The sequence below is a fragment of the Dasypus novemcinctus genome, chromosome 22, assembly GCF_030445035.2.
Source record: "Dasypus novemcinctus isolate mDasNov1 chromosome 22, mDasNov1.1.hap2, whole genome shotgun sequence".
In the NCBI taxonomy this organism is placed as follows: Eukaryota; Metazoa; Chordata; class Mammalia; order Cingulata; family Dasypodidae; genus Dasypus; species Dasypus novemcinctus.
Genome location: NC_080694.1, coordinates 13,151,739 through 13,223,827, shown reverse-complemented (window position 1 = coordinate 13,223,827; position 72,089 = coordinate 13,151,739).

The window sequence follows — 72,089 nt, the reverse complement described above, 5'->3', positions numbered from 1 at the left end:
TTTCAGTCTTTTCTCACCTTTGGAAGTTGTTCCTTATAGTAAGCCAAATTAAGTCTCCAACAAGCTTAAGTGTATCAGTATGTGCTCTTATCTTTGGAATCTTAAAGAAAAATTAAAGCCCCTCAAATACTGAGGTCACAATCTATTTGAATGTCAGTGAGTTGCATTCTTCAAGCTCTTTCATAATATTTTAACATGAAAAGTTATGTTGAATTACCCCTTATACTTTTAAGAACACTTGGGTTAAAAATGTATTGGTAACAAGAACATTGATAAAATTGCTAAAGCAAATTATTTTGGTTACCACTATCCCTCAAAATTCATTCAATGGAAATAGTCTTTTCCCTCGCTTGCCTGGAATGAAACTTAAGTAGGCTTCACAACTTTTTTTTTCATACTGTGCCTGGGGAAGTCCTTGAAGTTAAAGGCTATCATAAGGTATGAGCAACTCACATTTGCTCTTCCAGCCTACCTTACACCTAATATTAGGCAAAGGATCAATTCTAAAAGGTGTCCCATGGATGATCTCCTCTCCCTGTTGGGGATAATGAGAATCAGGCACAGATTTTTCAAATATAGCTCTGTTCATATATCCTCTCTATATTTCTACTCACCAATCATTTTATAAACTTGAGATGCATGACGTGTTTCTAAAGTGACCTATTTTGGACTTCTGGTCAACCAAGAGAGAAGTATAACTACTTGAGGATGCCATTCCTTCACAGATCTTTGAACAACCAGCAAAAACTGGCAGAGAAAACTTCCTCAATACTACAGAAAAATGGAAAGAAGTTGCAGTATCTGACCAAGTGATGAGGCAACAAAATGTATCCTGAAGAACAGTAGATGAAGCTGCTGGCTAAGCCCTCTCCCTCACCACATTGCCATCATGTTGTGGAGCCAGCATGCTTTGTGGCTCCACACAACGTTTGTGGTGTGGCTCTCTGGCCCTGTTCCAGAGGGAGCAGAGTAACCTCAATGAAAAAGTGTGATACCTGTATGTCACTGCAAATCTATGTGAGTAAGGCTGAAGTACTGAATCAGGAAACCTGTCTCAGCAAAAAGAAATTGTCCTAAAGGCAAAGAATCATCTAAAACACTATAGGAAATAATTAAGTCATAGAAGTCTGGAACAAAGTATTACCTGCATGGAGCCATAAAATGGAATCCCCAGCAGGAGACAACAGGAATTCAAATTCCTGTAAATGGGGTAATACGAAGGCCCAAGACAAGAAGCACAGATGTGCTAAAGTTAAGATAAGATAGAAAAGGTAGGATGCAGAGAACCCTGTATTTTCCAAGTACTTCAGATTGATCATCTTGATAAGATGAGTTAACGCTAAAGGAGAACACCTGCCAAAGTAGAGCCAATTTGAAAAGACTGTGAAAGGTGCTGTTTGCATTATTTTCTTGTTTTGGTTTTTGTTAGCTTCTGCTTTTCAAGGAAATCCCTATGACATGACTATTTAGATTAAACCTTTAGGAACAGACATCTCAGTGAATAAACCTCAGAGTTAACACTATAAAATATTAAAATACTCAGGTGCAAATAATGAACACAAGACAAAGAAATACAAAATGTAACCCATCAAAAGGGACAAGATAAATATCCAGAAAACATAAACAAAGAGGACCAGATTTTGGACATACCAGAAAAAGACTTAAAAAATGATCCTTGGGTGCTCCAGGAATGGACAGGGAAGGCTGTCCCCCAGCAGGAGACGCTGACTGCTGCTTCAGTCACAGTGGCTGTGGTGTGTGTGTGTGCCCAGCTCAATCCCCTCTCCCGACACCACCACGGGCTGCAGGTTCAGTGCTGAAGACAGGGACAGTGGAATGGAGCAAGATGATCAGCCATACTTGCAAAAGAATGCATAGAAAGCAGAGAAAGAAAGAAAGGTACTGCTGATTGGTGCTGGAAAATCTGGTAAAATCCCCATCACGGGGATTGTAGGAAGATGGCAATTGACTAACAGGCAGAGCTCAATTCTCTCATGAAAACAAGGGGAAAAGAGCAAAAAAAACTGTATAAGAAACTTGCTTCAGGGGTTAACAGACCTGGACAGGGCTATATAACTCCCAGGAAAGGGAGGGACAGAGAGACGAAGAAGCTAAGATGAAAAATGTAACGAGGCTCTCACGCAGTGGCTGAGCAGGGTTCCTCAACCTCAACCCAAAATATGAAACTGGGATAAAACACCTGGCTGAATGCATCCAGCTGAGTGGGAAAAAGACATCTTCCTCTCTGTCAGCTGTTTCAAGGGAGAAGGGATTAGGAGTCAGAGGGGCTTTTCTTCAGTGAATTTGGCCAGCAGAGCCTGCTTTAAATTTCTGTCTGGAGATTCAAGACAGGAACATAGGAGAGCCCAGATTAATATACCTCCACAGAAACATGCACTGATGAGTGCAATCTGTGGACTGGTCTGGAAACTGCATGGACAAACTAGTTCTTGGTTCTTTCTGTATTCTTGCCTCTGTTAGAAAATCTGCAGCACTAGTGAGTCTCTGGCCTGATTTATTAAATTAAATTTTTTATTTTTAAAGAAACTTTAGATTACATAAATGCTACATAAAAAATATAGGATATTCTCATATGCTGCATTCCCTCCCCCTCCCACACTTTCCCACATTAACAACATCCTTCCTTTGAGTGGTACGTTTGTGAAAATTAATGAGAACATTTTGAAGCAATGCTACTAACCATAAACTATAGTTTACTTTATAGGTTATACTCTGTCCCACACAATTTTGTATGAAATGATAAAATATGTATGGACTTTAACCATCATTGCAATGTGTTGCAGGACAATTCCAATGTCCTGAAAATGTCCCCATATTCCACCTGTTCTTCCCTCTCCTTCCCCTCAGAACCTGGGTGGCTACTGCATTTATATCAATGATAAAGTTCTTCCATTGCTAAAATAAAAATGGCTATAGTAGAATAATAAGTCTAATTTACTCTATTGTTCATTCCACAATCTTGGTTATTTGGGATGGTGATGCCCACTGTGCTTCTAACTGAGAAGCTCCTTAGGTCCCGTGGGACAGGTGGATGCAACTATATTGTTCGCAGTTGCTAACACTGTCTGTTCCTTGGGATGGGTGCTGTCCATCATCATTTCCTTATTAGTTGCCCTAGGTGAGTCCAAAGAACTGGAGAATAGGTGTTGCAACTCTGCTAAATTTCAGGGCTCAACTGACACATGGATACACCAAAGATTTAAGTCTTGGGAACATATATTTATCAAGTATAGTGCTAATTATAGAGTCAAATAAGAGGCAGAGGAGTCATGTATAGGGAAACTATAATGAGTCTAACTCCTTTACATTTGGGAGCATAAATTCTAAAGTAAGGCCTACTGACAGGGAGCTGAATTCTTGAAATGTATGTCCACTTATGGTATCTGGATGTCTCTAGAGCCCTCAGGAGACCTGCTCCTGAAGCTCTGTTTACTGCAGCAGTCAAAGAGATCCTGCTGAGACATGCATAAGTGTAACCTCTGGAATGGCCTCTCACTCACTTTGAAATCTCTTAGCCATAAAAACTCATTTGTATTTACCATTTTCCCTTTGGACCAAGGTCTTTTTTCAGATGCATCACTAGTCAGCACTTGTTAATAATCCCTCAGTGCTAGGGAAACCCATCCCTGGGAGTATGTCCCATGCCACATGGATGGTATTGCATTTATATGCTGAGTTTGCCTTAGAGAGAGGCTACATTTGAGCAACAAGGAGGCTGTCAGGAGGCAAATCTTAGGTAATATATAATACTAGGCTCACTTTGAACTTCACAAGTAAAGGTTCCTAAGTACAATCATTAATGTCATGGGCCTGGAGTATTGGTCTGTCTTTCTTCACTAGGCCCTTGCACTCAGGGGATTCTTACTGCCTATTAGAGAAGGAAGCATAATTCTCAAGGATGGGAATTCAATACCCCTTTGGTTATTGCATAGCTCTCCAAAACTGAGAAAATCCTGGTCTTGCTTTGATAACATACGCCAGGCAATTAGACAGACTTAGAATAAGTTGAACCAAATTATCAAAGAAGACCTGTGATAAAAAAACAATAGGAAAGAAACATAAATTGACCATCAGAATAAATTCACCCATTCTGGTGCCTAGACATCAGCAAAAACTACAAGCTACACTAGAAGAAAGGAAAAGATGGCCTGCCAAAGGAACAAACCATATATCCTGAAGAGTTACAGTATTTAAGACAATCAGTGATACTCACACAACTTTCCTAAATCACTTCAAAGAATATAAAGAAAATATGACTAAAGAAAGAAAGGATATTAAGAAGACACTTGTTGAGCATAAAGAACAATTGAAAAGCATGCAAAGAAAAGTAAGAGACCTTATGGGAATAAAAGACATGATGGATGAGATTAAAAATACTTTAGAGTCACATAAGAGGTGATTTGAATTGCTTCAAGACAGAATTATTGATTTCAAAGTTAGACATCTGACCTGGAAATGATAGGAGAAAAGAGAAGAGACTCATGCAATTGAATGACAACATGAAACAAAAAACATTTTTGTTATTGACATCCAAGAATGAGAATAGCATGGAAAGGAGCAAAAAATTTTTTGAGAAAATAATGAATGAAAACTTCCCAACTTTTATGGAAGACATAAATATCAATATCCAAGAAGTTCAATGCACCCTAAACAAAATATATCTCAATAGACATGTCCCAAGACACATACTATTCAGAATGACAAATATCAGGGATAAAAAGAGGATTCTGAAACCAGCAAGAGGAAATCAAAGCATCACATAAAGGGAAAATTGATAGGACTAAGTGCTGTCTTCTTATCAGAAAGCATAGAGAAGAGAAGAAACTTGTATGATTTATTAAATTTACTAAAAAAGAAAAACTGCCAGTCAAGATTTCTGAATCCGGCCAAAAATGAGGGTGAGTTCTAAGTCTTCACAATCTGATATAACATGTTGCCAAAAGACCAGAGTTACACGAGATACTAAAGGGAGTGCTGCAGCCTAAAAGGAAAGAAAAAAAACAACAACAACACAAGGATGAGAGATTTGGAGAAGAGTTCAGAAATGAAGATTATTAGGAAGAGTAAACTGAAGGATAAGACAGACAATAAACTACTATGAAAACAGAGAGCCAAAGGACAAAATGGATGAAGAAATGCCTTTAGAGTAATAAAATTGAACGTTAATGAATTGAACTCCCCAATCAAAAGATGTAGACTGAATGAATGGATTAAAAATTATGAGTCATCTATATGTTGTCTACAAGACACTCACCTCAGACGTAAGGACACAACCAGATTTAAAGTGTAAAGTTGTGAGAAGGTTTCCATGCAAATAGTGCCCTAAGATAAATGAGGCACATACAGTGGCAAAACTGAAGGGAGAAACAGACATGTCTACAATTGTTGGAGATTTGGACCTGAAGAGTATTGGGAATGAAAGAGAGAAAGAGAGAGTGAAACAAAGAGAGAAAGAAAGAGAGAGAACTGGGATCGAGGGTCTGCGAGTAATGACTCCTCAGACAACTTTATTTTCTACCTGTGGCATTATATATACTCCAACTATCGAGATAACAAACAATGTAACTACACATTAACAAGACTCATAAATTAAAGAACTTATCTCAAAGTACAAAGATTTAGTATTCCTTTCAAACTACAAAGTGTGTTTGCTGGTATTTCTCCCTGCCCCAGACAGCTCTATCCTGCTGACTGGAAAGGCTTAATTGCTGCATTCCTATGTTAAAAGCATAGCCATGGAAACAGCATGACTCCCTTTGTGAGACCACCATGCCTCAGTTTCCACCATACAATAATAGTTGGAATCATCAATACAGTAAACTCAGTATTAGATATAATGCCTGGACAAAGGATAAACAAAGAAACAGAGAAATTGAATAATATGGTAAATGGACTAATCCTAGTAGACATATACAGAATATTGCACCTCCAAACAGCAGAATATACATTCTTTTCAAGTGTTCCTGGAGCCTTCCCCAAGACAGACTATATGTTGGGTTACAAGACAAGTATCAACAAATTTAAAAACATTGAAATTATACAAAACACTTTCTCTGATCATAATGGAATCAAGCTGGAAAACAATAATGGATGGAAAAAGGGAAAGTTACAATTAAAATACATTTTAATTAAAATAAAATTAAATTAAAATACATAGAGATTAAACGACACACTTTTAAAAGATCAATAGGTCAAACCAGAAATTTCAAGAGAATTCAGCAAATATCTTGACATGATTAAAAATGAGAACACAACATTTCAAAACCTATGGGACACCACAAATGCAGTGTGGGGAGGGAAAATTATAGCCCTCAGTGCTTACAAGAAACAAGAAGAAAGAACTAAAATTAATCTAATTGCATACCTGGAGGAACTAGGGAAAGAACAGCAAACTAATCCCAAATCAAGCTGAAGAAAGAAAGGTCAGTACAGAAATTAGTAAAATCATGTACACACACACACACATACACACATACAATTGAGAATATCAACAACACCAAAACTTGATTCTTTGAGAAGATCACCACAAACAACAGACCCTTAGCTAGACTGACAAATAAAAAAAAGTCAGAGGATGCAAATAAAATTGAAATGAGTGAACATTACCACTGACCCTGCACAAAAGAGATCATAAGAGGATATAATATGAAAAACTGTATACCAAAAAACTAGACAATGTGGAAGATATGGAAAAATTCCTAAGAAGACAAAAACCACCTATGCTGATGCAAATAGAACTAGAAGATCTCAAGAAACAAATCACAAGTGATGAGATTGAAACAATAATCAAAAACTTCCAAAAGATGAAAAGCCCAGGACCAGATGGCTTCACAAGTGAATTCTACCTATCATTCAAAGGTGATGTAATACCAATCTTGCTCAAGCTCTTCCAAAAAAATGACCAGGAAAGAATGCTACCAAACTGATTCTATGAAGTCAATCATCCTAAAACTAAAACAGGTAAAGATACTACAAATAATAATAATAATAATGAGCAATATCTCTAATGAATATACTTTTAAAAATCTTCAATAAAATTTCTGAACAGAAACCAAAAGCATATTAAAAGAATTATGCACCATGATCAAGTGGGTTTTATCCCAGGTATACAAGGATATCAATTTGTGTAATAAATCACATTGATAAATTGAAGAAGTTAAATCACATGATCCTCTCAACTGAAGAAGAAAAGACATTTGATAAAATATAGTACCCTTTCTTGATAAACACTAAAAAATCTAGGACTAGAGAAAAGCTTTCTCAAAATTGTGAGGTGCACATTTGGAAAACTTGCAGCTGGCATTGTACTCAATGATGAAAGACTGAAACTTTCCTACTGAGATCAGGAACAAGACAAGGATGCCTACTGTCACCATTGTTATTTGATATTGTTCTAGAGGTTCTAGCTAGAGCAATTAGGCTAGATAAAGAAATAAAAGACACCCAAATAGGAAAAGAAGAAGTAAAACTTTCAGTATTACCTGATGATAAGATCCTGTATCTAAAATCTCCTGAAAATTCCACAACAAAGCTACTGGAATAAATAGACAAGTTCAGGAAAATGGTGGGATACAAAATTAATACACAAAAATCAATAGTGTTTCTATACATTGCTGATGTGCAATCTGAGGAAGAAATCAGGAAAAAATTCATTTATAATACCGATTAAAACAATCAAATATCTAGGAATAAACTTAGCCAAGGGCATAAAGGACCTGTATTGAGAAAACTGGAAAGCATTGCTAAAAGAAACTGAAGAAGACTTAAATATATGGAAGGACATTCATGGATTGGAAGATTAAATATCATTAAGATGTCAATTATACCCTAAGTGATTTACAGATTCAATGCAATCCCAATAAAAACACCAACAACCTTTTTTGCAGAAGTGGAAAAAACAATTATCAAATTTATTTGGAGTTTATGGTAGTTCCCAGAAAATGGCATCAATGTAGGTAGCCACTGCTCAACTCTTCAGCAAAAACAGCAGAGAAGGGGCAAAATCCTACCCAAGTGAGCTCTTTTGGTCATCCACAGAGCCAGAGCATGCAGGGCATGGATCAGAAGGGAGCTGGACAAAGAGTCAAAGAGCCCAAGGTAAAACCATGAGTTGCTCACACCTTGTGGCTGGAAATTGAGGGCAGGTAAGCCCCACCCTCTGTGGACCCCCTGGCTCTTACCAGCCAGCTGAAAGGAAGAGGAATCTGTGAGGGCTGGAGAGTGGTTTCCTTTCCATTGGTTTCACCACCTGATCCTCCTTTGAAAGTCAGCACTGAGGTTTCCCCCAGGGGGGGGGAGGGAGGATGGCGGGGATCTTCTCAGGCATGGTGTCACACCCAGCCATCCTGGGAGAAAGAAACTTGGTCAGGGAGAGAGGCAGCTAACTAGGCCTGAAAACTATTAGAGATCCAACTCATCTAAGGAAAATGAGAGCAGGAAGAGCCAGATAAGTATTTAAAAGCCTATTTAGTGTATAAAACTGCTGTCACTTAGTGGAAGAATTCCTGCCTTGCATGCAGAGTATGCCTGGTTTGAGTCCCACTACCTCCTAAGAGAAGGGATCCAGGGGCAGATAAGGCATACAACTAGCATTATATGATAGGGAACTTCTAGACTGAGATTCTACTTTGTGTTTTATGGGTTGGTTTTTGTTTGTGTGTGTGTGTGTTTCTCCGGACTTTTCCCCCTTTTTCCTTTATTGTTTGCACTAAAACTGGATACATCACCTGAGGGGGGCAGACTGCAAGTGAGAAGGTCCCCAGAGTCCTAAGAGGGAAGGCTGTATTTCCTGGATTGTTCCTTTGTTCCTGTTTTGTTTCTTGTTTGTTCTTTTCCCTTTTCTTGTTTCTTTTTTCTTTTACATATTTTTCTACCTACTTTATTTATCTTCTTTCCTTCATTTTCTGTCTTATGACTTCTGTAGCTTTTCTTCCATTCCACCCCTTCTTACCTTCTTATTTGGTCTTCATTTTTTCATTTCCTTTCTCACTGTTTTTGGGGGTTTTTTTTTCTTCTTTGATTCTCTTCTCATCTGTCTGGCCTTTTAATTCATTCTATTTTTTTCTCTCTATTTTGTTTCTTGTCTTTTTTTTTTCAACTCACGTGTCAGAATACAATGGAATGAATCTGGAAATAAGTAAGGGGCAGAAAACAGATTAGGCACAAAGATATGGACATTAAACAACACACTCTTTGACAATCAGTGGGTCAAGGAGGAAATCGCAGAAGAAATCAATAACTACCTTGAAAAGAATGAAAATGAGAGTGCAATGAACCAAAACCTATGGGAATCAGCAAAACCAGTGTGGAGAGAGAAATTCATATCCATTAATGCCCACATTTTAAAAAAAGAAAGAGCTAAAATCAATGACAGTACAACATACCTGCAGGAATTAGAAAAAGATCAATAAATTTACCCCCAAGGCAGAAGAAAGAAGGAAATAACAAAGATTAGAGCAGAGCTAAATGAAATTGAAAATAAGAAAGCACTAGAAATAATAAACAGAATGAAAAACTGGTTTATTATGAAGAGTAATAAAATTGAAAAATATTTAGCTAGAATAACAAAGAAAAAAAGAAAATGCCAATACATAAAATAAGAAATGAGAAACAGGATATCACCACTGACCCCACTGAAATAAAGAGTGCCATAACAATTATTTTGAGGTGTATATCATGAAAGAATACTTTGAAAAATTGTATGCTAACAACAGGAATAATTTAGAAGAAGTGAAAACATTCCTAGAAACACACAAACAGCCTACAGTAATGAAGAATTAGATGAACTCAGCAGGCCAATTAAAAGTAATGAGACAGATTTAATCATCAAAAACTTCCCAACTAAGAAGAGCCCAGGACCAGATGGCTTAACAGGTGTATTCTACCACACATTCTGGGAAAGTACTGACCCCGATCCTGGTTAAACTCTTCCAAAAAATAGAAGTAGAGGGAACATTGCCTAACTCACTCTATGGTGTCAACATCACCCTAATGCCAAGCCAAACAAGACACCACAAGAAAGCAACTCTATAGACCAATATCTCTACTGAACCTAGATGCTAAAATCCTCAAAAAACATTGCTAATCATATTCAATAAGACATCAAAAGAATTATACACCATGACCAAGTGGGTTTCATCCCTGGTCTGCAAGCATGGTTCAACATAAGAAAATCTATCAGTGTGTTACAGCTCATAAACAGATTGTATTTGAAAATAACCAAATACAATCACACGATCATCTCATTAGATTCAGAGAAAGCCTTTGACTAAATACGGCAGCCTTTCCTGAAAAAGAAAAAAAACACTGCAAAAGATAGGAGTAGAAAGAAACTACCTCAACATGATAAGGTATATTTATGAAAACTCACACTAACATCATATTCAATGGTGAAATCCTAAAAGCTTTCCCTCTAAGATCAGGAACAAAACAAGGATGCCCACTTTCACCACTTTTATTTAACACTGTTGGAAATACTTGTTTGAGCACTTAGACAAGGAAAAGATATCAAAGGCATCCAAATTTGAAAGGGAGAAGTTAAAATTACACTTTTTACAAATGACAAGATCCTATACAAAGAAAACCCTGAGAAGTATACAACAGAGCCTCTAGAGCTTATAAATGAGTTCAGTAAAATCAGGTTATAAGATCAATGTGCAAATATCAGGAGCATTTCTGTGCAGCAATAATGATCAATGTGAGCAGGAAATCAAGAGAAAAATTCCATTTGAAATAGCAACTAAAAGAATCAAATACCTAGAAATAAATTTAAATTTAATAAATTCCAAATATTACTCACTGGTAAGGCACCAAATTCCTGAGCTATTTGCCCTGACTGGATGTTTCCAGAGCCCCCAGGATCCCTGCTATTTGGGTTACTATCTATGTGGGTGGTCAATAAGATCCTGCTGAGATGTGTATAAGTATAACCTCTGGATTGACGCCTGACTTGCTTTGAAGTCTCTTCGCCATATAAGCAAATTTATCTTTACCTTTCCCCCTTTTTGATCAAAAAACCACTTGTGTTGCTACTTGGAACTTGGCAGTAATCCCTTGGTGCCAGGGAGGCTCATCCTTCAGGAACATGTCCCATGCTGGGAAGGAGTTAATGTATAGAAATGCTGAGTTTGGCTTAGAGTGAGATCACATTTGAGTAACAAGGAAGCTCCCAGGAGGGAACTCTTAGCCACCCTACAATACTAGACTACATTTCTATTTTAAGAATGAAGGTTCAAAAAAACAGTCATCAGTATCAAGGACTGTCAATGGACCATCCTCTTTCACTAGTCATTGTATCTGTACTCAGAGGATTTTTGTGTGAGAATGGGGCAGAGCTACCCAGAATGGGAATTTGATATTCCTTTGGTTATTGTGTGAATATCCACTCACTACAACAATGCCCCATGAATATTTGAACATATTTATATGCCTTATAATTATGCCCAAGTGAGCTTCCTCTCATGTATCTCCCATCGTTATCACCCCATACCAATAATCTCCTGTGCCAGAGTTGTAACCCTTCTGTAATCAAAACTTCTTAAAAAAGGAAGCCAATAAAATAACCAAATACAATGAATAAGAAAACGAAATAATAATGATAGTTTTAAAAGTAAGAAATACAATACAAAAAAAATAATTAAAAATACTTGGGGTAATAGAAACTAAAGAAAAATTTATATTGACATTTTGCCTTTTATCATTGTAAGATATGTTGTCCCATATGATGGTGACATTTTCTTCCATTTATTCCCTCAGTGTCTTATTTTTTTCATTTTGTCTTCAAAGAAGTTATAAGCTATGGAATAGTTTAATACCAAATACAGGGGACTCTCATGTATCAAACATCCTCCCCCTACTCCCCTTCCCCTATTAATAATGTTTTATGTGTGGATGATACATTTGTTACAACTGAGATACAAATATTGAAACATAGCTACTAACTATGATCAGTGGTTTACATTATGGTTTACATTTTGGACCAAATACTTTTATAAATTTTGATGTAATTTAACATGGCTGTTATCCATAATAGCAAGTACATATAGAACAGTTCCATCACAATTATGGCAGGGGAGGGTTACTGGTTTAGGGTGTTGGATGTGGGAGGCATGTGGAACAGGGGACACTTTGGTTATTTTTTTAGGGAGTGTGAGTGTTCGTCCTGTCATAGGGTGTTGTATCAGGGTGTGAAGACTCACATAGTGATTGGAAATGTGTTGGACTCCCATCCTGGGGAGTCCTGATATGAACTCCAATAGAGAGGTGGGAGTCTCTTGATATCTTAGGCAGTGCCTAATAGGGTAAATCAGTATGTCAAGCCCTCAATGTGGTTGCAAGTAACTATGAATTTAGCCCTTCAGTGAATTAACCTTGGTAGTTACAGTGGGTCCTGGAGGGGAAAGGGAGGGAAGAATAGAATAGATGGAACGCAGGACGTTTTGGGGGTGATGAAATTGTTCTACATGGCCTTGTAAGGATAGATATAGACCACAAAAATCTTCGTCAATATCTATATCAATTGTAACAAATGTACCATCCACATGCAAAAAGTTTTGGATCACAGAAGCATTACAACTGTGGCATGGGAGGATCATTGGCATGGGGTATCAGACATGGGGGATGCATGGGAGGAGGTTATAAGACAAACAGAATGAGTTCAAGTGTTCATGGGGCATTGACCCACTGGGTGGAGATTCACACAATAACTGAAGGAATACCAAATTCCCATCCTGGGGAGCTCTGCCACATTCTTTAATGTGACAGCAGGAATCTTGAGTACATGAGCAGTGACTAGTGAAGGAGGATGAACCACTGATGGACCCTGGATTGTGATGACTGTACTTATGAAACTTTATTTTGAAATTGAAACAGCATAGTATTATAGGGTGCCTCAACATTACCACCTGAGAGCCTCTTCGGTGAGCAAATGTCTCCTCTCTCTAAGCCAAAACCAGCATATAAATGTATTATATTCCCAGCAGAATGGGACATGAGTTCCAGGGATGAGCCACCTGGCACCAAGAGATTATTACCAAGCACCAACTAAAAACGCAACTGGAAAAAGACCTTGACAAAAAGGGGGAAAGGGTAAACACAAATGAGTTTATATGGCTAAGAAACTTGAAAGTAAGTCGGGTGTCATTTCAGAGGTTATGTTTATGCACATCTGAGCAGGAGCTTATTGACTACCAAAGTAAATATTACTTCAAAATAGCAGGGTACCTGAGAGCTCTGGTGACATCCAGACACTATAGTCAGGGCAGGTACCTCAGGAGTTTGGCATCCTGCCAGTGGTCCCTACTTTGGAATTAATGCTCCCCAGTGTAACAGGGGTGAACTCAGGTATTTTCCTGACACATGGCTCTTCTGCCCCCTATTTGAACCTATATTTAGTACTAAAGTTGATAGTCATATGCCCAAGAGACTTGAGTATTTGGGGAATCCATGTGCCAGTTGGGCCATGAATCCCAACAGACTTGCAACACCTATCTCTTGTTCATTGGGCTCAGCAGGACAATTAATCAAGAGATAATGATTTACATTGAGCAGCTCAAGGAACAGGGAGAGTCTAAACTGCAAGTTATAAAGTCCCATCCATCTGCTCCATGTGGATCTAAGTACTCTCTCAATTAGAGGTGGAATGGGCGACAGACTTGGTCCAGTGGTTAGGGCATCTGTCTACCACATGGGAGGTCTGCGGTTCAAACCCCGAGCCTCCTTGACCCGTGTGGAGCTGGCCCATGTGCAGCGCTGATGCGCGCAAGGAGTGCCGTGCCACACAGGGGTGTCCCCCGCGTAGGGTAGGCCCAAGTGCAAGGGGTGTCCCCCAAGTAGGGGAGCCCCACATGCAAGGAGTGTGCCCCATAAGGAAAGCCACCCAGCATGAAAGAAAGTGCAGCCTGCCCAGGAATGGTGCCGCCCACATGGAGAATTGACACAACAAGATGCCCACATGGAGAGCTGACACAACAAGATGATGCAACAAGAAGAAACACAGATTCCCGTGCCACTGACAACAACAGAAGAGGACAAAAAAGAACATGCAGCAAATAGACACAGAGAACAGACAACTGGTGGGGGGGAAGGGGAGAGAAATAAATAAATAAATAAATAAATAAATCTTAAAAAAAAAATAGAGGTGGAATGGGCATCGCCGTCCCAGAATCCTCAGGATGTGATGATGGACTAGAGTGCACTTACAGTTGCTCTACTGTAAACTTGAGATCTTAGCAATGGAAGAACTTTCATCATGGATTTGGAGGCAGTGACCACTGGAGGTTCTGAGAGGATGGAGAGGGAATAATAGGTGTAATTTGGGGGTATTTTCAGGACTTGACAATTATCTTGAATGACTTTGAAAGGATGTATATCTTGTAATAACTTCCAAAAATGTGTGGGAAAGAGTGTGAACTACAATTTAAGCTATAATCCATGCTAAGTGGCAATGCTCCAAGATGTGTTCATCAATTGGGAAAATGTACCACACTAATGAATAATGTTGTTGACGTGGGAATATGTGGGAGGGCTAGGGAACAGGGCATATGGGAATCCCCTATATTTTTTGTGTAACATTTATGTAATCTAAGTTTCTATAAAAAATGTATATTAAAAAATAACTAAATAAAAATAGAGGAAGCCTGATCCTTTGCATATGTTGACAGCCATCTTGCTCTAACATACCATAACAGACTATGATGAGTGAAGTAATTTATGCTTTGTCACCTGGAAATTGTAAGCTTCTACCCCAAATAAATATCCTTTATAAAAGACACCAAATTTCTAGTGTTTTGATCAACACCTCCTTTGCTGGCTAATACAGGACTGAGTCTCCACTCAGTTAGAGGTGGAGAAGGCATCATCATCCCAGAAACCTCAGATTTGGGGAAGAATGATGGACTAGAGTACACATACTGTTATTCTACTATAGACCTATCATGATTCTACAAATGGAAGAACTTTTATCATTGAGGGGATCATTATGATGCTATTACAACAGTCTAAGTGAAATATAATGGTGAGTTAGACTTGGGTTAATGGTCTAGTGGTGGACATGACACCAGGTTGTTAGCTTCTGGATGGAATCTTTAAAGGAAGTGCTTTGATGATGGTTTGGATATCTAATGTTACAGTGTTTAGTCTGAGTAACTAAAAGAATAGTTGCCATCTATTGAGATTCAGCAGGACTGGTGTTGGAAATGAGTGGAGCTATTTAGTACAAAGTTTGTTATATGAGCCAGTATCTCAAGAAAGGAGACTGGATGGTATATAGAAATTTGGAAATCATCAGTTTGGCAGATTGATATTACTTATGAATTCCACAAATCAGAAAGATAATATTTGTAAACTGGTCTGTTCCTTTGATGATGATGCCCTTTGATTGTATTAATTCAGTGAACGGTGTCTGATTAAGTTTACTTGAGAAAATCAATTTAGGGCTTCTAATTGGGCTATGTCAGTAAGGTGTAATTTGGTATAGTCTCCATCCCTTGGCCTATGTAAATGAACACTCACTCAAGAAGACTGATGGAAGAAGATACACGGCAGAGGAGAGATTGTTCATTTTGGTCCTGCCATGTGAAAGATAGAAGGCCCAACAGCTAAAGCCTCAGAAAGAGAGATGATCCAATGGCCTGATAAATTGCTGCTGAAGAGAACAGAAAAGCAGAGCCACAGATAAGGCCTGGAAGGAAAAAGCCCCTATGCCATCCTACAGCTGTGATCAGAAGAAGCTGGGACCATGGAGCCTTAAGAAGAAGGAAGAATAGACTAGACAGAAATCAGCCACCATCTTGCTACAACATGTAGCAACAGATTTTGGTGAGAAAACACCATTGAGTTGAACCCTTTAGAGCCTTGCAATTTTAAGATTTTACCTCAAATAAATAACACTTATAAAAGCCAAAAACAAAATTAGTGACTAAAAGAAACAAATATTTCAGAATAGACTTATCCAAGGACATAAAGTATCATTATTCAGAACACTACAAAACATTGCAAACAGAAATTGAAGAAGACTTAAATAAATGGAAGGACATTCTATGTTCATGCACTGAAAGAATAAATATTTTTAAGCTATCAATTCTATGCAAACCGATTTACAGATGCAATGCAATCCCAATAAAAATCACAACAGTCCTCTTTGGCAGAAACAGAAATGCCATTTATCAAATTTCTTTGGGAAATTAAGGGGCCTTGATTGGCCAAAACATCTTTAAAACATATGAAGTTGGAGGACTCTTTCTTCCAGTATTTAAAGAATATTACTTAGCTACAGTAGTTAATAAAAAAAAACACAAAAAAGACATGGTACTAACATAAAGACATACACACTGACCAACAGAACTGAAATGAGTACTTAGAAGTAGACCCTCATATCTAAGGTCAAGTGATTTTTGAATAGGCTGTCAAGTCCTCCTAGTTGGACCAGAACACTCTATTCAACAAATGATGCTGGGAGAACTGGATAGACATATCCAAAAGAACTGTGACTTCTACATATAGGCTTGAAATATTTGAGGGTGACTCTGTATTGAAATAGAAACTGAGGAAATTGTTGGGAACAATATGAACAGCTTTGTGGCTTAAAGATTAAGAATAGAGAGTTCTGCTACATGGCACTGAGGGGATAAAGGAAAATTTGGGTAGCTTACTCCTACATTTCATTAATAAAAATCTCAAGAGTCATTTAGCTCCAAGGTATGGAGATAATTTGCAGCTTTTAGCCAGCTAATACACAATTTTGAATGATCCTCTCCAGACTACAGAGAGTGGAAAGAATCCATATTTTTAATGAGAGAAGATAAGCATTTTTAAATGACTTTTAATCCACTAGGACAATAAAGGTGACAGTGCAACATTTTAAAACCTCTAATAAATATATACAAAGTGATAAAGGATGATTTTACATTGTATTTTGCTATCAGAAAATAAATCACTGACTTAAGAAGTCTTGAGAGTTTAGGAAAAGTATGCATGTATGTATATTAAAATATTTTAAAATAACATTTTGGATAGTTTAAAAAGATTTGAAGAACATTTCTCATAGCATATTATTAAAGTACAAATATTTACAAAAATGCAAGCAATGAGTGATTATTGAAGCATTGAGGTAAAAATGAAGTCAATTTAAAAATTAAAGAAAAAATTGGAATATAATTACTTAAGCTGTATAAACAAGTTTTTTGACTGACAGTCTACTACTTAAAGGGAATATTAATTAAATTATTAATTAATATTTTCTTTCTTAATCAATTTTGTAATTATCAATTTTGATCTAAAATTGATCAATCCATTCAATTTTAGAATGCTTTCTTTACTCCAAAAGGAAAAATCCCATGGCCCCTTTTACCCCTACTGTTCTCCCTTCAATTGATATAATATCTTTACCAGTACTATAAAAATATTGCAATGTTGTTATTATCCCTAAGTTGCATTAGCTGCAATTTTCCTGTGTTTCACCATATTCTTAACCCTCTGTAAAAGAACATTCTTATGCTGATACTATTAATCACACTCTTCATCCAACACCAAATTCACTATGTTATACAGTCCCTAGATTATTCTCTAGCTTCTTTTCAATTGAGATTTATATCCACAGACTCCTGCTTCAACCACAGCTACATTTATAAATCAGCAGTGCTAATTATACTCAATATAATGTGTTGCCATCAACTCTATTCATTTCTACACATTTATAATACACTTTATTAAAAATTTTAATGCACACATTGAAAAGCAGCTCCCATTCTGAATGTACATTCTACTTCCTAGTATCCTACACTCTAGAGTTTACTTCTGTGAGTTTACTTATCATATTCAGTTCATATTAGCTCACTAATATTTGTTCTTTTGTGTCTGACTTATTTCACTCAACATAAAGACTTCGATTCATCCATGTTGTCATATGCATTCTGATTTCATTTCTTCTTACAGGTGAATAGTGATGCATTGTACATATTACATAAAGAGATCATAGTACTCAATGATAAAAAGATGAACAACCCAAATAAAAATGGGCAATGGACTTGGATAGATATTTCTCCAGTAAAAATACAAATAGCCAAAAAGGGCATGAAAAAATGTTCAGCATCACTAGCTATTAGGGAATAGAAAATCAAATCTGTGAGATACAATTTCACACTTATAGAATGGCCATTATTAGAAAATAGAAACTACTAGTGCTGGAGAGGATGTGGAAATTTGGAATACTCTTTCATACCTTGTGGGAAAGTAGAAGGGTGCATCATCTGTGGAAGACAGCTTGGCAATACCGGAAGAAGATGAATGATGCAGCACTCCTGTTACTAAGAATATATTCAGAAGAGCTGAAAGCAAGGATGCAAACTCAAAATTGCACACCAATATTCATAGCAGGATTATTCACAATTGCTAAAATGTGGAAGCAATTCAAGTGTACATCAACCAAAAAGTGAATAAACAAAACGTGGTATATAACCTCTCCTTTTCATGTAACTTTTCTGTAATCTAAAAGTTCTCTAAAAGTAAAGCTTATCATTGCAAAAAATATGTGATGAGCTTCAGATATCCATAAAAGAAAATATGAAATTGTAGAGAAAAAAGTAAAACTGAAAGATACAAAAAAAACTATTAAGATTTTATCTGGATCCTGGGGAATAAAGATCAATGGATCTACAAAATCAAATATGCATGACAATACCTAGGAGAGAATTTCTACATATAAATATAAATTAAATATAAATATAAATATAACCAAAAGTTGATGCAACATAAAGTCATAATCTCACAAGAAAATTTCCAGAAGTTTACACCTGGTATTTTTGAGCTTTACTTGAATATATAATTCGACAGTGATAGCTTTCCCAGGAAACAGTTTTGCAGATGTTTCAGATATTAACAAATTAATTTTTAAAACAGATATGACGGTGGTATCAATTATTGAAATATTGAAAATATAAGAAGATATTTCTGGCATCGGAGTAAAATGAACACAATTAAGAATTTTACCAGGATTATTACTTTTTAAACTTCTGATTTAGAAATACTTTCAAATTTACAGGATAGTAACAAAAATAATACAAATTCTATAGACAGAATTCCAAACACATTCACACCCCCCTGATATACCTATCTGCGGTCACCCCTCAGGCTGAAGAGTGGTTTGCTGGCCCGGCGGGGAAGCGGCTGCGGTAGGCCTAATTCCGCTGCCCCCATAATAGGGTGGTTGGTCGGGCCCACCACCACCCCCGAAGGAAGCTCGGCATGGGCACAGAGTGCCCTCGGGTCTCCCCTTCTCGGCAGCCATGCTTCCGTGGCCACCCCTCCTCCCGGATGGCACCACACGATGCCTGTGGGGCGGCACCCTTCTTCTTCTCTCTCCCTGCGCAGGCGCAGGGCGGAAAATTCCAGCCCGCCCTTTTCCCTCCCCCCGACAGCAGCAACAGCCAGGCGTGGGCGGGAAACTCCAGTCTGCCCTCCACCCCAGCAACAGCAGCCACCAATCCCTAAACCCTGCCCCTTCCCCCAGCAACAGTGACAGCCAATCCCTAACCACCACCCCTCCCCCATCCGGTACCGCCCACTGACCTTTCGCCGGCAACCAATCAGAACAGGGCGTGGCTTCGACCAATCAGCCTTCCCCAGCCCCTATAAAACTGTTGCCTCTCCCTCAATAAAGTGGACTTGCGTGTTTACCTTGTCTCTGCGGTAGTTCTTCTGCCGTGCGCCCTCCAGTCCTGAGAGCCCCCGACAAGGGCCTGGCCTCCCTTGTCCCCAGTTCGTCGCCTGCTTCTCCGGGCGACCCCTTCGTCGCCTGCTTCTCTGGGCGACCCCTTCATCGCCGGCTTCGCCGGGCGACCCCATCAGCCGAACCGCGCAACCCCTTGTGAGACCGATCCCTCATCTGCTGCCGGACCGACCCTCGTCCCAAGTGGGACCGACCCTTCATCCCAAGTGGTACCGACCCCTCGTCCAGAGCTGGACCGACCCCTCGTCCGCAGCCAGACCCCACCTCTACCGACCGAGCAAACCGTCGCAGCTGGCGCCCAATGTGGGGCTGAGCAACCCCACCTCTACCGACCGAGCAATCCGCCGCAGTTGGCGCCCAACGTGAGGCAAGGCAACCCCACCACAGCCTCACTCCATAACCTGGCAGCCCTACCCCCTCCTCTCTTCTCATCTTGGGACTTCTCTCGTGCAACATTGCTGCTACCTGAGCCTTGGCTACCTCATACGATCCACGGCGGTCTGGGAGAATCGCTGGATGGCTTTCTCCTTCCATGTCGGGGGCTTATACCGACCCACTATGATTAAGAGGAGCCTTGGATTTCTCGGGAGCACGCACTTGCACGTCTGAAGTAACCCTACCATAGCCCTACGCTCTCCTCTCTTCTCACCCCTATCTTTTCACTCTGCATTGCTGCTCCTGAACCTTGGTGACCTCATATGATCCATGGCGGTCTGGGAGAATTGCTGGATGGCTTTCTCCTTCCATGTTGGGGGCTTATACCGACCCGCTATGATTAAGAGGCGCCAATAAAACTCTCAGGAGCGCGTGCCTGAGCACCTCCACCCCTGCCTTCACCTCTGCCTCCTCCCCTCTGCGCTTGCTCCCCTTTGCCTTGCTCCACTGCTCGTCTTCCCGCCCTCCCCTCATCGGGGCCTTCTCTTGGCCCGCGACCACCGTCGGAGCCCCACCGACTCCGACCCCTCGTCTCACCGCGCACCTCGGCTCCCATCGCCGCGCTCTCAAGGTAAGGGCCCCTTTTCTTATCGGCTCCAAAAGGCCATTAGCAATGGGTAACATCCTATCTGCTAAGCAAGCCCCACAAGTTCGGGCTCTCGCCGGTCTCCTAGACACTCACCGGTGTAAGATCTCTTTCAAACAGCTTCAAGTATATTGGGACCTTTTTCTCCCCTTTAATCCGTGGCTTACCACGTGTCGGCTCTGGGACCCGGACACCTATACTCGCCTTATAGATAGGGTCACTTTTGCTGTGGAGCAGGAAGGTAAAAGATTCCCTCCTGGCTTATTACAGGCAACATGAAGTCCACAAGAAATCTTGAAGGGTATAATCTATGATATGCTATATAAAAAAAGATTTAAAAGCAGCTATACCAAGAAAGTAAGAATTATGAGTCAACTGTAAATAAATTATATATTTCTGTTAATGTGTTGTAATTGTTCTGTGTTTGTCTGTCTGTTCGTTCAATGTCAACGTATATTGTGATACCTCTGGATGGTAAATATAAATTACTAGAAATCTTTAAAAGAGCTCTATTCAAATGGCCAAAAATTAAATAAGCGCTTATATTAATACTTAAGTTTATTATATTAATACATAAGTTTAAATGTTAATAAGATATCTACAATTAAAAAAAATTGTAAGTCTTAATTAACAAAATTAACTGTACGTCTTCATAAAAAGTTGTTCTTGCCTAGATTAAAATGAATAACTTATTTTTCTTCACAGGATAATATAAAGAATGTAAAACTTATATGAATATTAAAAAGGTTAAAAGTTTGTAAAAATGCTAACGGAAATGTAATAAGTTTTGCAAAAAGACGTATTTTGTCCTAAAGTAAGATGGCTAATTTTTCATAAACTCTTGAAATTTAATTTGCATGCGGCAAGTGTAAAAGGTATTGTGATAACTTTACGTAAGGGAATGTGTTCTGTAAAGATAAAATTTATCTTCAATAGCTTACATTAAGGTATTAAATGGCTAATTCCAAAAGGTCATTCTTAAATATATATATATAAAACTGAATTGATGATAATAATAATAAAAGGTAATTTTATAACAGGAAAGATTAACAGCAACCAAGCTCCCCTACCAACTTGCTTTTAGGAAACGGTTTCTAATATTGCATGCTACTAAGTATTTAAAGAAAAGTTATTTTGGGGAAACAGAAGATGATTTTGTCTTTGCAGCCATTGTCTATTTAGCAACACCCCTCGCTATCGGCCTAGCCACTGTTGCGCCGGATGATTGGAACCTTAAACAAAGACTCCTCCTCACTGTCATCTTCCTATCTATCGTTACTATATTTACTGCCCTCATTCTCCTTCATTTATAAAGCAGTCTCCTACAAACCACAAAGCTTCTGTCTTAAACATACCATTCTCAACCCTATCCTCTAAATGATCTTCTCACTTCCCCCACAGCCTTTAATACTTTATTTCTTCCTCATAACCTTTGCTTTCTTGATAATATTTTCCGCCATCTGTCTAGCCGCTACCACCCCAGAAGATTGGAACCTCGGCCAACGAATTCTACTCTCCATTGCCTTTCTGTTTATTATCCTCTTTTAACAAGCAGATGGACCTTATAGCCACCGAGATCAACGAGAATTGGACATTGGCCACCCTTGCTTGCAACGGCAAGATACCGCCCCCCAAATTGTACATTTGTATCCCCGTCATACTCACCTCCCTCTTCAGCCCTGCTTCCCTCATTGCTTACTGCCTCTTGGGCCTCGGCTACTTGTTGCTGTTGCCATCCTGGCCCTTATTTGAAAAGAAGGGGGAAATGCAGTCACCCCTCAGGCTGAAGAGTGGTTTGCTGGCCCGGCGGGGAAGCGGCTGCGGTAGGCCTAATTCTGCTGCCCCCATAATAGGGTGGTTGGTCGGGCCCACCACCACCCCCGAAGGAAGCTCGGCATGGGCGCAGAGTGCCCTCGGGTCTCCCCTTCTCGGCAGCCATGCTTCCGCGGCCACCCCTCCTCCCGGATGGCGCCACACGATGCCTGTGGGGCGGCACCCTTCTTCTTCTCTCTCCCTGCGCAGGCGCAGGGCAGAAAATTCCAGCCCGCCCTTTTCCCTCCCCCCGACAGCAGCAACAGCCAGGCGTGGGCGGGAAACTCCAGTCTGCCCTCCACCCCAGCAACAGCAGCCACCATTCCCTAAACCCTGCCCCTTCCCCCAGCAACAGTGACAGCCAATCCCTAACCACCACCCCTCCCCAGTCCGGTACCGCCCACTGACCTTTCACCGGCAACCAATCAGAACGGGGCGTGGCTTCGACCAATCAGCCTTCCCCAGCCCCTATAAAACTGTTGCCTGTCCCTCAATAAAGTGGACTTGCGTGTTTACCTTGTCTCCGCGGTAGTTCTTCTGCCGTGCGCCCTCCAGTCCTGAGAGCCCCCGACAAGGGCCTGGCCTCCCTTGTCCCCAGTTTGTCGCCTGCTTCTCCGGGCGACCCCTTCGTCGCCGGCTTCGCCGGGCAACCCCGTCAGCCGAACCGCGCAACCCCTTGTGAGACCGATCCCTCGTCTGCTGCCGGACCGACCCTCGTCCCAAGTGGGACTGACCCTTCGTCCCAAGTGGTACCGACCCCTCGTCCAGAGCTGGACCGACCCCTCGTCCGCAGCCAGACCCCACCTCTACCAACCGAGCAAACCGTCGCACCTATCCACCAGTTTTAACATTTTGTTAAACATGCCATGTCATTCAATGTATTCTTTAAACTATTAATGCCCCTATCTATCCATTTATCTGTCTATCCATTTGCCATCCATTTTCTGAACACTTGAGGGTAGGTTGTATACATCATGCTCCTAGAACACAGAATATGCCACTCACATTTCCCAAGAATGACATTCACTTATGTAATCACATTAAATGAGGTTTTCAATTTCAAGAAATTTAACATTGATATAAACTTATAGGCTATATTACAATTTTTCATATGTCCCCAAAATTTCCTTTTTAAACCCCTTTCCTCTCTTATTAGATCATATCCAGGATAGTAGATGGAAGTGAATTCTCTTTTTATGTTTTAGGTGCTCATTCAATATTTTAAGTTGTGGGAACCTATATAAAATACAAACTTTCCCATATCAATCACTACCAAGCATACCATCTTGGAATCGCTCATATTTTGAGTTTTGTTGCCCTTGCGACTTTCCATTACCCAAACTTTCCCATATCTGAAACAGAAAGTCTATATGTGCAATGCATTAACTCTTTGTAACCCTAACCCCTTAAACAAACTTGTTACCTAAACTCAAATGTCTTATTCTGTGAGCCCGCATATTCTCCAGTATTTCATTTGCATTTACCATGGGGCTGAAATTAAGATCCTAATTCTCCAAAACTTTCATTTCCATAGATACCAATTTAATTTCAAATATATATACAAGCTATTTTATCTCTCTGCCCCATCTGTATGTAGTTCTTGTCAAAAATTACTGTGTTGTCATTACATGAATGCATTTGCCATTTTAGAACATGTGGGAAGAAAAAATGGACTTACAAACCAAAATCCCAGTAGTACTGGCATTAGGTTTCCCCATGTCATTGGCCTTATTGGAGATCTTTACTTCTTCTTGTGACATTCATCTATTTTCCATTGTCCTTTCCTTCAGTCAGAAGGACTCACTTTAGCTTTGCATATAGTGCGGGACTAGTGGAGATGAACTATACATAGTTTTTTTTTTTCATCTTGGAATGCCTTAAATTCTCCTTCAGTTCCCCACCCCCTTGCAGCTTGCTCATTGTCTGCTCTGTGTCCATTCGCTGCGTGCTCTTCTGTGTTTCTGCTTGTCTCCTTTTTGTTGCATCACCTTGCTGAGTCAGCTCTCCACTGTGCTTGTGGGTCAGGCGGCACTCTGGGGTGCAGGTGAGCTCACAGCTCTCCACAGCATGCGGGGGGAGCCTGCCTTCACAAGGAGGCCCCAGGATTCAAACCCAGGGCTTCCCATGTGGTAGATGGGAGCCCAACTGATTGAGGCACAGCTGTTTCCCTCTCCTTCAGCTTTGAAATATTGTTTTGCCAGACATGATATTCTTAGTGGGCAATTATTTTTTTCAAGACTTTTTAATATTTTGTCACACTTCCTTCATGCCTCCATAGTTTCTTTTGAGAAATTAACTCTCTTATTTAGGATTCCTGTATGTGACACATTGCTTCTCTATTGTTGCTTCCAGAGTCATCTCTTTGTCTTTTGCACTCAAATGTTTGATTTTAATTTGCTACAGTTTGGGTCTATTATAATTTATTCTGTTTGGAGTTTGTTGACTACCTTGCATGTCTTTCACTGGAAAGTTGTCAGTCATTGTTTCTTTGAATATCTGTCTGTCCTTTTCTCTCTTCTATTTCTGGGACTCCAGATTATATATATATATATTTTTATATGTTGTTATTGTGCTTGATGATGACTCACAAATTCTACAAGCTCAGTTCAGTATTTATCTTTCATGCTTTTTGCTACTTAGAATCATTTTAATTTTCTGAGTCTCTGATTAATTCTTCTGACAGCTTCAATCTGCTCATGAACTCCTCTAAGGAATTTTTAAATTTCTATTACTATGATCTTCAGCTCTCATTCCTATTCATAATTTCCATCTCCCTAGTGATTTTCTATTTGGTGTCATGTATCATTTTACCTATTCCTTTTACTTCTTTCTCCAGGTTTTGCTTAAGCTCTTTGGACATATTTAGCATCATTTTTAAGTCTTTATGTGGTATGTCATAAGCATTGTACTTAGCAATGATAGTTGCTAATGATTTAATCCCTTCCTTTTCCTGGACAATCACTGCCTGTTTCTTAAAGGTATTATATCCTTTTGTTGAAACCTGGACATTCTGAAATTTTAGTTTGTTATTGCTGGAATTTAGACACTGAGGCATCTATTCCTACAGTTATTTTTATGACAGCACTTTCTTTGAATGTCAGAAATTGTCAAAAACAAATAAAATGAAATAAATAAAATAACTTTCTTAATCTTTGTAGTTTATTCCTTTAGAGTGTATCCATTCAATGGGCTTAAAGATTAGCTTGCAGTCAAGGAAATGGAGCTGCCTTATTCATTTCTGAACATGCATCTTGCCTTGAGAATGGTCATGTGTACCTAGGACTTTCCCCATTTACAGGGCTATAAATGTCCCCTTTTCCATCAGAAACCATTTCCTAACACTCCCATTCCAAAAACTGTATTTTATGTCCTAAAGCCAGCAATCCCTTTTCCAATGCAACAAAATTTTACTGCTCCCCCACAGTTTTCTGGAGGCAGCAAGCTCTCTGAATTGCCTCCAAATGCAGGAAAATGCTGAAATGGAGATTCTCTCAGGTCATCCCCAAACAGATTGATCCAGACATACATGCTCCCAGTGTGTGCACAAAGCTTGCTCAGCTCCCTGCCGAATCAGTACCAGGGACCCATAGTAGGAGCTCAGGATAGCTACACACCTAGGCAGTGAGGGGTGGATGAGCAGCCAGCCAAGGTGCCATGAGATCCTACCATGTTTTAGATGCTTTCTCTTTGGTCGAACACTCATCCCATTCCTGAAATGCTCTGGTGCTCTGTTAAGAACACCTAGATCTTGCTAGGTGTTCAATGTTTCTGTGGGGGTTAGAGACCTGAATTGTCTCACTCCACTTTCTTGATCAGGACCAAGATTAATATTTTTACAGCAATACATTTTTAAAATTTATTCATTACTTGATTCTATAATGAATAACAGATACAGAGCAATAGTGAGCCTGCATTTTACCAGTTGCAGGATGAAGGCTGAAGTTAAATGAACACTAGTTCCTCAAGGCCAAAAGATGATAGATAAGTATTCTAAGTAAAAAGCAGCTTTCACAAATTCAAGTTTGAGAAACAAAAACATCATCAAAATGCTCACTCATTCTCTAAGAATCAAAAAATAAAACTTTCTAAATTTATAGATTATAGTTTTTTTCAAATTTTTGGTGGTATAAACTATATCATATATTATAATCAATATCAAAAGTCTGCAAGCAAAATCCAGAACCCCTCATTGATACATCTCACTTCACTCTGTATCTACTTGCTCTTCATCATGCAGAATGTTGAATTCATCAAGTGTGATACACACCTATTCAGTTAGGTCACAGGGAAAGATAAAAAGATTACAAATCTGGGTTGAGGGCTAGATTTTTATATTCCACTTTTCAATGAGGGAAGCAACTTTAACATTCTTTATTACATACTTTTTGTGTCCTTAGTTCTATGATTGTGCCTCAATTTTAATCACCTTTTTACTTGGTGCAGACATTGAAGAAAGCTGAATGCAAAGAGAGCAATTGGAATTGAATTGTCTAATTCAAAGCACTCAATATTCTCTTCCAGGGTGGCAGTATCCTGTATTTTGAGTTTCTTTCATATGAGTTTCTTTCTATGAAAGAAGTTATAGTTCTTACCATGGTCTTCTCCATATGAAAACATTCACACAATGATCATAAAAATTATTCAAGATACATTAACAATGTGGAAAACAGATTCCAAAAGTACATGTGAATTACACAAATGAATGAGTTGAAAAAAATTGGAAACAGATGTATAACTCACTACCACATTAAAAAAATAACTAAATATATAGAGAGTACTAAACCCTTGAAGAGTCGACATGGATAGGTTAAAATTTAGAATATATATCAAATATAAATTACATTTCATTAACATTTTTTAGAATATTTTAATCCAGAAAAACTCTGTTTGCTATCTCAAAATATCTGTTGAACATTCTGCTTAAAGCAGTGCTAATCTCTCTGTTGTGCAAACTACAGATAATGAGGTTTATGAATGGTGGCACCATAGAGTAGAACAGGGCCATGAGAAGATATCTAAGAGAAGCTTTATCTGCCCTGGGACCTAAACTTGCAGTCAATCTAGAAATGTCAAACAAAATAAAAACCACCAACTGTGGGGTACAAATGGATACTGCTTTGTTAAGGGCTTCCAGAGAATGCATGCTAAGCACCATTGAAAATATGCCAGTATAGACTTAAACAAAAAGGCAGAACATACAAATACAATACAAGCACTTAGAACTAAGGCTATAGACTCTGAAAACTGAACATCTAGAGATGAGATCCTCAAAATTTGATGTATGTCACAGAAATATTGATGGATCACATTAGACTCTGTGAAGGGACGCCTGAACATGATGACTGTGTGGATAGCAGAATGGATTAACCCACTCACCCATGAGCCACCAACTGCTTGTGTGCACAAACGTGGGGTGATGGTGAGCCCATAGTGCAGAGGGTGACAAATGGCATCATAGTGATCATAGGACATCACAACAAGAAAGGCTATCTCTGTGCCTCCAAATAAGATAAACAAGAAAATCTGGGCAGCACATGCTGGGAGAGAAATCAACTTACTGCCTGTCAGAGAATTTATAATCATTTTTGGCACAGGAACTGAAATGCAGCAAATGTCTATGAGGGATAAGTTGCTTATAAAGAAGTACATTGGAGAGTGCAGATGTGGGTCAGTTATAATTGCAGTAACAGTTACAAGATTCCAGTCAATGTTTCCAAATAAATCATTAGGAAGATCACACTTTGAAGCACTTGTTTTTGGGAGGGTGAGATATCCATGAGGGAGAATTCTGTGAAAACAGTGAGGTTATCCATGTTTTCTAATATATATCTATCTCCCTGCAGTCAAAGTATAAAATGATAAAACATACTAAAATCTCAGTGCAAATAATCCATATTACAAATAAACTGCCACCTTTCGTTTCAATATGTGACTTTCATGAGGAATTCAGCCGAGAAGAAATGGATAAAAGACAATATAATGAGACCAAGAAATTCACATATTTCCCTTTTCTCTTTCTTCCCTATTTCTGCCGTTACTTGTTCATTTCAATACATTTAAGATCAGATAATCTACACCCATTGAATGATCTAAAATGAGGCCCTTTCAGTTAATAAGTAATATTTATATTACTTTGGTAAAATAACATTTCAAATTCTGCCTGGACATAGCTAGTGATTATTTCCTCATTTTATTTATTAGCATGGGCCATCTTAGATATACTCTGTAGGAGAACCTCTGCATAAACCCGCTTATTTGAGCACTATACAGCTCTCACCTTCATGCACCAGGTGACTAGGATGTTTGCTTATCTCCCATTCTTAAGGCAGCTAAATATGGTTTTGTTTCTCTTAACAGTCAATGAATACCTAATGTCCTCTTTTAATGGTTTTAATGGTGGTGACCAGATGGATTAGGCATCACCATACTTTCATTACAGTTATTCTATAAGAATGCTTATGAGCACTTGCTTTCCTCATTTGCATCATCATTCATGAAGACTTGATACTGTTATAATCTAATAGATTCCAGTTTTCTGGTGCAGTGGGTACCAGAGTTCCTTTGCTGGTTTTCTAGTTTACCTTCTCACCTCCACACAGTATCCAGGAAAAGCATCACACCTGATATTTCTCCTGCTAAAAGCATCCTTCCTTCTATCAATCATGGATTACAAGACTTGACTGAAAACTAAATTTCTACCCAAGCATCTTGCCTGAATGATTTTGTAGATTTTACTGAAATCTCTTCCTTCAAATAACTATTGTGCCACAACTCTTAACTTGTGTTTGTCACAAAATATACCAAAGCATAAATAAATCTTATTTCAGTCTTAATTATCATTTCAGTTCTAAAACTAATTACCTTGAGAGATCTCACTTCAGCTCTGTAAATTTATATGTGAGAAACATAGAATGGAGGGGTAGTAAATATAGAAATGTTAGAAGTTGTATTTGTATTATTACTATATATGTATAATACATTTGTAACTATAAAATTATATGCAATGACTATCATTTTATGTAGATGATAATAATAATAATGTGTGGTTTTACTTTCATTGATTATATTTATATGAATATCTCACATTTCTGCAAGATATTTTGGCAATTTGTTTTTCTATAATAATACTTTCAGTTATAAATGTCTTTTATCATCCTCAGTTGTATGACAAGAGAATGTCTTTTAAGCAGAGATTTTATTAAATATCAAAAACAATACCACATGGTTACATTGATACTATTTAACTGAGAGTTATTGGACATAACCAAAATTTCAAATAATTTTTAAATTTCCTTTATCAAACTGTACATTATTGAACTTAGAGTTCTCATTCCTATCCTCCATCTCTTTAGATGGCATTTTTCTCACTTGTCTAAGCATGTTTCCCTATGCTATATTTATCATGCATCTTCTTCTTCAGAGTGTATAAGAGGGAGAGGAATTTTAGGGATATATCCCTGCTCCTTATTAGATCAAGGATATTCAGAAATTATTTAATTCATAATGTTAAATGTGGAAAAGAGTGGGATAACTATCCCCCATCAATTGTTAAAAACATGAAATATAATATTTAATAAAAGTCTATATAGAGCATACCTAATAGATTAAAAATAAATAAAGGAAGTTGTACATAAATAAACTCCATTGGATTAGTCACCTATCCATTGATATTCATAGGATTATTTTTGCTTAGGAGGACTGATTTCCATGAACTGCTATAGTAACTCACTGTTACCTCTAAATTTAACTAAACTTTACAATCAGTTCAAGTATTATTTAATTGAATTCATAGTGCTTGTGCTAATTCAATATCTTGATAAATTCTCTATCAGTATAATATCAGTATTTTGAATACAGTCTATGTAGCACATAGATATCATCTGGGAATATTTTTAAAACTAAACAAACACAATGAAATCAGAAACTGAATTATCCAAAGTCTTTATTAGTATCAATTTATAATATGGAGCAAAAATAATATAAAGTATGCTAACAGTCTTGAGACATATCACAGCTAAATCAATGAATTTTTCATTAGCAATTTTAAAGAAACATAAATTAAAGCATACAAATATACCTGAGAAAAGAGAAATCACATTTCTCTTTTGTAAGATGAATATTATTATTGCACAGTTACAAAGACTTTATGAAATTTGTGATTCTGCCTCATACTTCTCTGCATAAAATTTATGTAGTAACTTCTTAGGGAAACTCATACTTACCTGTAATAATGTGAACAATTATCCTCCTGGTTTCTTTATAAACAGGAGTATTGTTTAGGAAGGACACATATGTGTCATAACTCTCAGGAACCCTAGGGAACTAGGGATATCACCCTTTAGAGAGTCCAGTCTTCTTTCAAATCCAGGCTGGTAAGGGCTCTTTGGCTATATTTTTGAAATTAGATGAATTTGTAATAATGCTTATTAGTAATTAAGTTAGAAAACAATTTTTGTTAACAAAAGATTAATATTCAAAAAAGTTTCATAGGCCCTGGTGATCTGATACAGTTTTAATTTAATGTCACATTATAAATAAAATTATTTACATTACAATATGTCAATAAATCATGCAACTCCAGTAAAATTGTAGTTTATATGGGTTTAGATTAACATTATAAGGAGAAGAAAATCATATACTATTTAAAATCATCAACACCACAAAAACAAGAAAAAATGACTTAAGTTGTTAAAATGTCACGTTTTAGAATGTTTTTTTTTTTTTTAAAGCAACTAAAAGAGGTTGTGTCACCGAGTGGGACTCATAACAAAATACTTCAAAGAGATCTTCACACATGGGTTTGACAGTAATGTGAGGCACCTTCAGATTGTGAATTACCCCATAAGCAGGTCAGAGGAAAGTTTTCCATTTGTCTCTACTCAATAAATTGATAACTCAGTTATTTCTTATTCATAATAAAACTATTATTATATTTTTCCAGAGGAAGTAGAAACAACTCTTTTTATTGTTAAATTTTCAGTTCAAAGATTTAAGTTTCAAAGACTATTTTTTCCTACACTCTTAATAAAAAAAACCCACCCACAAGTAGTGATCAAATTAACACTCTCAAAGAAGCTGTGACAAAAATGTATGTTATGAAAGATAGAAAACATGAATGAGATTCTAGGTTTTGATCTTTCACTAAAGCTTTGGACAACCTTGCACTACATTTGCACCAGTCAGCATTTTACACATGTCCTGCTAAGCAGAGAATTTGAAAACATCACTAACATGGTTTATTTATTCTAGTCACACAGCAATGATTCAATATCTAATTTATAAATATAAGACATTATGTACCACATAACCTTAGATATAACCCATCTGATGGTACTTGTGTGTAATGCTTTGGCTTCTTACTATACATTACAGTTCTGGTCAAAATGTGTCATGAAGTAAAATTTTTTTCTAGTCTTAATGATCACAGTTTAGTTATGGAGTGAGGGAATATCAAGTACTACAAAATAAAGCCTTCCAAGATAACCTTGTCAAAACTTTGGATGCTATGTATTATCTCCAGTGTGTAATTTTTAACAGTGTAAGGTATTTTTCTTAAGTTAAGGAGAGACATGGTCTACAAAGAAGGGCTTCTGAACTTGGCCACTGACTTCTGAGGAATACTTTAGGTGAAGTCATTGACACACTGTCTACAGGACATAAAAGGGTGCCTAAGTGCTCTGACAATGAGAAAAGAGTTCCATTGACTTTCAACCAATTTACTAGGTTCTGCATCAGAGTCACAAGTTTCCACTCTGAATGGTAAATGTGCACATTATCTCAATGTGCTGTTCTCAAAAAATGTTTGCCTTTAAATGACCTGAACCAAAAACCTTTTATAATAGGTTTCAGTGCTAACTCTTATTGGGGGAGGAGGATGCATAATAACCCCCCTCACACCAATAAAAATAATCACTGTTGTGCAGAAATGCTTATTAATAGCTGCCAATCTGGAAAGTATCAACATAGGAGTGGCTAAGGAGCTCTAAGAATGTCTTGGAAAGAAAGGCTGAAAAATAGAAGGGTGAGTTCCCTAAAAGAAATCACCACACAATTTTAAAAGTTGGCGGAGAACGTTTAGTGATCAGAGGTGTTAAATTGATGAAAGCAGAAATGACATTTCGTGTAGGAAATTGATGGCTTCACCAGGGCTAGGAAGCCTCAGTAATGTTTTTTAAAAGCCTCAGCACCATGTAACAAAGAAAAAGAAGAGTGAAATAATTGAAATGGTGAAAGAAAATATAAAACATATCAATGTAGAATTCTGCATCCAGGAAAAAGATCCATGAAAGGTTAAGCAGAAAAAATAAAGTTTTTCTTAGGCAAAAACAAAACAAAACAAAACAAAACAAAAAACACCTCAGCAAATCTTTACCTACTTTCATAAATATTCCATGTTCTCTTTTTTTTCAAGTATTGTTTAGGCAAATAAAAACTCTGAAGGATTTCTCAGCTTGAAACAAAATTCTCTGATATAGTAAGAGAAATTCAAAATGGATCAAAGCAATAGAAAACTGGGCAGATTTGATATCTGGAGAGGAGTATGAAGGAACATGATGCCCAGGCATGTCAGAGAACTGTACCATTATTTTCATGGAAATAAAGCACTGAAAAGAAGTTAATGGTAGACAAAATGCATACAAAAGTATACTACCTGAGGTTCTTTGAAATATGGCGGAGCACAGTTTAATAAATCATTTGTACTTATGCTTTTTTGATTCCAGGGGCACCAAACATTCCAAATGACTATTGCAAATCCTTTATAATTTATAATTTTGTGACTTATATCCATGGAAAATTAAAATTTTAAGAATTAACATTTGAATTTAAGAAGTAAAATTTTAAGAATTAAATTCTTCTATAATTTTTTAAAATAATAAATTCTTATATTTTATTGTAAGATAATTGTCCTGATTCGATCTACCATCAACTCTCCTTGCCTAACATGTTTTAAAAATGTTATTTCTCAAAACCAAAATAAAACAATGAGAAGAAAAAAATGATTTTAAAGACTGAAAAATCTTTTTTAATCCTGGTTTATTATGAGATAGCTGAATTCTCCTATCTGCTTTAATATTCATTTCAATGAAATATTTTAATTTGCTTGAAGAGTATTAAGATAATATGGTGAAATGAGAGGTGACTATTAAGAGCTAGAACTTTTCTATTTGTTTTTTATTCATTATTATTTCTATTACTGTAATAATGTTCTAATAATGATTGAAGTGATAAACACACAACTGTGTGATAATAAAAATACCATTGATTATACACTTTGGATGGATCATATACTTTATTAATATGTATAAATAAAATTCATTAAAAATCAAAAAGGAAAAAAGTAAAATATGGCCTTACACAGATATATGGTGAGAACAAAGGAATGTTTCATTAATACTTTAAGGTAATCACATATATTATTCTTTAAGGATGATATTCTATATCCCAAATCAACAAGTTATGATTTCTTAAAGAGTATTCCATTTTGGAAGCTGAAATCATGGTAATAAACATTTCATATGTGACCATATTTAAATCCATTATCTTTTTAGCAGTTTCAGTGAGTATTACCATTTGGCAGTTTGAGATTATTTATGAATTCCAAAAAGAGAGATTATGTTTGTAAACTGGTGTGTTCCTCTGGGTATTATTCCCTTTGGTTGTATTAGATTCAGCTGAGATGTCTTTGATTAAATTATGTTAAGATTAGGGCTTACATAAGATTAGGGCTACCACTTCAGTAGGGTGAGACGCAGGATTGAGTCCCCGACTCCTGGTGGGCTATTTAAGTGGACTCTATTTCAAGAAGACACACAGAAGAAGGCACAGCAAGAAAGAGAGCTCCCTGGACCCAGATGAAAAGAGAACTTTGTCAGTTTTCATCCTGGAGCCCCAGGAAGAGATGAGCTATTTGCCCATTTATTACAGCTGACCTTGTGAAGAGACTAGAGCAACTGAGAAGCCCTGACAGATGAGCCCTATGCCAGCCTACAGCTGAGATTGGAAGAAGCTGGTCTCAATGGACCCTTAAGTGGAAGAAGGAAAGAGAGACAAGGAAAGATCACCTGCCATCTTGCTTCAACATGTGGCAACTGATGAGAAATCAATTGTGAGTTGGACTCTTTAGGTCTTGTCATTATAACTTTTTAACCCTAATAAATACCCTTTATAAAAGCCAAAAAATTTCTGGTACTTTACATCAGCACCCTTTTGACTGACTAATACATATTCATGCATGATTTTTTTTCTGGTCCACATAATAAATTCACATTCTTTATTTCCATAACTTTGTCTCTACTACTTACAAACATATTTGCTAATGAGCATTTACCCTTTTCTTATCTCAGTATATTTAAATATTTTTTCTATTTTAAAGAAGATTTAGATTACATAAATGTTACATAAAAAATATAGGGGATTCCAATATACCCTAACTCCACCTCCTCCCATACTTTCCACATTAACAACATCTTTAATTAGTGTGATATATTTGTTACAATTGCTGAACACATACTGGAACATTGCTACTGACCAAGGAGTATAATTTACATTATTGTTTACACTTTGCATCATACAATTGTACAGGTTTTGACAAAATGTATACTGACCTGTATCTATCATTGTAATATCATGCACAATTCCAATGTCCCCAAAATGACACCCTGTTACACTCGTTATTCCCTCTCCCTCCCTTCAGAACCTTTGGTGGCCACTGACTTTATATCAATGATACAAGTTCTTTCATTAATAGAATAATAATAAATCTATAGAATAATAATGTCTACTTTAGTCTACTGTTCATACATCAATCTTGAAGATTTGGGCATGGCGATGCCAACATTCTTTCTAATTGAGAGGGGACTTAGATCTCATGATGGAGATGGGTGGAACTGTTTTGTTTGCAGTTTCAGACACTCTCTCTTCTTTGGGATGGGTGTTGTCCCTCATCATACCCTTGTTAGTTGTCCTGGGTGAGTTCGATGAACTGGAGTGTAGGTGTAACAACTCTCTTGAGATTCAGGGCTCAACTGGCACATTAATGGACCACAGATTTAAGACCTGAGGACTTTTATTTAACAAGTATAGTGCTAATTTTAGGTTCAAATAAAAAGAACAAAAGAGCAATGTGCAAGGTCACTATAAATGAATCTATATCTGCTACATTGAGGAGTGTAAATACGAAAGTAATGCCCACTGACATGGTGCCAAAGTCCTCAGATTGTCCTCTTTATGTATATTGTCCAGATGTCTTTCTAGAGTGCTCAAGAGACCTGCTGTTTGAAAAACTGTTTACTGTGGCAGTCAATGAGACCCATCTGACATGTGCATAAGCATAACCTCTGGAATGACCTCTGGAATGACCTCTGGAATGACCTCCCAATTCACTTTGAAATCTCTTAGCCATAAAAACTAATTTGTGCTTAATATGTCTCCCTTTTGGTCAAGGTTTTTTTCCAGATGCATCACTTGTCATTGCTTGGCAACAATCACTCTGTACCAAGGAGGCTAATCCCCAGGGGTCAAGTCCCACACAAGGGGAGAAGGTAGTGAGTTTATATGTTAATTTTGGCTTAGAGAGAGGTCATATTTTAGGAACAAGGAGGCTTTTAGGAGGTAACTTTTAGGCAATATATAATAGGCTAAGATTCCATTTCACAAGAAAAGGTTCATAAGTAAAATTATAAATATAAAGGACCTGGAGTAATGGTCTGTCTTCTTTCACAAGGCACTGCCCATGTATGCAAAGGATAGATACCACTCTACTTGAGAATATGGCAGGACTTCCCAGAAAGGAATTCAATATTCTTATGGTTATTGTGTGGGTTTCCACCTACAAAGAGAATGCCCTATATACACTTGGACATATTCATTTGTTTCAGAAGCATGCACCAGAAGTACCTTTCCCCACACATGCCTCATCACTGACAAACCATACCAGTTGTCACACTTCTGTGATTCAAAAACTCTCCAAAAACAGCCAAAAAATAACCAAATACAATAAATAAGAAATAAAAAACAACAATAATAGCAGAAAATATAAAAACTAAAAATCAAAAAATTAAAATTAAAATAATTTTTTACTTTGTGTTTTTCATTATTGTAAGAGCTGTTATCTTTTGTCTCTATTTATTTTTTTAAATGTTACATTCAAAAAATATAAGAGGTCCCCATATGCCCCCCACTCCCCTCACCCCACTCTCCCCACATCAATAACCTCTTTCATCATCATGGGTTATTCATTGCATTTGGTGAATTCATTTTGGAACACTGCTGCAACACATGAATAATGGTTTATATTGTAGTTTACCCTCTCCCCCAGCCCACCCAGTGGGCCATACAATATCCAGCATATGTCCCTGAAGTACCACCCAGGACAGCTCCAGATACTGAAAATAACCCCACTTTATATCACTTCTTCTGGCTCCCTACCTTCAGCAGCTACCATGGCCACTTTCTCCACATCAATGATACGATTTCTTCCATTACTAATCACAATAGTTCCATCGTAGAATATCAGTAAGTCCACTCTAATCCATACTCTACTCCTCCATCCTGTGAACCCTGGGATGGTTATGTCTACTCCACCTCTATACAGAAAGGGGGCTTAGATTTCACATGAATGATGGATGCAATTCTCCTGCTTACAGTTGTAGGCACTCATGGTTCCCTGGTGTGGTGGTTGACATTCTTCACCTCCCTGTTAGCTGACTAGAGTAAGTCCAATAAATCAGAGGGTAGGAGTTGCAAGTCTGCTGAGGCTCAGGGCCTGGCTGTTACATGGACAATCCAGAGATTCAGATCTCTTGAGTATACATCAACCCCAGGGCCAACCACAGGTCCAGTAAAAGTGACAGAAGAGGCATGTGTAGAAAGTTCACTTCTGAGCCCAACTCCATCACACTCAGGAAGACAAACTCCAAAGTAGGGCCAACTGACATTTTTTTAATGTGTGAAATTACTGTATTTCCTAAGCTTATAAGTAAATTTAAAATTAAAGAAAGTAAATTGGAACAAGAACAGGAGATTGAGGTGCTCAGTATAGTCTTACAAAGTAGTAATCCAAAAATGTGTGTTAACGGTCTGTCTAAACTGCTAAATAAGAGCTTGGCCACATTTATGCTGCTCAAGTTATCTTAACTGATTGCTGATAACTAATAAAAATGTTTCCAAGCACAAGCTTGCATATTACAGGCAACGTGGATTCCAGAAGAAATCTTAAATTAAAATCTAAGATGTGATATAACGGAGAACTTAAAAGCAGCTATACCAAGAAAGTAAGAATTATGAGTCAATTGTAAACTCTAAATTTCTGTTAATGTGTTGTAATTGTTTTGTGTTTGTTTGTTCAATGTCAGTATATACTTTGATACCTCTGGATGGTGATATAAATTAATAAGTAAAAATTTTTAAAAGAGCTCTATTCAAATGGCCAAAAATTAAATTAGCACTTATATTAATATATAAGTTTAAATGTTAATAAGATCTCTACAATGATAAAAATTATAAATCTTGATTAACAAAATTACTATAAGTCTTTTCATAAAAAATAGTTCTTGCATAGATTGAAATGAATAGTTTATTTTTCTTCACAGGATAAAATGAAGGATGTAAACCTTAAATGAATATTAAAGGTTAAAATTTGTGGGAATGCTGACTGAAATTTAATAAGTTTTTTCTAAAAAGTGTGTTTTGTCCTAAAATAGGATGGCTAATTTTGAGAAACTCTTGGAACTTAAATGAATGTGGCAAGTTATAGAAGGTATTGTGGCAACTTTAAGTAAGGGAATGTGTTCTGTGAAGGTAAAATTTGTCTTAAAGTAGACTATTTTGTTATAAATAATTATAAGAAATTTACTGAAGCCTTGTTCAAATTAAGGTATTTAAATGGCTAATTTCAAAAAGTCATTATTAAATAAAACCTGAATTGATAATACTAATAACAAAAGGTAATTTTAAAACAGGAAAACTTTTTGGCAGCCAGTCTCCCCTGCCAACTTGCTTCTAGGGGACTGTTTCTAGTATTTCATACTACTAAGTATTTAAAGTGAAGAAAAGTTAAATATTTTAACAAGCTCGTTTAGTGTTGATGGCAATTATATGTTGTAAGAAGTTTGCCTGGTAACTTACTATGTGGACTATATAGAATGTGTTTTTATTATTAAAAAAAATAATAATAATTTTGTCCTAAGATAAAATGATTGATTATTGGGAAAGAGTAAAATGTGGGTCAAAATCTGAATGAATACTGAAAGTGTAGAAGGTTCGTGGAAAGGAAATTTTTATGATTAAAGTTAAATAAAATTTGATGGGTCTGTCTATAAAGTTTTAAAAGGTTTAGTATCAAGTAGTATACCAATGCAAAGATAAAAACTTCATCCTTTTGCAAAGTCTCTCAAGTCATTAGTCTGTCTTAGTAAGTTTCCTGAATAATCAGTATACAAAGAAAGTCTGTTTTATCAAAATAGTTTCTTGTGCTTTAACCTCATCATTTCCTCAGTGTTCAAAGAAGAAAAGTTATTATCTCTTTTAAAGGAAAATAACGTTTAAACCTGCTCTCTTTTTATTCCAAACTAATTACAAGAGATTTGTTCTTTTACCTTGAAAGAAAAATTAAAGTAACAGTTAAGTTCTTTAATATGTTATAAGTTAAGTAGAGAGTGTTGAAAAGTGTTGTAAAATTAACAAGATTTTTTAACCCCCTGTTAAAGTTGTATGAGTAAAAGTTTCAAATGAGTACCTAAGAGTGTATAAATTTACCAATATTTCAGCATAATATTAAACAGAAGTACAATGTGGTTAATTATGGTATTAGTTATTATAAAAAGGTATGTGTCACAGAAACCACCTCTTATCATAAATTAAAATAATAACATTGTAGTATGCAGCAGTCTCAAATATTGTTAGTTTGTTGCGAGAAGTTAATGTCCAGCTATGTCACTATCACTTTGTTTTAAAATGTGCTAAGACTTTCTTTAGTATTTCCTTAGGCAAGTCAAGCCAGTCTGCATTTTCCTACCTGTTGAAAAGTTAACAATGGACTTTTGCAGTGCTTCCCCAAGGCTGTGTGCATAGCCCAACTATCTGTCCTGGCATGGTGATGATAATCTAGCTGCATAAAATCTGTGGCTGAAACTCTACTGATGACATTATGTTAACCAGTAATCCTTTTTTCAGAATGAAAAGAAACATCATAGACAATAGTCTCTGAACCAAGCCTGAACTAAGCAAACAATTGGGACAGGCTGCAAAGTAGCTGCTGCTTTATCAAATTCCTAAATGTGGTTTGGTTGTGTGGGATAAAACTATGCCCTCTGTTGTAACTGATGGAATGCAATGTTTTCTCATGTTAATAGAGTTTGTAATAATGTTGAAGTGCTAAAAATCTTTCATCCCTCATTGAGCTCAAATGTTAAAACCATTGTATGAATTAATTGGGAAAAGTCCTTCATTGAAGTAGGAAAACCTCTAGAAAGCTGCTTTTAATAATAATAAAAAGAAGGTAATCTGTGGATATTAACTTAGCCTATGAATTGGATGTAGCAAGCACCCATATTGGCTTTGGGTGGAGTTTGTGGCAAAATCAAAATTCTAAACAAGTACCCCTTGGGTTTTAATCACAATTCTGGAAGGAGACCAAAAGTATAATATAAAAAGGCAATTGTGTGCAGCATTGGAGGCCCTGCTAAAAGTGAAAGACTTAACCCAATAGTGTCTGGTCACTCTAAAGACTGCCATCCCTATTCAGGGGTACATTGCAAATACTAAAAGCAAGACAGAAATGATGAACTATTGTAAATCACCCTCAAATTATGAAAAAACATCTGGGATACCTGCTAGTAGTAACAGTTGACTGTCATGTCCCTGCCCACTCCACTAACATCCCTTTTAGGACTGTTGACACAGATGCCTTTGTGAAGATCCAGGGCCCTACCACTGGAACCCGAGAAAAGGCAAGGTTGCACCACTGAAAAGGTAAACATCGATAAGCCATGGCCAGAAGAAGAAAAGGCATCTGGATACAGGTGAGAATGACGCAGATTTGGCAAGTCATCTTCTGAAAGTCAGTTATTACTACATATGGCACAAGAATTACTGAAACAGACTAAATGCTTTATTGGACTGCTTATTATAAGCATTTACAGACTAACTGAAATCATTACAGCTGCTGCTACTGCTGTGGTAGCTTTACGTGAAAGTACAGACTCAACAATACATGCATGATTGGCATAAAAATGCTAGTGATTTGTGGCATAGCCAAGAGTACATTGATGAACAGTTAAATAATTGGGTTAATGAGTTAGAATCTGCTGTTCTGCATATTGGAGATCAATTGCGTAAATTAAATTTGTTAAGGGGGTTGAGGTGTGATTGGAATAAAAGTAATTTGTGTATGACTCTGCGTATAATTCATCAGATATAGTATGGAAAAATTAAGAATCATTTGCTAGGCCATAAAAGTAATATCTCTCTGGAAATAATGGAATTACAAAGAAAAATATTAGAAATGTCTCAAATTCTTGTAGCCAAAGATAAGGATATTTTCTCAAATATGATTTCATATATTACAAAATTTAACCCAGTTAATTGGTGGAAATCACAGCATTTTCTGTCAGCTTTAGGAATAGGGCTAATTATATTTGTTCTGTTGCTCATGATTCTTGCCTGTGCTGGACAGTGCTTTCAAAGAAAATTGCAAAGCGTAACAGCCATGGAACATGTGAATAATCTGGTGCTAGCAAAAACACTTCAATAATTTCCCCAAGTCAAAGAAATTGGCTGGAGTCAATGACGGGTAAGACTCTCAGAGGAGGGCAACCTAAGCCAGGCACAGTCCCTTGACTAAGAAAAAAGGGGGGGGATGTTGGAAACTGAGGCACAGTGGCCTCTCAAGGAGAGATGTGCTGTCTCCATGGCTATGCTTGCAACATAAGGAATGCAGTAATTAAGAGTTCCCAGCAAATGGGATGAAGCTGTTAAAGGCTGAAAGAAAAGATGAGCACATACCTTTTGTAGTGAATAGAACACTTGGGACTTTGTACCTTGATAAGATTTTTTAAAATTCCTTAGACTATGGGTAATGCTGATAGTTAATACGTGTTGCTGCTTGATGACAGGTACACTATGTTTATGCTTATTGGCACGTAAGCTACATATGCCTGCTTCTTGGCATGTACACTGGGGAATATAAAGAGCTCCTTGTAAACAGTAAAGTTGTCTGAGGAGTCATTACTCACAGACCCCCTGATCCTAGCTCTCTCATTCTTTATCTTTGTTTCCTTTTCCCTTTTCTCTTTCTTTCATTCCTGATACCCTTCGGGTCCAAATCTCCAACATCCTAGTACCACACTTTTATTATAAATTTTTAAAAAATGTTTCATAGTGAAAAATGTGCTATTCCATCCTTGGTGACTAATTTTCTGACCTTTCAGCTACAGATTATTTCTGCAGAAATATCTTCCCTTTTAGCTTATCATTTTGGAGTATCACAAAAGAATAAGAGAAAATGATGTTCAACCTTCTATGGCTTCTAAGAGATAGGAAACTGAAACTCTCTGGAACAACCTTAGCACAGATAAATTAGTCCATGGAACATGCCAAGCAATTTTCCTTCTAAAGTGGTCCCAGGAATGAAGGAATGGTACCTTATCAGCTCTCCTCAATATAAGCAGTGTCTTGGCACTGTCAGGGTGAATGACAAGGAATTCTCTTCCTCTTCTTCACAGTAGCTCTCTGGTATACTTGTGAGACATAAAATTTCCATGTGAACTTTCCATTTGACCAAGATCTGATCCAAAGTTTTAGGTTGGCTTATTTTATCTCTGAACAAAACAAAAATGCATGCAGGAAAAATTAAACATAAGTTATCTCTAAAGAAGCAGATACTAGATCACAGAAATTTCAGGCTCCTAAAATGGTTTACATATTTTATTTGTGAGAAAAACTAAAGGTTGGCAAATTTCTAGACAGATAATGGTGAATGGTGATAGAGAAGGTATTGCTCCCAAAGTAAGACAGTTTTAGTTTATTTCAAAAGATGGGGATATTTTTAGAACAATAAATGTCATTTAAGACTTACTTCATAATGCCAGGATTGTAGAAAGGCAAACATAGAACTGACTGAATCAGCAATTTACATATAATGAAAATATAATTTTGGAACAGTTTTGATTTATATAATTTAAAAAGATATCTCCTAAAAAGTAAGAGTAATATGTGGTCTATGTTATTTTTTTAAAGATTTATTTATTTCTCTCCCCTTGCCCCCGCCCCCGTCCTGTCTGTTCTCTGTGTCTATTTGCTGCGTCTTTTTCTTTGTCCGCTTCTGTTGTTGTCAGTGGCACGGGAATCTGCGTTTCTTTTTGTTGTGTAATCTTGTTGTGTCAGCTCTCTGTGTGTGTGGCACCATTCCTGGGCAGGCTGCACTTTTTTTCATGCTGGGAGGCTCCCCTTACGGGGTACACTCCTTGCACATGGGGCTCCCCTATGCGGGGACGCCCCCTGAGTAGCAGGGCACTCCTTGTGCACATCAGCCCTGCATGTGGGCCAGCTCCACAAGGGTCAAGGAAGCCTGGGGTTTGAATGGTGGACCTCCCATGTGGTAGTCAGACACCCTAACCACTGGGCCAAGTCCACTTTCCTATGTTATTATTATACACTGCTAATTGGGCTAAACTTTTAATTTCTGATTTGGTATTTTTATTAGATAATATTATATATAAAAACATATAATTGATGCATTAAATCTCCATCATTGCTTATTATATCTCCAGCAGTTTGTTTGTTTTTCTGAAATTAAATATAAGTAGGAAAATAGTATTAAGAGCATGATTTCTGAACTCAGCCAGTCTTGGTAGAATCAAAGGGACAACTGGTAATGGCATGACTGTTTTTACTTAATATTCTGTGCTCTTTTTCTCATCTAAAGAATGTGTACAATAGTAATACCTAAGATAAATGTTTTCATATGCATACATGTATTAATAAAGGGAATCATTTATAATAGTGTCAAGTTCATTCTAACTATGCAATAAATATGGGTTTCTATTATTTAATATCCAAACGATGATTTGCACCTGTGTACATTTATATATACTGCAGTCATATTTTGCAAAATACTTTTTGTAATCAATTGCTAAAGATTCACTAAACTATATATTTTTAAAATTCCAAATCACTCTTATAAACAAAAACAGTTTTGAAGTCATTTATGCTAGTACCACCTTTGATATCTCAACACTCTATAAGAATTGAGTGTTATGGGAATTAGGAATAACTCGAATGTGCCTGACTTCATCCTTACGGGTCTGAAAGACTCTGAAGAGATCTGGGGGTTCCCTTTATGTCATTTCTCCTTATTTACCTGATTACTCTCTCCAGGAGTGAAGGCATGATATTGATAATTTGCCTGGGTCTCTAGCCTCACACTCCCATGTACTTTTTCCTGAATCACCTATCATTCCTTGAACTCAGTTACTCAATGGTTATCACACCTTAAACCTAAGAGAACTTACTGACTTTCATGAGCTGCTTCACACAGATGTCTGTCTTTCTTGGCTTTCAGAATTTTTCCTCCTCTCCTCAATGACCTTTGACAGCTGTATAGATATCTGCAATCCTCTTCACTGCCCAGTGTTTATGTAGAAGAGATTGTGCTGCACCCTCATCACTGGGTCCACAGTGATTGACTTTATTGACTCCTTGTTCAATGTTCTTTGCATGAACAGCTTGCATTCTGCAAATGTACTAGAATCTATCACTTTTTCTGTGATTCAACCCCAAAATTAGCTCTGTTCTGCACAGATACTCTTGACACTGAAATCATGATGACCACTCCCACTGGCTCAAAAGTAATGGTTTCCATGATCACAATCTCTGTGTCCTATAAGTCCATTCTGTCTTCTATCCTGAAAATTAATTCTAATTCAGGAAAGCACAAAGCCTTCTATACTTGTACCTCCCACCTCCTGGAAGTCACCATTTTTTATGGCACCAAGATATTTATTTATTTAAAACCAAAGAAGTGAAGTGCACCTCCTTGGGAATGAATCAAGTGGCCTCTATGTTTTACATTAACCCACTCTTTTAAAGACTTAGGTACAAAGAGGTGAAAATTGCTCTCATTAGAGTCAGAAGGAAGAGAGAGGGCTCTAGGCAATTGAAATGTCAGTGATGCTGAATATCTGAGCTCATCTTTTCTTTGTTTCATACTTGGTTTTTACTTGGTCTCTGTTTAAATACAGTAGTGTCCTCTAATTAGTTCGCATTTCTGTTGAGTCATCTTCTACTTATCCACACATGCTCTGAAACAGTTCCAAGAATATGTTTTTAGAGATTAATATAGTAATTGGGAACCAAGAAATATGTGTTAAACCTGTGCTTTAAATACATTTTTCTAAATAAATTAGTTTGTAAATAATTCTATGGATAATTTTAAATCCATAGAGATATCATAAAGGATAAATCATAAGTTGAATTTAAAACTTTTACCCATTACTACTAAATTTTGGCCACTATCATCAGAATACTTACATTCTTGCAAAATTTTGAATTCCCAATGCCTTTTTTAATAATAATATTAACTGGTCTTTTATAAATACTTTTTGGCTCACCTTATTCATAAAAAAGCAGATTAAAAGAAAGAACAGAATTTTCATATTTGTTTTTAGAACAAAGTAAAATATTGTGATAGAATTAAGGTATAGAAAGTAGTATGTGTGAACATTGAAGAAAATTTGGAAAATATTAAAAATTTTAAAAAAACATATAAATATCCCAACCATTTCTAATAGTTTTAGTCATGATCTTCTAGACTAACCTTATATAAGGGTACGTATACATTACATATGTATATAAAATTTTGTTATTTTCTTTTTGGCATTTGCAACTTTTGATTTCCCTAAAGTACTTGGTAAATCCTTCTTATTTAAATTTGTGGAGTGAATATTTTCTTGGTATATAAGTGAAATCCAGAGTCTTATCTTGCAAAGCTTTAACCCCTGAACTTTTAAAAATACATGAGATTAATATTAGCATGCAGTAATATGTCTTTTGTGTTCACCTGTTAATCATTTGAAAATCCTACCATTCTGTGATGTCAACAAAATTCAGTAATTAGTATGTACTTGTTTAATTTCAGTATGATTTTAAAAATATTTCATTTCTTCTGATTTCTAAGAGTTTATTATAGAATTTAGAAAGAAATATTCAGTTTCTTTCTATGTTCATTTAAAAAATTAAAGAACAAAATTTAAAAAGAATGAACATTCTTCGTGTAACTAAGAATGGACAATGAATCCAAATTTTGTGACAGCCCACAAATTTTCATTAGATAGTTTGACAAATTTTCCCTTAAGATATTCCTCTATATTATATGGAATTGCAGTTTTAATTTTCTCTGTTATTCAATATATAATAAAGAAATTGTGTTTTCTTCATTTTCCAATTATTTGATCTTTATTTAAATTCTTACAACATTTATTACATATTTTATGCATCCAAGTGATGTGTATTCTTTTAACTTATATTAAGATTTTCTTTGTAGAATTATTCTGGCTACCAAAATTATTTTTGAATAATTAACATAATTTTCAACCTTTGTTTTACAGTTAAATGTTTAACAACTTTCCACAGTTTATTATTGTCCATTAATTTTTTCAAATAATTTAAAAATGCATTAATTTCCTTTAATCTTGAATTTTTAGACACATTTTAAATAATATATAATATCCATATATTGTATTATGACATTTTTTCTCTGAACTGTTGTCCAGTATCTATATTTATTGTATTTTTCTTTCTTTTTCTTGAACTGAGAGATATCTTGTATGAGCATTTATTTTGAATAATATAATTTTTAATTAATCTCTCATCTTTTCATACACTGTGTCTTTCTTATATTTATAAGCTTTTTACTATTCTGGTTATTTTAATGACAGTCATGGCCTTACTTTCATTTCTGTACATTACCATTATTTAGAAAATGTACTGTTTGTTGGCGTTAACAATTATGGCCAATAGATTCTATAATTGTTCATACAATAAGTTCAACCAAAATGAAAGTTGTATTTATCTTCACTGATTCACATGGGATCAGAACCGGAGTCCACAGCGCAAAACCGGGTGGAAAGTTCAAAAACGAACAAAGCAAACAGCTGCAAAGGGTTGATCCATGAGGCACCGGACACGACCCAAGACGCCCAGTAAGAGAAAGGAGGACTTACATCTGGACGTGGGGATGCTCCACGGCTATGAAAACGAACCCGAAACTAAAAGGCAACCATGCCTGGGCTCTCGAGGAACAACAATGAACAAACACCTGCTGATGCCTTCACAAAGAGAGAAAAAATATACAATAGTGATTTTTTTTGTACTCAACCTGTTAGATTCCACCTCCCGGTGCTTGCGCGCCACAGCAGCGCCGCGGCTCCCGCCCAAGGAGCAAGGTCCTGCTACAGGCGGCACAGGGGGCCACCCACGGGGGCCCCACCCACGGCCACCAGCTGGTGCTGCGCGCGGAGCACGGCGGGGCGGGGTCCTGGGCCACACCCCGGGGACAGCTGGAGGCCGCGCGCGCCAGACAGGTGAAGGGCCGGGAGCGCTCCACCGCATCGTGGCGCGCCTACCGCCCGCGCTCCTGGCTGCGATCTAGCGGCTCGCGGTCTCGGTAGGCTCACTAGAGGGGCTCGCAAGGGATGGCCGGGGCCACGGCGGGGCGGCTCCAGACCGCTGGGGAGGGCGCGCCGGGGAGCCCACGCCAAGGCCGGCGGCGCGCACAGGCGCACGCGGTCCGCCCCGGGCCCTAAGCCGAGGGCCGCTCCGGGACGCCTTCCTGCAGCCGGTCGCGGGGTCCTTCCGGCGCTCCTCCTTGACCTTCACGGCACCCTGGAGCGCGCGGCGCGCGAGTTCGCAGCCCAGCAGTCGCAGGGAGTGCCCCGCGCCGCCTTGGTGCCGTGCTCCTGTGGCCGCTGGTCCCGGCCTCCTTCGCAGCAAGCGGCTCTCCTTGACGCGGGACTCCGCGCCGGCGGCTCGTTGTGGCCCAGGCGGCGCGGGAGGCTGTTAACCGGGTGGCCCACGGCGGGGCGGACGCGGGCGAGGTCCAGCTGGGCAAGCCCGGCTTCTCCAGGATGTCCCGCTCTCGCTCCTCCTTGCACTGGTCCGTCTCCCGGCCGTGGTTGGTCAGAGCAGCGTCGTGTTCCGTGTCCACAGGCTTGGGCCACGGTGGTGGCGGGGAAGGAGGGTGGAGTCCGGTGGAGCGGTTTCCAGGCCTCCTGGGGACTGGACAGGCCGTGCAGCGAGGATGCTTCCTTGTGGTGAAGATGCTGCCCCGCTGGGGTCAGAGCGTGGCTGCCTAGGCCTCCGAGCGTTGCTCCCCAGGTTCCCCAGGCCCCAAAGTGCTCTACCTGCCAAAGGGTTCTGCCTGGTGGCTGGTGGGCAGGAAGTGGCTGTGATGCGCTGAGTGGGTGCATGACAGAATGGGCGGCACCTGTGCTGAAAAAGAGGTGCCAGGCAAGGCTGTGAGGGCAGTGGAATCCAGCAAACAGGCCTCGGGCAGGAGACTTGCTGAAACAGGTCCAGCTTTGCACCCACCTCCAGCTTGTGAGGGTCCACCTGCTGCAACTGTTTGACATTCTGCTGGTGGTGGTGGATCTGCCAAGCTATCTGCACGTGGACCGCGCACCACTTCCCTGGTTTCCTGGGTGCCGTCAGGTAAGGGTTTGGCACCAGGAGCTTTCTGCAGAAGAATGTGAACAGCACTGGGCCAGCCAATTATCTCGACCGGGTTTGATATCTTGGGCTGGAGCGCGCCCTGCGGGCCTGAGTGTGGGAGCAGGCAGGCCGTCCCTGGCAAGCTGGGAGGGTAGGGCGGGAACTTGGAATGTCGGAAATAGGGGCTGTCCAGCTTGGAAGTGCACTTGTCAAACGGTAGGGGTCCGGCGCTAGGGGTGTTGGGGGTAGCCCTGCGGGTAAGTGAACGAAAGTGTGCAGGTGTGTGCGGGTGTGTGTTGTGTGTGCTGGCGTGGGTGCTGGTGTGTGTGCTGGTGCTGGTGGAACTCCACCCGCAGCAGAGCTCCCAGCGAGGCGTTCTGGACCAGAACACGCGTGTTTGGCTCTTGCCTGAGCAGCTTGTGATCAGTCCGAATCCCCGAGGGAGGCTGGTAATAGTGCTGGTTGTTGGAAGGAGACCAGCAGGCTGGCATGGGCTGGGGGTCCTGGGATCAGCGGGCTATTGGCGGGGAGCGAGCGCAGGAGCAGGGCGCAGTGCCCGGGGACGGGCACTGAACACGGCCGCTGCGTGGTCGTGGGCCTGGGACCAGAGAGCAAAGTGCGGGGTAGAGGCTGGAGCCAGGCAGGGCCAGCGCGGGCCGGGCTGTGAGGGGACAGGATTGTGTGCTTCCAGAGGCCAGCACTGCTGCTCCTGCAGAGGCCCGCAGCCCGTTGTGCATGAGCTCGCGGTGGCTGGGAAGGCGCCCCGGGAGAGGCACGTGGGTTGGGAGTTGGATCCTGGCTGGGGGAGCGCAGGCAGAGGCTGCCTGGTGGCGCGGGCCAAAGAGGGGGCTTCCTTCAGCACCAGGGGTTGGCAGGGCACCTGGCGGGGAGCCTGAGGAGGACGCGGCAGCGGCGGTGCTGGTGGCTGTGGGGACGGCCACGGGGCTGGCCAGGGCCAGCAGGAAGGGCACCACGTGCTCAGCTCTGGGTTCCGGTCCAGCCCGAGACTGTGGGCTCGGCCTTGGCCCCCCGCCTCCTGCCCAACGCGGGACCTCCACCGGCTGCTGGGCAAAGACCTTCTTGGAGTCCACAGACGACGTGCGCGCCCCGGGTCCACAGCGCTCACAGGCGACCGCCACTAGTCCCTGAGCCGCTATTAGTCCCTGAGCCGCTTCTAGTCCCTGAGGCGTAGCCAGAGGGCATGGACGCTGAAGGTGCAGCCTGGTAGCCGACTGGCCCCAGGTCGCTTAGGATCCTGTGGTGGCCAGCCCCTCCCCAGCACCAACTTCTCATCTCCACTAGTCCTGGAGGCTCCAGACTGTTCAGCCTCTCTGGGCCGCTGCCGTACGTGAGTGCTTAAGTCGTAATTAAATACAGAATATCCTTTCATATTTTAGAAAGCGTTCATGTTGTAATTAAATAAATGTAATATAAAATTTGGAAAATATGAAAACATTAGACCATTTGCAGGTGCCTGTTATCGATGTGTATTTCATTGCATATCGTGTTTTATTAAGATTTGGTCTGAGGGAATTTTTAAGACTAATTTTATTCATGGTGGTATGTCAAAATTATATGTATATAAAAGTTGGACTCAATCTTAAAATAAGTTTGGAATAGAGCATGGCAAAATATGAGCATTAGTTTTTATTTGCAAATGATTGATAATATGTAATTATCGTGAAAATGAGTTATATTTACTGAGTACCTGCTGAGAGCTAGAGAAGTCAAAGGACTTTAGATATATAATTAATATACAGTTTACCTTCTCAAGGTAAGTGTCAGGTAGGTTCTTGAAAAATTGCGGCGGCTTGCTCGGTCGGTAGAGGTGGGGTCTGGCTGCGGACGAGGGGTCAGTCCAGCTCTGGACGAGGGGTCGGTCCCGCTTGGGACGAGGGGTCGGTCCCACCTGGGACGAGGGGTCGGTCCGGCAGCAGACAAGGGATCGGTCTCACAAGGGGTTGCGTGGTTCGGCTGACGGGGTCGCCCGGCGAAGCCGGCGACGAAGGGGTCGCCCGGAGAAGCAGGCGACGAAGGGGTCGCCCAGAGAAGCAGGCGACGAACTGGGGACAAGGGAGGCCAGGCCCTTGTCGGGGGCTCTCAGGACTGGAGGGCGCACGGCAGAAGAACTACCGCGGAGACAAGGTAAACACGCAAGTCCACTTTACTGAGGGAGAGGCAACAGTTTTATAGGGGCTGGGGAAGGCTGATTGGTCGAAGCCACGCCCTGTTCTGATTGGTTGCCGGCGAAAGGTCAGTGGGCGGTACTGGATGGGGGAGGGGTGGTGGTTAGGGATTGGCTGTCGCTGTTGCTGGGGGAAGGGGCAGGGTTTAGGGATTGGTGGCTGCTGTTGCTGGGGTGGAGGGCAGACTTGAGTTTCCCGCCCACGCCTGGCTATTGCTGCTGTCGGGGGAAGGGAAAAGGGTGGGCTGGATTTTTCCGCCCACGCCTGGCTGTTGCTGCTGTCGGGGGAGGGGAAAAGGGCGGGCTGGATTTCTCCGCCCACGCCTGGCTGTTGCTGCTGTCGGGGGAGGGGAAAAGGACAGACTGGAATTTTCTGCCCTGCGCCTGCGCAGGGAGAAGGAAGAAGAAGGGTGCCGCCCCACAAGGCATCGGGTGGCGCCATCTGGGAGGAGGGGTGGCCGCAGAAGCATGGCTGCCGAGAAGGGGAGACCCGAGGGCACTCTGCACCCATGCCGAGCTTCCTTCAGGGGTGGCGGTGGGCCCGACCAACCACCCTATTATGGGGGCAGCGGAATTAGGCCTACCGCGGCCGCTCCCCTGCCAGGCCAGCAAACCACACTTCAGCCCGAGGGGTGACCGCAAAAAATCTTCTACTTGTTCAGGAAAATGGAAAGGCATTCACCTACATGTTCAGGAAAGTCAAGAATGATCATCTATTTTTCTCTATTTTACACACCTCACAACCATTCCATCACCATATCATATTGCTTCTCTGTACAGAACATATTTGGAGTGTGGCTCTTTCTCAGCACCTCCTCTGCTACAGCCCTGGCCAAAAGACCCATCATCTCATTCCTTAAATTATAGTTGAAACTTTCTAGATGGCCTTTCTGTTTTCTGCCTTATCCCTCCTATGTCTTATCTGAAGGTGTGGCTACACTATTACTCTTAAATGTAATTTGGATCATGTCATTTTGCTTCATAAAATGTACATGATTTCCAAATGAGTAAAAATCAAAACATAAGAGGCCCCAGGGCTGACAAGATCTTGCCACTCCTCCTTAATTGTTTGAATGCATCCTTCATCTTTATGTCGGTCATGCTCTCTTTGGTGTGGCCAGCTGACCTCCTCATGCTTTTCTTTCCCTGTACTCATTAGTCCTGATGATGACCGGGCTTTCCCATTTTTTAATCTTCCTGGAACTTACCCAGATAACTGGATCTTTTCTCATTCTCTTCCTCAAAACACCATGCCTCAGCACACTATTTAAAATCACATCTGCCTCATCCCTCATCCTTGCTGAAATTGTTCATTGTAACAATAAACTCATTATTTTATATATTTTTTTACGCCTTTTGTTTCCTCTCTGTTTTCATCCACTATAAATTCTCTGAAAACAAGATATTGACAAATAGGATCATTCCTGTAGCCCATGACGTAGAATAATGCCCCAATAAATGTTCTTGAATGGCTGAATTTTACAGGGGATAGAACTGGGGCATAGCAAGATGAAGAGCTTGATCACGGTTAAAGGATAAGCTCACACTTGAACCCAGATAGACTGACTGTAGAGTTCATGTTCATTATCACCATTCTATGGTATGACGTTTTCTACAAAAGTATTCCACTTCTATCAGCATTGAAATAGAATCCATTTCTTTATTATATATTTCAAAAAAATCAACAAAAATAACCATTTGTTACAGGTGTATATTGCTGGCAGACATGCTATACAGATACTGAGAGAAGACCATATGATGTTGGAAATGTTACCTAAATCTTTTCAAGCATGTATGTATCATTCTATTTACAGAAAAAAGAACTTTGTAAAGGAAAGAAAGATCTATCAGGTGATTTAATATGGATTGGGACAGAGCCCATATTAGGTATAGGCTGTCCTGGTGTAAGAAAGGGTTTCAGCATTGCTGTAAAGACAAGGGGTGCCAGAGATTCTGAGGGGAGGCAGGGGAGGAGGGAATAAGTGTAACATGGGGCATTTTGGGAACATTTGAACTGTTCTGCATGATGTTGCAATAATGGATATAGACCATTATACATTTTGTCAAGACCTATATAATTGTGAAGTACAAAATTTAAACAATAATGCAAACTATAGAGCATGGTTAGTAGCAATTTTTCAATATGTCCTCATCAATTGTAACAAATGCATGACACTAGTGAAGGATGTTGTCAATGTGGAAACGTGGAGGCTGGGCAAGATGGTGGTTGAGTGAGTGCACCTTATAATCTCTCGTGCAAAGAAGTGGTTGGTCAGCATTAGAAATTCTTCAGTACCAGGCTGTTTTGGGATTTTGCAGGGCAGGAGATGTCTGGACATCGATTTGGGGGGAAGGTAACAGAGAAAATTTGTGTAAAAGATAAAATTGAGGCTCTCTTACATGGAGTTAGGGGCTGTGTGTGGGACGCTCCCCTCTGGGGTGGGTGGAACCACGGCACTGGCACCGTGGCGGCAATTCCTGGAGGCTCTGCAGTTCTTGGGAATTCATAAGCCCTGAGCGGGCTATTAAGGGGCTTACAGGGCAGGAGGCCTTCACAAACCAATTTGGTGAGACAGATGGGAGTCTTTTGCTAGGTGAGGAATTATTGATTTCTGACACGAATAACAGCACTTCTGGCTAGGGCCCAGCCCCCAAGGCTGGCTGCCGATCTGCAGCAGCCATAAATCGTTCACAGTAAAGAGACATCACCAGGAGGCTATTTTGGGGGCTTGCAGGGTGGGAAGTGTCCTGAAGTCGAATTGGTGATACAGCCACTGAAGAGACCCTAGTGAGAGGGGGAATTGCGGGTTTCTGACACATAGGTCAGAGTTTGTGGATGTGACCTCACCCATAGGGCTGGCACCCAGCTGCGGGGATCCCTGAAGTCTGTGTTGCACTGCGGTGCTCCCAGACACCCTGTTAACTGGATTAGAGGTTGCCAGGTCTGTGTCCCCTAATCCCTGGTGGCCCACAACCCAGAGACTCACACCTCTTGAGTCTGCAATATCACAGACTTTCCATCCCTGAATCCACCATGCCCTGAGATCTATCCGAGGTCCTTGATTGTCCTAGCCCTCAAAGTTTGTGTTTTTTTTTTATTTTAATTTTAATTTTTTATTTTTTATTGTCCTGGTTGCTAATATTGCATTATTTCCTAGTCTTTTCTCCCATTGTGTCCCCCAAGGTCTTTTTTTTCATTTACTTAGGGTTTTTTGTTGTTGCTGTTGTTGGTGTTATATATCTTCTTTTCTTTTTCTTACTTGTTCCCCTCCCTTTTCTTTCCCCACCCCCCCTTTTTCTTTCTTTCTTTCTTCTCTCTTTTTTCTTTTTTTTCTCCTGTCCCTCATTTTCTTCTTATTTATTTTATCTTAATTATACAATAGGTGCTAAGGGGAACACCTCACATTTGCTGGGTTTCCTCATCCTCCGTTGCCTCATTTCTGTGTGAATTGATTTTGGCTACCTACACTATCCCCTTTCCCCCACATCTTGATATCCTCCATCATCTACTTTCTCTCCTATATTCCACATCCCTTTCTTTGATCCCCAAATTGTCTAACTCTTAATTTCTAATACCTTTGTTATGTTTTTGTCTTTTATCCTCTCTTGAAACTATGGCCTTTCTTTTCTCTTTCCCCCTCTCACAAAAACACTAGCTTTTTAATTCATACCATATTCCTCCCATATTCAGTAGACTACCTCATTAAAGGTACTCTACTTACTGCTATAACTCTACACAACTTACATGAATCTAATATCCATCCTCCCAGATCTCATACTGTTGCTCTGTTAACATTTATTACCAATACTACTTTACACATTTTCCTTTCTTACACAATTGCCTTTCCCTGGCCCTAATACTTTCTTTCAAAGTGAACTCAGACAGCAATAAGAAATTAGAATAAGAAGAACAAAGGACAAAGAGAAGATATAACACTTATGCAAAAACAACAGCTAATTAATCCCCAAGACTAGACAAAGAAGCTAAGGAACTGATTAAACCCGTCAAGGTAAAATGATGACCAGACAGCAACAAAAAACTACAGACCAAACCAGTAATCAGGAAAACATGGCTGAATCTAATGAACAAACTAAAAACCAGGAAGGGCAGCAGAACTTCACACAAGTAGTGAAAGATGTCAGAACATATATCACAGACAAATTTAATGAAGTAAAGGAAGATGTTAACAACATGAAGACAACACTTGGAGGGGAAATTGCAGACATACGCAAAAAGATAACATATGATGGGAATGAACACCACAGTTCAAGAAATCAAAAATACACTCACAGCAAATAGCAGCAGATTAGAAGAGGCAGAGCAGAGAATTAGTGATGTGGAAGACAGTACATTGGAAATCAAACAGATAGTAGAATTGGTCAATAAAAAGATAGAAAAATTCCAGCTAGGACTTAGGGACCTGAATGACAATGCAAAACATGCAGACATACGTATTATAGGCATCCCAGAAGGAGAAGAGAAGGGAAAGGGATCAGAAGGAGTGTTGCAGGAAATAATGGCTGAAAACTCCCCAAATCTACTGAAATAGGCAGGTGTACATATCCAAGAAGCACAACCCACCCTAAACATCATCAACCCCAACAGGCCCACCCAAGACATATACTTGTCAAAATATCCAATGCTTAAGACAAAGAGAAAATTCTAAAAGCAGCAATAGGAAAGAAAACCATCACATACAAGGGAAGCTCCATAAGGTTACGTGCTGATTTCTCATCTGAAAACATGGAGGCATGAAGGCAGTGGTGTGATATAGTCAAGGTACTAAAAGAAAAAAATTCCAACCAAGAATACTGTATCCAGCTAAACTAGCATTCAAAAATGATGGAGAGTTCAAAATAGTCACAGATAAACAGAAATTGAAAAAATATGCCAACAAGAAACTTCTCCTTCAAAAAATCCTAAAGGGAGTTCTGCAGGAAGAAAGGAAAAAACAGGGGAGGCAGAGTTGGAGGAGAATATAAGAGGAACAAAAAAGACAAAAAGAGAAGAAAAAAACAAACAAACAAAATATGACAAACACAAATCCAATCAAAATATGGCTAATATAAATCATTCCTTGAAAGGAATATCACTGAATGTCAACGGATTAAACTCACCTACAGAAAGATTCAGACAGAGACATTGGATAAGGAAATATGACCCATCTATATGCTGTCTACAAGAGACACATCTTAGACCCAGAGTTTCATGGAGGCTAAAAGTGAATGTTTGGAAAACAATCTTACAAGCAAACAATAACCAAAAAAAGGCAGGAGTAGCTATATTAATATCAGACAAAATAGACTTTAAATGAGAAACAATTGTGAGAGTCAAAGAAGGATACTACATTTTAGTGAAAGGTACAATCACTCAAGAAGAATGAACAATCTTAAATATTTATGCTGCTAACAAGGGAGCCTCTAAATACATGAGGCAAACACTGGAAAACTAAGTGAAAGAATAAATGCCTCTACAATTTTAATACACCACTATCAACTCTGGACAGAATATCTCAAAAGAGGATCACTATAGAAACAAAATATTTTTACAGTATATTAGAGGAGCTGGATCTAATAGACATATACATATCATTACATCCAAACACAGCAGGATATACATTTTTCTCAAGTGCACATGGATCATTCTCCAAGATAGATGATATGCTAGGCCACAAAGAAAGGCTTAATGAATTCAGAAATATCGAAATCATACAAAATAATATCTCTGAAGACAGTGGAGTGAAGCTGGAAATCTGCAAGGGCCAGAGTTCCAGGTTTCACACCAAGATATGGAAATTAAACAGAACACTCATAGAAAAACAGTGGGTGAAAGAGTAAATCTCAAAAGAAATCAATAACTACCTTGAAACAAATGATAATGATAAAACAACATACCAAAACCTATGGGATGCAGCAAAAGCAGTACTGAGAGGGAAATTTATAGCCATAAATTCATACATCAAAAAAGAAGAAAGAGCAAAAATTGAAGAACTAACTGCACATTTGGAGGAATTAGTAAAAAAACAAAGTAATCCCACAAGAAGAAGAAAGAAAGAAATAAAAATAAGAGCAGACTAAATGAAATAGAAAATAAGAAAGCACATGAAAAGATAAACAAGACCAAGAGCTGATTTTTTTGAGATCAATAACATTGACAAACCTTTAGTGAGACTAACAGAAAAAAAGAGAGAAGATGCAAATACACAAAATAAGAAATGAGAAAGGAGAGATATCACCACTGACCCCACAAAAATAAAGGCTATCATAAGAGGATACTTTGAAAAACTATATTCCAACAAAAATGACAATTCAGAGGAAATGGACAAATTCCTAGAAACACATAAGCAGCCTATATTGATGATACAAGAAATTGATGATCTCAACAAACCAATCACAAGTAAAGAGATAGAATCAGTCAATAAAAATCTCCCAACTAAGAACAGCCCAGGGCCAGATGGCTTCACAGGTGAATTCTACAAAACATTCCGGAAAGAACTAACACCAATCCTGCTGAAACTCTTCCAAAAATTCGAAACAGAAGGAACATTGCCTAACTCCTTCTATGATGCCAACATTACCCTAGTACCAAGCCAAACAAAGAGACCACAAGAAAGGAAAATTACAGACCAATTTCTCTAATGAACCTAGACGCAAAAATACTTAACAAAATACTTGCTAATCGTATTCTACAACACATTAAATGAATTATAAACCACAACCAAGTGGGATTCACTCCAGGTATGCAAGGTGGTTCAACATAAGAAAATCAATGTAATACACCATATAAACAGATTGAAGGAAAAAAATCACATGATTATATGTATAGATGCAGAAAAAGCATTTGACAAAACACAGCACCCTTTCTTGATAAAAACACTCCAAAAGATCGGAATACAAGGAAATATTTTGAACATGATAAAGAGAATATGTGAAAAACCTACAGCCTACATCATTTACAATGGAGAAATCCTAAATCCTTCCCTCTAAAGTCAGGAACAAGACAAGGATGTCCACTGTCTCCCCTTCTCTTTAACATTGTCTTAGAAGTACTTGCTTGAGCACTGAGGCTAGAACCAGATATAAAAGGCATTCAAACTGGAAAGAAAGAAGTCAAAATTTCATTATTTGTAGATGACATGATCCTATACATAGAAAACCCTGAGAGGTCTACAACAGAGCTTCTAGAACTCATAAATGAGTTTAGTAAAGTCGAAGGTTATAAGATCAATGTGCAAAAATCAGTAGCATTTGTGTACACCAATAATGAGCAAGATCAGGAGGAAATCAAGAAATGAATACCATTCACAATAGTAAATAAAAAAATCAAATATTTAGGAAAAATTTTAACTAAAGATGTAAAAATCTTATACACTGAGAACTACACAAGACTGTTCAGGGAAATCAAAGAAGATCTAAATAAATGGAAGAATATTCCCTGTTCATGGATAGGAAGACTAAATATTATTAAGATGTATATCCTACCAAAACTGATCTACACATTCAATGCAATCCCAATAAAAATCAACACAGCCTTCTTTAAGGAACTAGAAAAACTATGAAATTTATTTGGAAAGGAAAGAGACCCCGAATAGCCAAAGACATATTGAAAAAGAAAAATGAAATTGGAGGAATCACACTACCTGACTTCAAAACATACTACAAAGCTACAGAAGTGAAAACAGCATGGTATTGGCATAAGGAGAGACACACAGACCAATGGAATGGAATTGAAAGTTCTGATATAGAACCTCATATATATAGCCATATAATATTTGATAAAGCCACCAAACCCTCTCAACTGGGAGAGAATGGCCTATTCAAGAAATGGTGCCTGGAGAACTGGATATCCATATGAAGAAGAATGAAAGAGGATAACCATCTCACACTTTACACAAAGATCAACTCAAGATGGATCAAAGACCTAAATATAAGACCCAAGACCATAAAGACCTTAGAAAGCAGTGTAGGGAAACATCTACAAGAACTTGTAATAGGAAAGAGCTCCATGAACATCACACCAAAAGCACAAGCAGCAAAAGAACAAATAGATAAATGGGACTTCCTCAATATTAAAGCCTTCTGCACCTCAAAGGAGTTTGTCAAGAAAGTAAAAAGGCAACGTACACAATGAGAGAAAATATTTGGCAACCATATATCTGATAAGAGACTTATAACTTGCATATATAAAGAACTCCTATATCTTGAAAATAAAAAGATAAACAACCCATTTAAAAAATGGGAAAAAGATGTAAACAGACACTTCTCCAAAGAAGAAATACAAATGGATAAAAAGCACATAAAAAAATGCTCCAAATCTCTAGCTATCAGGGAAATGCAAATCAAAACTACAATGAGATACCATCTTACTCCCATAAGATTGGCAGCTATGAAAAAAAACAGAAGAATACAAATGCTGGAGAGGATGTGAAGAAAGGGGAACTCTCATCCACTGCTGGTGGGAATGCAGAAGGATCCAACCATTCTGGAGGACAGTTTGGTGTTTTCTGAAAATACTAACCGTAGATTTGCCATATGACCCAGCAATTCCACTGCTGGATATATACCCAGCAGAACTGAAAACAAGGACACAAACCGATATATGCACACCAATGTTCATAGCAGCATTGTTCACTATCGCCAAAAGTTGGAATCAACCCAAATGCCCATCAACAGATGAGTGGATCCATAAAATGTGGTATATACATACAATGGAATACTACTCGGCTTTAAGAACAAATACACTACAAACCCGTGATAACATGGATGAATCTTGACAATGTTATGTTGAGTGAAGCAACCCAGGTATTGAAGGACCAATACTACATGATCTCAATGATATGAAATAAGCAAGCTGCCTCAGAGAGCTAGATACTGGAAGATAGGCTTACAGGAAATCAGGCGGTAGAGGAAGGATGTAAGCTGACATCTACATGGGTGAAATCTATGATAAGCTGGAGGTAAGTATGTGTACAAGGAAGTGATAAAATGGGGGTATAGGGTTACCTTTGGGTGGGGCTTTGAGGGTTTGAGGGGGGCTAGGGATGGGCAGATGGGTAATATTGCCCAAGAAATCGGGGGGAGGGTGGGTCAACATATGAACATAAGAGATTGTCAGGTGTTGGTTGAGAGTATAATGCTGAGAAAACCTTTATAAAATATAATTAGGAAAGTTACTGTTTAAGATACTCAAAGGGGATAATCTGATGCAGGACAGACTCCTAGGGAATATCTGAATGCTCATTTTGCCAGAGTGGGTTATACCATTGGGTAGAGAACCATATAATGAGAGTGAAGGTAGACCCCACATCCTGGGGAGGACTAATGCCATCAAATAGAGGAAACTGTATCTCTCGAGAGAAAGGGTGGCTCCCAGGGCATTAGGGCAGTTGAGCAAGTCAGGCCCTGAACACTGTTACAAGTATCTCTGGATGTGGCTCCTCAGGAAATCGAGATTGGCTTTTGCTGTAGGCCCCAAGAGGAGGGGAAAATAGATATTGAATAGATGGAACCAAAGTAAGTGTGAGGGCAAAAGAAGTGTTTCACAAGAGTACACAAGGATGGATATAAAACATGTAATATTACACCAAAAACATATAGGGGATGACAGGCTAATAATGTAAACCATAATGTAAAACATAGGATAACTAAAAAATGTAGAAAACTGTATAGCTTAAAGTATTAACCACAATGTAAACATAAATGTTATCATGTTTGGAAAGTGTTGTCTCAATATCTGTACATCAGTTTCAGTAAATATGATATGAATAAGTTAAAAGATTATCAATGTGGAAGGGAAATGGCTTTATAATGGATATGTGGGAATACTGTATATTGTATAGATGAATTACTGTGATCTATGGCTCTTGTGAAGAGAAGCTCGATAATTCAGGGGAAAAAAAAGAAAAAGATAGGAAGTAGAATTTTTCCAAATCAATATGTATTCCATATCTAACCTTTAAACTCATTGCTGTATTCCATTTTACTATTAAGGGAACCTGGCATTATATTGGGCTTCACTTTTCAGGAAGTTTTGTATCATAGAGTGGTTCAACAATGGCAGTGGAGGAATACTGGTATGGGATGTTATTGACAGGGGACATATGGTTGACAGGGAGTTTAACAGGGCATGTGTCCAGTGTGCATGTAAATGTTTGGATATACTCATAGTGGAAACAATTAAAAACAACAGCTGGGGGGGTACTTACTGGGTTCCTGGCCAGTGGTTGCTCTCTTATGGTCCCTAGGGGAGCAGTGGCAGTCCCCCGGGTGCAACAGCAAGGACCAGGAAGGAACGAGGGTCCAACAGTGAGCCCCTGATACTAATGACTACGCTTATAAGCCTATACACCTGAAATAAGAACAAGACCTAGAGCAGCACTGTGCCTAGGAGTTCCCTCCTGACAGCCTCCGTGTTACTCAAATGTGGCCAGTCTCAAAGCCAAACTCAGCATGTAAATGCAATGCCTTCCCCCAGCATGGGACATGACACCCAGGGATGACCCTCCCTGGTGCCAAGGGATCACTACTAAGTACCAGCTGATGACATAACTAGAAAATGAACTTGAAATAAAGGGTGAACGTGGACCAGCAGAATATCCCTGTCTACATATAATAACAGGAGTTAAAAATGCTGTTTGACCTAAAGTAAGGGGGAAATGGAAAGGACAAATGAGTTTATATGGCTATGAGTCTCTAAAAAAGAGTCTGGAGTTTGTCAGAAGGATTGCCCTTATGCACACCTGAGCAGCATCTCAGAGACAGATAAAGTAGATACAACCCCAGGTATTGGTTCTTTTGAGGGCTAAAGAAACCCACAGGTTTTATGGTCATGGCAGATGGAGTTCACTGCCATGTCAGTTGGCCCTTCTTTGGAGATGGTGTTTCTGCGTGATGGAGCTGGACTCAGATGGGATCTCTTTTCACAAGCCTTTCATTCTACTTTACTGGAATTGTAGTTGGTGCTGGGGTTTAAGATATATTTGGGGATTTGAATCTCTGGACTGACAATATGATAGCCAGGCCCTGAGCCTCAACAGACTTCAACTCCTACACTCTGATTTATTGAACTTACCCCAGTCAGCTAACATGGAGTTGAAGAATGCCAACCATCATACCACGGAGCCTAGAGTGCCTACAACTGAAAGCAGGAGGATTGCATCCATTATCCATGTGGAATCTAAGCCCCCTCTTGACAAAGATGTGGAATGGACACAACCAAGCCAAGGTCCACAGGAAGGAGGAATACAGTAAGGATTAGAGTGGACTTAATGATATTCTATTCATGAAGTATTGTGGTTAATAATCGAGAAAATGTAGCATTGGTGTGGAAAAAGTGACCATGGTGGCTGCTGGGTGCAGGGAATGGGAGGAAGAGATGAGATGTGGAGGCATTATCAGGACTTGGAGTTGTCCTGGGTGATGCTGCAGGGACAATTGCCAGATATTGTGTATCCTCCCATGGCCCACTGGATAGAACATGGGAGAGTGTGAGCTATGGTGTGGATCACAGGCCATGGGGTTCAGTGATGCCCAGAAATGTACTCACCAGATGCAATGTATATGGCATGATGATGGGGGAGAGTGTTACTGTGGGGAGAATGTTGGGGTGTGGGTGGTGGGGGTGAATGAGGACCTCATTTTTTTAATGTAATATTTTTTAAAAAATGAAAAAATAAAATTTTTTAAAAATGTGGAAAAGTGGGGGAAGGGGATGGGTGGGATATTTGGGAATCCCCAATGTTTTCAATGTAACATTAATGTAACCTAAATCTTCTTTACAAAATAAAAATAAATATGAAAAAAAGAGTTTTAGAAAGAGTAGTTCAACAATGGGGAAAGTATGGTCCTTATATGTGACAATGCAGACTTTTGCTTACTAGGATTTGTGGGTAGCTCATTTCCATGAGTTAGCACTGTTCCCCAGGTTTTTCTATGTTGTCCTCTTTTGCATGGCACTCGTTTATTTTCACATAGCACTTTGTTCAATTACGCTGTTGAGGGAAACATAGATTTTCACATTGGGAAAAAAAATTTTTTTTTTCATGTAGATTGTGTTTTAGGAAAAATTCATTTCCTTGAGTAGGTGAAGACCTTTTCAGGTAACATGTTTCTGGTGTGAGCATCTTAAAAATTGTATATGTCATCTAAATTATGAAATTTGACAGCAATAGGAGATTATGGAATTTTATTACTCTCCTTTATTATTTGTGCGGAGCTACAGTGTTATCCCTTCTTTCATTTCTTACATTAACAATTTTGCCTTTTCTTTTCACTGTGGCTGCTTCAGGGATTATTATCCTTGGAGTAGAAGAGAAGCAATTCATCTTTCCCATTCTTGGTTATATTTTTGTGATAAATTTTACCTTTATATGTAACTCAAATGAACCAATGTAAATTTCCTGTTGACAATTATTTTAAAGCAATTAAATCTTTAAAAATTCAGTATTTGACATATTTATCTTCAGTTTTATATATGTTATTATTCCTTTGTGGAGACACAAGTTTCCTTCTGTTACCATTTCTCTTTATTCCTGGAAAATTCTTGAAGCACAAATGTGCTGCATATCTCTTTTTCTGTATGTGTGTGGTAATTTTCTTGGGAAAGTTTAATTTTTTAAAATTTTTTATATTTCAAAGATATTTAAGTTAGTATTGAATCTTATAAAGGCAGTTATTACCTTTCAGTATTTGAAACATGACTCTCCATTTTGTTCTGGCTTGTATCAGTTTTGATGTCTGTTATCATTCTCATGGGTTGTTTTCAGAATGTGTTATGTACTACCCTCTGATTTCCAGCATCATTTTGTACTTTTTTTTGTTTTTCAGTTGTGAGATCAAAGAGTCTGTGTTTCATTTGTTGGTTGATTTTCTATTTTTTTTTCACCTTCCTAGGCACTTTTAGCAATCATAGTCCTGAGGTTTGATGTCTTTCCTTATATTCAGAAAGGTTATGATCATTTTCTTCGTAAATATTTTCTCTGATATACTCCCTATCTATTCTTACATAGCATAGTATGTGTATATGAACCAGTGTGATATTGTACCATAGTTCTTCCCCATGTTTTATTTTTTCTTTAACATTTTAAATTTCTGTTAGTTTTTTTCCTATTGGCTTAGCATTAAGTTCACAATTACTTCCTCATCTTTATTGAACATACTGAATGTCCTGTTGATAGAATATTTTTGTCTTATGCTGTATGTGTGAATTTTAAAAGTTACTTTCTAGCAATTCGTTAGACATACCTGATAGAGTCCATCCTTATGGATCAATTTCTCTTATATCCATTAATGTTGTTTATCCTCTCAGCTAGATCTTTTAATCTCATAATTGTTAATGCTCTTTAGTCAAAGACCCAGGAACACCTGTGCTGGAAAATTTTATATTATTACTTATTGCAGTGAGGAAGAGCACATGCCATGTGAAAGCATGCAATTTCTAATGAAGAGGGTTTTAAAAAGATCATATTAAAGGATTTCAGCTTAGGTTGGGTAACCAGGGAAAGGGAAAAAGGAAGCAAAATTTGGTATTCATTTGAGCCTACCAGAAAGATGAGATTGTAATAATCTAAGAAATCATATTCCATGGAGGGACAAGCTACACTAAGAAGAGATGGAACTGCATACTGCCAGTATGTAGGAGCAAGTCTATCATTGGGTATCACGGATTTTGTACATCTTTTATCAGACCAAAATATGAATAAAGCTGTAATTTGTAAAGCCATAGCATTTACTCATTTTGTAAGAAAGGAAGAGATATTGGGTATTTTGTGGGTTGCACATTGACCTTGTCTGAAGGTCTCCCAACCTTTTCCTCATCCTTCTCATGAGCACTTGATCTACACCTGCAGAGAAGATATTGAGTGCAAAGGCAAAGCCCTTAAATCCAGGCCTCACTCTTTTTCAAAATCAGCACTACAGTGCAAATTTGGCTTTTACAATTCTTTAAAATGCATCTTTCTTCTTCTGATCTGCTTGTATAGTGACCACATTTTCTCCCACCCTCTGTCAAGGGCAAAATTATTCATTTGTTCCATCTTGGAGTGGTTTGTCCCTCTGTAGAATATGATTTCTTAGAATTTTACAACCTCAATTTTCTGGTAGGCTCAGGAAAAGTTATATTGTAGATTTAAAGCTTTTTAAAATTGGTAAGATTGAGGAAATGGTCATTGAAGATTTCTACATCCTAAGAAGAAGTGAAAGTCCTATATTCCTTTTAAATCTCATTCACTACTTTGGCTTCATGTATTTCCTTTCTGATAAACTCCACATTTGTCAGTATAGTATCTTCCTAGGGTTATAATACTTCACCTTGAAAATTTAATGGGACCTCATAATCACTGTAGGTATATCTGGTTTCATCCATTTTCTTTTATCATTCTCTCTCTCCCCTCCTCCTCCTCCAACATCATCATTGTCTTCTAATATTAATAATAATGATTATTATTCCTCTTCTTCCTATTATTTGTCTGATAATGCTACTACTAATTATAATCCTTCTTCTTTTAATGTCCTGATATTGATGACTGTCTCAAAACTGAAAATTCTACATGTATCGACCAACTGATCTGTAACAAAGAGCAGTGGAAACTAATTTTTTAATAATGTACTCCTTGCATATACGTTAATGAAGACCTTTAGTGCTGGAGGACTGATAAATGCAGTAAGCAAAGTAGGAAGTTCACTCTGTTTTTGAATTCTATGTACTAAAGTGCTTAAAACAGGAGCCGTGCAGCCAGGATGTTTAGGTTTCATCACTGATATCACCTTTTGCTCCAATTTTATCGATATATATTAATAAAGCTTAAATCCACCAAGAGTACAGTCATTGTATTTGGTGTAATGATGTATTTTTAACTTCATCATCCCAGTCATTCATAGAGCACTTTCATTATTCCTATAATAATAAAAAACAAAACTCATCACCTCTCAGTCTCTCTAGGCCTTGCCTGCTGTATATAGCTGCTATTCTTTTTCCTTCCCTGTAGGACATCTGCATTTATATTTTGTAAAATCTGTCTTATATATGCAAATACCAATATTAATGTTTTACTGTCTTCTACAGTTCCATGTTACAGTTTTTAGGTTTCTTTCTAGTAATACACATGACCTTAGGCTTTCTCTTTCAACCACTGTCATAGCAATACAATAGCACTGCTAGTTACAAACATTGTGATATGCTTTAGCCACTTCTATTCATGTACAAAGATTTACTAATTACCTTTTTACTAATTCTGCTCAGATTAACCATCAGCTTTCCAATCTATATCCTTCTATTTTCTGGTAACCTATATTTTAATTACTAACTAGGAGTTTACAAATTGTATTTATGACTTAATAGCACAGTTGTACAATATTTGTCCTTTTGTGTCTGGCTTGCTTCACTCAACATAATGTCCTCCAGGTTCATCCATGTTGCCATATGCTTCACGATTTCTTTTCTTCTAATTGCTGCATAATATTTTATCGTGTATTTACCACACTTTGTTTATTCATTCCTCAGTTGATGGACACCTGGGTTTCCAATTTTTGACTATTGGTAATAATGCCACTATGAACATCGATGTGCAGATGTCTGTTCATGTCTTTGCTCTCAGTACTTCGGGTGTATATCTAGCAATGGTATTGCTGGGTCATATGACAAGTCTATATTCAACTTCTTTAGGAACTGCCAATCAGTCCTCCACAGTTGCTGTATATCCTATATTCCCACCAACAGTGAATAAGCATTCCTATCTCTCCACATTCTCTCCAACATTTACAGTTTTCCAAATTTTAAATAGTGGCCAGTCTAATAGGTGTATAATGATATCTCATTGTAGTTTTGGATTTGCATTCCCCCAACTGCTAATGATGTTGATTATTTTTTCATGTGTTTCTTTGCCCTGTTTTTTCTTTGGACAATTGTCTTCTCAAGTCTTTTGCCCACTTTTAAATTGAATGGTTTGTCTTTTTATTGTTGAATTAATGATCTCATTGTATAACATTGATATTAAATCCTTATCACATATGAGATTGCCAAACATTTTCTCCCAGTGGGTCGATCGCGTTTTCACCCTTTTGATAAAGTCCTTTGAGGTGCAAACATGTTTAATTTTGGGGAGGTCCCATTTATTTATTTTTCATTTTTTTGCTCTTGCTTTGGGTGTAAGGTTTAGGAAACTACTACCTACCACAAGATTTTGAAGATGCTTTCCTACATTTTCTTCTAGGAGTTTAATGGTTGTCACTTCTGTATTTAGGTCCTTTAACCACTTTGAGTTAATTTTTGTATAAGGTGTGAGATAGGGGTCTTTCCTTCTTTTGAATATGGATATCCAGTTCTCCCAGCACCATTCGTTGAATATACTATTATGACCCAGCTGGGAGGGCTGGACTGTCTTGTCAAAAATAACTTGACTCTAGATATGAGGGTCTAGTTCTGAGTTTTTGATTCAGTTTCATTGATCAGTGTGTCTGTCCTTATGCCAGTACCATGCTATTTTCAGCACTATAGCTAGGTAATATGGTTTTTTAAAAATGTTTTTTATTTATTTTTAAAAGATACATAGATTACATAAAATATTACATTAAAAGAATATAGGGGATTTCCATATGCCCCACTCCCAACACCTCCCACTTTTCCCACAACAACTTCTTTCATTAGTGTGGTACATTCATTAGAATTGATGAAAGCATTTTGGAGCATGTGATCTGGCTGTGACATGTTACCCCATTGGTCGCTAGGGTTGATTTGACTGATCTGGCTGGTTAGGCCTGTGTCCCCTTCCTCCCTCACAATTCCATGTGTGCCCTCCTGAAGCTGTGCACTGGGTCAAAGAGATTGACCTTCTCCACGAAAGGAGGACTGTTCTTCAGTCAAGGGTATATTAGTAGCTGCACATCCCTGCTAGAACCTCCAGATAAGCTCTCAAGGTAATAAGCTTTACAGTCAGAAAGAGGGAGTCCTCCATCTTCATTCTTCTTTTTTTAAGAACTCTGGCTATTTGGGGCTTTTTACCCTACCAAGTAAATTTGATAATTGGTTTACCCATTTCTTCCAAAAATGCTTTGGAATATCTATTGGGATTGTGTTGAATCTGTACATCAGTTTGGGTAGAATTGACATCTTTATGATATTTAGTCTTTCATTCCATAAACACAGAATCTCTTTTGATTTATTTAAGTCTCCTTCAGTTTCCTTTAGCAATGGTTTGTAGTTTTCTGAATATAGGTCTTTTATGTCCTAGGTTAAGTTTATTCCTAAATATTTGATTTTGTTGCTATTATAAATGGATTTATTTTCTGATTTCCTCCTCAGATTGCACACCTGTAGTGTACAATAAGGCTATTGATTTTTTGCATATTAATATTGTTCCTGGCACTTTGCTGAATTTGTCCAGTAGTTCTAGTAGTTGTTTTGTGGATTTTCTAGGAGATTCTAGATATAGAAACATATCATCAGCAAATAATAAATGTTTTACTTCTTTCTTTCCTGTTTCAGTGCTTTTTATTGCCTTATCTTGCCTAATTTCTCTAGCTAGAACTTGTAGCACAATATTGAATAACAGTGGTCACATTGGGCATCCTTGTCTTGTTCCTTATCTCCAGAAGAAAGCTTTCAATCTTGCAGCACTTTACTGTATTGAGAAAGCTTCCTTCTATTACTATCTTTTGCTGTGTTTTGTCAAATGCATTTTCTGCATTAATTGACAGGATTATGTGATTTTTCTACCTCAATTTACCAATGTGGATTATTACACTAATTGATTTTCTTGTGTTTACCCACCCTTGCATATCTAGGCTAAATCCTACTTGATCATGGTGTATGATTCTTTTAATGTGTTTTTGGATTCTTTTTGCATCTATTTTGTTGAGGATTTTTACATCTATATTTATTAGAGATATTGATCTCTAATTTAGTTTTGTAGTATCTTAATCTGGTTTTGGAATTGGGGTGATGGTGGCTTCATAGAATGAGTTTGTTAGCATTCTTTCCTTGTCAATTTTTTGGAAGACCTTGAGAAAGATTGGTATTAGATTGTTATTGGTAAAATTAATCTGTGTGGCCATCTGGCCATGGGCTTTTCATCTTTGGAAAGTTTTTTATGATTGTTTCAATCTCTTCATTTTTAATTAGTTTGTAGAGGTCTTCTATTTCATCTAGGGCAGTTAGGTGACTTTTGTGTTTCTAGGTGTCTATTTCCTCTACATTGTCTAGTTTTTTGGCATACAGTTGTTCATAGTATCCTTTTTTTTTATTGATTTTGTAATAATATTTGCGACGGTTTGCTCGGTCGGTAGAGGTGGGGTCTGGCTGCAGACGAGGGGTCGGCCCAGCTTGGGACGAGGGGTCAGTCCTGCTTGGGACGAGGGGTCGGTCCCACTTGGGATGAGGGGTCGGTCCGGCAGCAGACGAGGGGTCAGTCTCACAGGGGTTGCGCAGTTCGGCTGATGGGGTCGCCCGGTGAAGCCGGTGACGAGGGGGTTGCACAGAGAAGCAGACGACGAACTGGGGACAAGGGAGGCCAGGCCCTTGTCGGGGGCTCTCAGGACTGGAGGGCGCACGGCAGAAGAACTACCGTGGAGACATGGTAAACACGCAAGTCCAACTTTATTGAGGGAGAGGCAACAGTTTTATAGGGGCTGGGGAAGGCTGATTGGTCGAAGCCACGCTCTGTTCTGATTGGTTGCTGGAGAAAGGTCAGTGGGAGGTACTGGATGGGGGAGGGGTGGTGGTTAGGGATTGGCTGTTGCTGTTGCTGGGGGAAGTGGCAGGGTTTAGGGATTGGTGGCTGCTGTTGCTGGGGTAGAGGGCAGACTTGAGTTTCCCGCCCTCGCCTGGCTGTTGCTGCTGTCGGAGGGAGGGAAAAAGGCAGACTGGAATTTTCCACCCTGCACCTGCGCAGGGAGAAAGAAGGCATCGTGTGGCGCTATCTGGGAGGAGGGGTGGCCACGGAAGCATGGCTGCCAGGAAGGGGAGACCCGAGGGCACTCTGCGCCCATGCCGAGCTTCCTTCAGGGGTGGCGGTGGGCCCGACCAACCACCCTATTACAGGGGCAGCAGTTTGGAATAGGCCTACCATGGCCATCACCCCCCGCCAGGTCAGCAAACCACACTTCAGCCCGAGGGGTGACTGCATTTCCCCCTTCTTTTCAAATAAGGGCCAGGATGGCAGCAGCAACAAGTAGACGAGACCCGAGGGCAGTAAGCAATGAGGGAAGCAGGGCTGAAGAGGGAGGTGAGTATGACGGGGATATAAATGTACAATTTGGGGGGCGGTATCTTGGCGTTGCAAGCAAGGGTGGCCAATGTCCAATTCTTGTTGATCTCGGCGGCTATAAGATCCATCTGCTGTTAAAAGTCCAGGATGACAGCACGTTACAGGTAGTTGATCTCTTCTTGGTGGCAAAGAGCGACAGAGGCAGACTGTGTGATGGTCTGGAGGATCACAGCTGTGAGGACAAGTCGCGTCAGGGCACCAGCGGCAGTGGTGGTGGCAGCGTCGGGAGTTGTGGAGACGTAGGCGAGGACAACAAGAAGGCCAAAGTCTCCACGGGTGCGAGAGAGGCCGAAGTTAACGGGGCGGGCCGACCTGGGGCAGCCCTATCTGCAACGCAATGGGGGTTCAAGCAAAAAAAGGAGGGGGGCAGGGGATGAGAAAGGACGCTTTGGATGGCTGAGAAGAGGAGTGAGGTCGAGACAGGAGGAAGCTCCACAGAAGTATGGGGAGGCAAAAGCAGAAACGTGATTAGATGCTAGAAAGCAGGCTGCGGGCCGGGGAAAGTGGGTTGTGGGCCATTTAGCAGGGCTGGAGCTGCTTGAGAGCGATGGTGGCATGGGGGGCTGCGGTTACCGAAGACTTGGGGCACCTGCGGGAAGAGTGAGCAGGAAGAGGTCGGGTAGGAGGAGGCCGAGAAGATGAAGTGGGGGGTGTCCTTGGCAGTGGTGAGTCGCTGTTGCCAGAGAGTGAGTGTCCAATTGAAGGGCTGGTGAGAGGGGTTAGCTTGGCCAGAGGTGGCGAGGGAGAGCATAAGTAGAAGGAGAGAGTCTATGTTACTTCAGGGTTGGATGGTTGTCTCTTGGGGTGGAGGGTGAGCTGGCTCAGTTGGTGCTGGATCACTCACATTTGGCACCATTCCCTGCAGGACATCTGCTGCAGAGATGGCGGGGAGGTAGGCGGAGGTGCCCCGGTGGGGGAGGAATACTGGTCCAAAAATAGACTAGAGGGGGCCACGTGTGTGGCAGCTTGCCATGGATCGGATGGAGGGGGCTGCCAGGGGGAGGCAGAGCCAGGGGGGGGCCGCTGGCATGGAGGGCGCAAGAGGAGCCATTGCCCATGCAGTGTTACAAAATGGCTGCGGGCCACCCTGTGCGGAGGGGTAAAATGACGGGGAGGGAGCTAACGGCCCACTCAGGCAGGAAGTTGCCAGGGGGAGGGAGGGGTAAAAGGACCTCCCCTTTTTGGGCGAGGAAGAAGGCGGAAGTCCACCATCTTGAGAGTGCCTCCCCTTTTTGGATGGCGAAGAAGGCGGAAGCCCGCCATCTTGGGAGTGCTTCCCCTTTTCGAGCAGGGAAGAAGGCGGAAGTTCGCCATCTTCACCGGCGCTCGGCACTGCAAGATTACATTGTTTAGGGGGACAATTTTCGAGCGCATTATTAAGGCTCTCAACAAGTGACTCAGAGTCGGAATCGGAGTCGGTATCAGGGTTCCGATCAGGGTCCCTGTTAAAGTCGCCGTCCTGATAATCACGGTGGCGGCAGTGGTGCGGCCGGGGGGAGTCGATGGTAGGGGTGCCTTGAAGGCAGGAGCAGATGGTAAAAAGCGCCGGTAATAAGCCAGGAGGGAATCTTTTACCTTCCTGCTCCACAGCAGAAGTGACCCTATCTAAAAGGCGAGTATAGGTGTCCAGGTCCCAGAGCTGACACGTGGTAAGCCACGGATTAAAGGGGAGAAGAAGGTCCCAATATACTTGGAGCTTTTTCAAAGAAATCTTACACCGGTGAGTGTCTAGGAGACCGGCAAGGGCCCGAACTTGCGGGGCTTGCTTAGCAGAAAGGATGTTAACCATTGCTAATGGCCTTTTGGAGCCGATAAGAAAAGGGGCCCTTACCTTGAGAGCACGGCGATGGGAGCCAAGGTGCGCGGTGAGACGAGAGGTCGGAGCCGACGGGACTCCGACGGTGGTCGTGGGCCAAAGGAAGGCCCCAACGAGGGGAAGGTGGAATGACGAGCAGTGGAGCAAGGCAAAGGGGAGCAAGCGTGGTGGGGAGGAGGCAGAGGTGAAGGCAGGGGTGGAGGTGCTCAGGCACGCGCTCCTGAGAGTTTTATTTGTGCCTCTTAATCATAGCGGGTCGGTATAAGCCCCCGACATGGAAGGAGAAAGCCATCCAGCGATTCTCCCAGACCGCCGTGGATCGTATGAGGTCACCAAGGTTCAGGAGCAGCAATGCAGAGTGAAAAGATAGGGGTGAGAAGAGAGGAGGGCGTAGGGCTGTGGTAGGGTTACTTCAGACGTGCAATCATGCACTCCCGAGAAATCCAAGGCTCCTCTTAATCATAGTGGGTTGGTATAAGCCCCCGACATGGAAGGAGAAAGCCATCCAGCGATTCTCCCAGACGGCCGTGGATCATATGAGGTAGCCA